This window comes from Sus scrofa, chromosome 17, assembly GCF_000003025.6.
Source record: "Sus scrofa isolate TJ Tabasco breed Duroc chromosome 17, Sscrofa11.1, whole genome shotgun sequence".
Classification (NCBI taxonomy): domain Eukaryota; kingdom Metazoa; phylum Chordata; class Mammalia; order Artiodactyla; family Suidae; genus Sus; species Sus scrofa.
The window spans coordinates 37,223,420-37,278,940 of NC_010459.5; the positions used below are offsets into that span (position 1 = coordinate 37,223,420).

Consider the following 55,521-nt stretch of genomic DNA (forward strand, 5'->3'; position numbering starts at 1 on the left):
AAGTGACAGGGGATTAAGACCAGGCAGAGATGGGGGTCATGTGAGGAGAAGTTGGTGGCTTCCAATAGTTAGAGATGGTCACTGAGGGAGGAGGGAATGAGAAGCCTATGATAAGGGATGGGAATCCGTGTTACACAGCTGGAGCAGGAGTCCTGTATTAAAGTGGAGATGGGGGCGTTGGTGAGATGCGTAAGATGGGAATGGGGTTGGTTTGCACAGGCGAGGGTTCTGTGTGCGGTGCAAATATTCGGTCCGTGTCGCAGAGTTGGGGAGGGTCTCACGCAGCAGGACGGAGGTCTGTATCACAGAGTTGAGGGTCACGTCCGGTGTTGTGGGGCTGGAGGTCCAGAAAACTGGGAGGTCCCTGTGTACAGCAGGGATGGGGTCGATGTGCAGAGTCGGGGGTTCAAGTGAGGCAGGGATGGGGTCAATGGGCGCCGGTGGCTGGGTCATTTAGGCGGGACTGGGGTAGCCCCAGGATGGTGGGGGTCCTGTGAGGCCATTACTGGCTTTCCCAATTGGGGTGCCCGAGTTTCAGCGGCGGCTCCCGGGCGCCCCCTGGCGGCCCCGTTCTCGCCGCCGCCGCCTCGGCTCCCACAATGCTCGCGCAGCCGGGCTTCGGGCTCTGGTGGCAGCGGCAGCTCCAAGATGGCGCAGACGATCTTCGAGGCCCTGGAGGGTGAGCCGCGGCGAGGCCGGGGGAGGCGGCTGTTCCGAATTGCGCCCCCTCCCGCCGCGCCCTCGCAGCGCCGGGCCCAGGGCGCGTGGCGGCCGCGGGGCGGAGGGCGCCAGGGCCGGAAGAGCAGCGGGGCGGGAGGGGCACGAATGGGAACAGCCGCGGGAGCCGAGGGCCGGCGGGGGTAGGGGCCAGCGGGGCCGGAACAGCAGCCGAGTTGAGGCGCAGCGGTGATGGGGGGGGCGCCTCAGGATCGGAACAGCCGCGGGAGCTGAAGCCCGACGGGGAGGGGCAACGGGACAGTAACAGCGGGGGAGAGAAGGCCCTGGGGTGGGGGGGAAGCACTGGGACCGGAACAGCCGGAGAAGGCTGGCGCAGCGCGGGGGGGAAGGCGGTCTCGGGCCGGAACAGCGGCAGCCTCCCGGGCCTCGGGCTGTTGCCGGGGTGGGGGTAGAGAAGGCTTCCTGGAGGGAGCAGCTGCGGGGAGGAAGAAGCCCCGCCGGGTCTGGAACCGGGGGAGGCTGCGCTGCTGAAGGGAGGCCTGGGAATGGCTGCCCCCAGAGGGACGGTGGTACAGAAGCGGTGCGGGGTTGGAGGGGCCGGGCCAGGTGTCCTGGCCGTGAAGAACTTGTATTGAGCGCCAACTGTGTGGTTTGGGCTCAGACATAGTGTCCAATTCAGAAGGAAAGGATCAGCGCCACCTTTGTGCAAGGTTGGCCTCGGTGCTCACCGACAGAAACCAGCAAACTCTGGGTACCTACTTTGTGGACCATTTCGGCGTGCAGAGTTTTATAAACTCAGAGCAAGAAAGGATGGATGCCAACATTGTGGTTGCTCTGGGAATTGTGAGCTTTGGAGACAGGAAGACACTGAGAGTGTCCTTGTGTGCCTTCTGGGAGTTGGAGAGGAAGCCTCTTCGGATCCAGGGCCATGGCCAGCTTGATGCTGGGGGGCCACAGACTCAAGAATGTTTTTGGAGGCATGAGATATGTATACACAGAGGTAGTGCAGGTACCGAAAATAGGCTAGACTGGTGGTATGTGGCTGAGGCTTTGAGTCCTGCACTGGCCAGGTCTCAGTCTTGTCTCTACTTGGAGGATCAGAGTTCTCAGCATGAAATGTGTATTCCTGCCCCCATCTGGAAAGCTTGAGCTTCAGGGAGGTGAGGCACAGAGAGAAATTATAGAATTAGAGTTTACCAAATTATAGGAGTTTCCGCTGTGGAGCAATGGGATTAGCAGTGTTTTGGGAGCACTGGGACACAGGTTCGATCCCTGGCCGGGCATAGCACAGTGGCTTAAGGATCCAGCTGTGGCTTGGATAAGATCCCTGGCCTGGGAGCTCCATGTGCAAGGGGTGGAGGGAGGGGGACAAAAAAGGAAAAAAAAAAAAGTTACCAAGTTAATAAAAAGATAAACAGTAAAAGAAGATGATCTCAGCTGGGGTTCAGTGCTGAGATGGGTGATGGATATGGAGGGCCAGGGTCATTAGTGGCTCCCTCTGGGAGGCCAATAGGATGGGGTGTGGCCTACTTTCTCTTTAGGTTCCTGGACTTCCTCAGTGTTTGAATTCTCACCGCAAGGAAATGTTCATGGGAGTTCCTATTGTGACTCAGCGGGTTAAGAACCTGACTAGTATCCATGAGGATGTGGGTTTGATCCCTGGCCTCACTCCATGGGTTAAGGATCTGGCGTGGCCATGAGCTGGGGCGTAGATCACAGACACAGCTTGGATCCTGCATTGCTGTGGCTGTGGCGTAGGCTGGCAGCTGCAGTTCTGATTCGAATCCCTAGCCTGGGACCTTCCATATGCTGAGGGTGCTGCCATAAAAAGCCAAAAAACACCCCCAAACCATATTTATTGAGTGATGAAGAAGTTAAAGGAAAAAAAGATCAGTTCCTGGGACTAGGAAAAGGGCAGCAGAGCTGTGGGGATCCAGAGGTGACCCAGGCGGTGGCAACTGTGTTTACAAAGCCCTGGGGGGAGAGAGGTCTAGGAGTCACAGAAGTTCATGTGGACAGCTAGAGATGAGGCTTCTGAACTTCATCTTGGAATCAATGTGGAACTTCCAAAAGGATTTTCAGCAGGGAAGCAACACCAGCTAATGTATGTTTTATAAAGTTCACCCTGGCTGCTCTGAGAACAGATGGGAGGGGCCAGAGTGTCTTGGTGGGGAGGTGAGACTGCTTCCTTTGTCCTGCTGAGAACTGATGGTGGCCTGGGCCCTGGGGACAGCTGTGAGGATGGAGAGAAAGTGAATCAGAGATATCTGGGAGGCAGAATAGGCGAGGCTTGCTAAAGGACTAGAAATCGGGGTGGGAAGGGGAGATCAGTTAGGGGAAAAGTCAAGGGGCGCCCTAGGGGCTTTGGCTGGGTGGACAGTGGTGCCTTGTTCTTATTGATGAGGACTACTAGGAGAGGAACAAACTTAGGGATGGGGAATGACACATTTAGGCTGAATTTTTGGTAGGCAGCATTTTTTTCAGACAATTTTTTTAGAGCAGTTTTAGGTTTACAAAGTTGTGGAAGGTACAGAGACTTCCTAATATATTCATAACCTCCTCGTTAATCAACACAACTCATCAGAGTAGTACATTTATTACCAAGGTTGAACCTGCATTGACACATCGTAATCACCCAAAGTCCATAATTTAAGTGTCACTCTTGGTGTTGTATATTCTTTGCTTTTTGTTTGTTTGTTTGCTTTTCAGGGCTGCACCTGTGGAATATGGAAGTTCTCAGGCTAGGGGTCGAATCAGAGCGGTAGCTACCGGCCTACACCACAGCCACGGCAACACCAGATCTGAGCCTTGTCTGTGGACCTACACCATAGCTCACGGCAATGCTAGGTCCTTAACCTTAACCCACTGATTGAGGCCAGGAATCGAATCCACATCCTCATGGACACTAGTTGGGTTTGTAACCTGCTGAGCCACAAGGGGAACTCCCTGATGTTAAACGTTCTATTGGACAATTGTATAAGGACATACATCCATTATTATAATATGATCATATAGAGTATCTTCACTGCCCTAGAAATCCTCTGTGCTCTGCCTTTTCATCCCTCTCCCCACCCCCAGCAACCGCAGGTCTTTTTCTATTATGTCTGTAGTTTTGACTGGCAGTATTTTTTAAATTAAACTTTTTATTTTGAAATACTTTTTCTCTGTAGATTTACATGCAGTTGCAAGAAATAATATAGAGAGATTCCATTTACCCTTTACCAAGTTTCTCCCAATGTAACATCTTGTAAAACTATCCTATAATATTGCAACCAGTCTGCATATGTTTTTTTTTTTTTTTTTTCTGCCATTTCTTGGGCCGCTCCGTGGCATATGGAGGTTCCTAGGCTAGGGGTCTAATCGGAGCTGTAGCTGCCAGCCTATGCCAGAGCCACAGCAACTCGGGATCCGAGCCGAGTCTGCAACCTACACCACAGCTCACGGCAACGCCGGATTCTTAACCCACTGAGCAAGGGCAGGGACCGAACCCGCAACCTCATGGCTCCCGGTCGGATTCGTTAACCACTGTGCCACGACAGGAACTCCCCAGTCTGCATATGTAACAGTTCTATCACTATAAGATGTTGCCCTTTTATAGCCTCAACCACCTCCTTCCCCTGCTCCCTATTCCTGATGTCTGGCAACCGCACTAGTCTGTTCTCTGTTTCAAAAATATTATTTTAAGAATGTTATATAGGAGTCCCCATTTTGGCTCAACGGGTTAAGGAGCTGACGTTGTCTCTGTGAGGATACGGGTTTGATCCCTGGCCTCACTCAGTGGGTTAAGGATCCAGTGTTGCTGCAGCTGCAGCTCCAATTTGACCCCTGCCCTGGGAACTTCCATAGGCTGCATATAAAAAGGGGAAAAAAAGAATGTCATGTAAGGAAGTTCCCATTGTGGCTCAGCAGTAACAAGCCTGACTAATATCCCTGAGGATGCATGTTTGATCCCTGGCCTTGCTCAGTGAATTAGGATCCGGCATTGCCATGAGCTGTGGTGAACTTCACAGATGCAGCTCGGATCTGGTGTTGCTGTGGCTGTGGTGTAGGCCTGCAGCTGCAACTCCAATTTGACCTGTAGCCAGGGAACTTTCGTATGCCACAGAGGCAGCCCTAAAAAAAGCAAAAAAAAAAAAATTAAAAAAATAAAAAAGAATGTCATGTAATTGAAATCATATAGTATATAACTTTTGAGATTAACTTTTTTCAGTGACTGTAATTCCCTGGAGATTTATCCAATGATTGCTTACATCAACAGCTTGCTCCTTTTTATTTGGATGAACCCAGTTTGTTCAAATCTTCACCCACTGAAGGATATCTGAGTTGTTTCTAGTTTTTCACTATTACGAATAAAACTGTTCTGAATGTTCATGTACAGATTTGCACCTAAATGCAACACAAAATTTTGCGTAATGTGATAGAAGGTTTACTGAAGCTTGTTCAGGGGAGCATGAACTCCCAGGTTTGAAACTCCACATATTATGGAGAATTAGATAGGGGTGACCGAAGATTCCCAGGAAGGGTATAAGAGAGAGGAGAGAGGGCCAGACAGAAGGAACCCTTCAAAATACAAACATTTAGGGAATGGGTGAGAGAGAGAAGGGAGTAAAGGAGGCTGAGAAGCAAGGAGCAGAAAGGTGGGAGAGGACCCAGGAAGAATGGTGCCGTGGAGCCTGAGAAAGGAGTGTTTCAAGAAAGAATGATGCTGGGGTTCCCGTTGTGGCTCGGCAGGTTAAGAACCCAACTAGTGGAGTTCCTGTCATGACTCAGAGGAAACGAATCCAACTAGTATCCATGAGGATGCAAGTTCCATCCCTGGCCTTACTCAGTGGGTCAGTGATCCTGTGTTGCCATGAGCTGTGATGTAGGTTGCAAATGTGGCTTGGCTCTCTCATTGCTGTGGTTGTGGTGTAGGCTGGCAGCTGTAGCTCCGATTATATATGCTGTAGGTTCGGCCCTAAAAAGCCAAAAAAAAAAAAAAAACAACTCCAAAAAAACCCAGAAAAAACAAACCCAACTAGTATCCATGAGAATGCAGTTCCAGTCTGTGGCCTGCTCAGTGGGTTAAGGATCTTGCGTTGCTGTGAGCTTCGGCGTAGGTCACAGATGTGGCTCATATTCCGAGTTGCCCTGGCTGCGGTGTAGGCCTGCAGCTGCAGCTCTGGTTCAGCCCTAGCCTGGGAACTTCCATATACTACAGGTACGGCTCTAAAAAGAAAAAAATAAAAATTAAAAAGAGAAAGAATGATGCTTAGAATAGATAAGCAATGAGGTCCTACTGTATAGGGCTAGACCATGATGGAAGATAATATAGAATGTGTGTATGAGTTACTAGGCTGTATACAGACATCGGCATAACATTGTAAAGCAACTATAATTTTTTAGAAAAAGAATAATGAGGAGTTCTCATCATGGCGCAGTGGAAACGAAGCCGACTGGGAACCATGAGGTTGCAGGTTTGATCCCTGGCCTCACTCAGTGGGTTAAGGATCCGGTGTTGCCATGAGCTGTGGTGTAGGTCTCAGACATGGCTCGGATCTGGTGTTGTTGTGGCTCTGGCGTAGGGTGGCAGCAACAGCTCCGATTAGACCCCTAGCCTGGGAACCTCCATGTGCCTTGGGTGTGGCCCTAAAAAAACCACCTCCCCAAAAAAGAATAACGATATACATGAAAAAAAAGAAAGAACAATGCTGCTGGGTGGTTTGGTGATTCTGGTGGAATGTTGGGGCTTAAGGTTCCCTGAAGTGGGTGGAGGAATATTGCGAGGTGGGCAGAGGAGATGGAGGGTGTGGACAACTCTCATTGGATGCTTGATGTTGAAGGGAGGACAGATGAGAACGTGGATTTGAGGGAGGCTGTTCTACAGAGACCTGAGCACCTGTAGCCGCCGATGGAAAGGAGAAGTTGTGGGCACAGTGTGAGAGGAGCTAGCTGGTTAGTGGAGAGTGGCTTCTGAAGGAGCAGGAGAAGTGGGGGAGAAGGGCTGGTCTCAGGAGGCACACAGCCTGTGTTGTGGCAGGGGAAAGTATGGATTCAGTTTGGCCGCAGGAGCTCGTGGTTTTAACTGCATTTCAGCTAGACGCTGGGGCAGGTGTTCGGGTAAGAGCTGAGAGGTTGGCTGTGGGAACGGAGAGAAGGGGTTATTTGGGAGGGAGGCAGTGTGCCTCGGTGGCCACAGATGTGAAGAGGCCTGTCTTCCAGCTGGTGACATGCAGGACAGTGTGCTACTAAGAACCTGCACCGTGACAACTGATAGGAAGACATGGATGCGGTCAGTTCCTCAGCAGCCTCTCCGACCATACATTCGGATCACGCTATTTATTGAGAAACTGAAAAAATAAGCACACACAGGGAAACAAGGGCAGCCTAAACACAAAGAGATTTGTGGATTTTTGGGGTGTGGATGGGGAAGACTCAGTAACATGATTTCCAGAGGGGCTGTTTCGGATTAGATTCATCCGTAAGTAGGAGAGAAGCTGGGAATTTCCATTGTGGCTCAGCCGTAGTGAACCTAACTAGCATCCATGAGGACGTGGGTTCAATCCCTGGCCTCGCTCAGTGGGTTAAGGGTCCAGTGAGCTGTGGTGTAGGTCGCAGACATGGCTTGGATCTGGCATTGCTGTGGCTGTGGTGTAGGCTGGCAGCTGTAGCTCCGGGAACCCCTAGTCTGGGAATTTTCATATGCCTCCAGTGCATACCTAAAAAAAAAAAAGTAGACGAGAAGCCCAACCTCATAGTGGCTTAAACAGGCTAGATGTTTATTTCCCTCATGTGAGAGTCCAGAGAAAGGCAGTCCAGAGCCGTGACAGTGGCCGTGTGCTCCAAAGTCCCCAGAAGGCCAGGATCTTCTCTGTTTTTCGCCCTGCAGTGCCCGGGGGCTGGCTCTTGTCCTCATGATCTGGGGTGGTGGCTAGAGTTCCCACTATCATCTTGTTCTAGGAAGCTGGATGGAGGATAGCACAAAGAAGGGGGTCACATACCAGGCAGCTTTTATTTTTATTTATTTATTTCTTTTTTGGCCTCCTTGTGGCATGTGGAATTCCTGGGCCAGGGATCCGATCTGAGCCACCGTTGCAGCAATGCCGTATCCTTATCCCACTGTGTCAGGCTGGGGATTGGACCTGCGTCCCAGAGCTCCAGAGATGCTGCCAATCCCGTTGTGCCACAGCAGGACCTCCCCAGGCGGCTTTTAGGAAAACTTCCCAGAAGTTGCCATAGAACACCTTTACTGACATCCCATTGAACAGAACTTAGATATTCTCCCGTTTCAAGAGTGGCTGGGAAGTGTAATCCTTGTTCTTGGCCCATGTTTCCAGCCAAAAATCTTGGTTTCTGTTGTAATAGGAGAGAATTATATCAGGGCACAGCCAGCCATTTTTGCCACAGGGGCCTCGTAGTGGGTCTGGCTTGTAAGACTAAAGACAGAGAAAGATGCTGAGCTCACTTTCCAAAAAGGCTGCCTTTCTTTCCTCAGGAATGGACAATCAGACTGTCCTGGCCGTCCAGTCATTGTTGGATGGCCAAGGAGCAGTTCCTGATCCAACAGGCCAGAGTGTCAACGCACCGCCTGCTATCCAGCCACTGGGTGAGTATCTGCTCAGGGTCACCAGTAGGAAGGATAAGTGGCTTCCCATGAAAAACAAGTGGGGATAATGAGGGGGGTGTGGGAGGGAACTGCCTACTGTGTCCCCAGGACGTCCTTTAGTGTCTGAGCCCTCTTCCCTCCCTCCCAGCCTGGATCTTCAGGTCTTTAGTAGACAGCCGTATTTCCCCTCCAACATTGGTGTGACTGTCTGAGGAGGAAAAGTAAATGTTGAATGACAGTTAGACACTTATGCCGCAACATGTCAACTGCTTGGCATGGTGCATGGCCTATGGCAGGCCTTCAATAATGGTGGTGTAACTCTAGCTAATCATTCATTTAATTTGTCATGCATTCTACAGACATCCGCTGAAGGCCTCCTATGTACCCAGAAAATACTGTAGTTATGATGATAAATAAGACATATTCTGTTCCCTTGGGGACTCACAGTCTGGTGGTAATGGGAGAAGTGTGATAGAAGAGGCTTGCCCAGAGGAAGGAACCGTGGACACTGCTTTAGGAGGGCTCCCTGGGGGAGGTGAATCCAAGCTGAGCCTTGCAAAATGGGTTGTTCTGAGAGAGGCAGCTTGGCAGGGAGAACAGGGGTTGCAAAAGCACAGAGGAATGCAATCACGCGGCCCATTTGGTGACTGGTGAATAAATTCGGGCAGGATAAAGATTCTGAATGTCTCAACTTTGAAGCATTTCCACTTTACTGTTTCCTGATTTGTAATATTTTCATACCTGGGTGAACCAGGTTGGATATCCCCGCAGGTGCCAGCATGGTATTGAAAGCTCCTAGGAAGCCCAAAGTTGACACCTGACACTGGCACGTTGACTCACAGAATGCCCTTAGTGTGCCATTCTCATGGTCCAGCCACAGGCCTCTCTTTTATCTTTTATTTATTTTTTTTTAGGGCCACACCCTGTGACGTATGGAGGTTCCCAGGCTCGGGGTTGAATTGGAGCTGTAGCTGCTGGCCTACACCACAGCCATAGTAATGCCAGATCCTTAACCCACTGAGTGAGGCCAGGGTTCAAACCTGCGTCCTCAAGGATGCTAGTCAGATTCATTTCCACGGAGCCACGACGGGAACTCCCGCAGGCCTCTCTTTTCTCCCTGTGATGCCCCCTCCTTTATTCTTGCGGGGTTTTGTTGTTGTTGTTATTTCATCCCTCTGCTCCTCTGCCGGTGTGACCCCTAGATGACGAGGATGTCTTTCTCTGCGGGAAGTGTAAGAAGCAGTTCAACTCACTGCCAGCGTTTATGACCCACAAGCGGGAACAGTGCCAGGGAAGTGCCCCACCCTTGGCCACAGTCTCACTGGCCACCAATAGCATCTACACACCATCAGCAGCACCCACAGCAGTCCAGCAGGCTCCGCCTCCTGCCAATCGCCAGGTATTCATTGATTCATTCATCTAGTCAAGTTTTTTTTGAGTGCCTACTGTGCGTCAGGCACTGTGTGGGCTCTGGGGGTACAGCAGTGGATATGCAGACCACGTCACTGCCCTCATGGTGGTGAGTGAGCTAGATAGCACCCAAACAAAGTGTAAGATGTGCTTTTTTCAAGATAAGTGCAGAGACAGGAGATGCCAAGACAGGGAGGGGAGGTTTTGCCCTTTTGTGTACAGTGCTCTGGGAAGAGCTTTGGGAAGAGGTGACATTTAGGCAGAGACCTAGGGAGGTGAGGGAATGAGTCATGCAGCTTCTTTGGGGAGGAGTATTCCAGGGGACAGGGTCAGCAAGTGCAAAGGCCCTGAGGCAGGAATGTGCTGAGTTTATTCCAGGAATAGCAAGGCAGGGAGAGTGGCTGGAGCTGAATGAGTGAGGAGGAGGGTGAGAGGTAACAAGATCAGGAGGCACTGTGGGGATCTTGGCAAAATCACACTTTCATTCTGTGTGAGATGGGAACCATTGGAGGGTTTTGAGCAGAAGAGGAATGTGGTCTAATTTATACTCTAACTAGGTCAACTCTAGCTGCTGTAGAGAATAGATTTTCATGGGAATCAAGAGAGAAATTCAGGAGACCTACTGGGGGCTCCTGTACCCATCCAGGCAATGGGTGATGGTGACTTGACCTGACCAAGATAGTGGCAATGGGAGTAGAGAGAAGGGATGAGATTTTTGAAATATTTCGAAAGTGGAGCTGACAGAGCTTGCAGATGGATTGGATGTAGGGTGTGAGGTTACTAGGAGTCAAGGGTGACCAGAATTGGAGTTGCCAGCAACTGAAGTGGGGAAAACAGCTAGGGGAAGGCTTGGGGAGGATGTCAGGAGTTCAACTGCTCATGTTGAACTTGAGATGCTCATTGGACTTTTAAGTGGAAGCAATAAAGATGCAGAGAGAGGAATTCCCATTGTGGTTCAGTGGTAACGAACCCGACTAATATCCATGAGGACATGGGTTCGATCCCGGGCCCCGCTCAGTGGGTTAAGGATCTGGTGTTGCTGGGAGCTGTGGTGTAGGTTGAAAATGTGGCTCAGATCCCGAGTTGCTGTGGCTGTGGTGTAGGCCAGCAGCTGCAGCTCCAATTCAACCTCTAGCCTGGGAACTTCCATATGCCACAGGTGTGACCTTAAAAAGACAACAACCACAAAAAAAGATGAGGTCAGATATATAAGTCTGGAAGTCAGGAGAGGGACCCTGGGGTGTCTGGAGGCTGGGGGTGTCTGGAGAATCTTCCAGAGCCCTCAGTCAGGAACATAATTCCTGGGGTGGAGGCTCAGAGGAATTAAAGGGGGCTGGGCATGTCCCAGGGCACCAGGTCACGGGGTCAGATTTCCCTCTGGCTTCCTCATGTCTCCTTATTCCTTTAAAATGTTTTCTTCACCCATTGTGTAAACATAATCTCTGCCATAAAAATAAAAGCATTCACCCTCAGATGCATTGAAGCTTCTCAAGTTGCCACAGATATCGTCTAACACAAAATATAGTCATTTAAAAAAATTTTATTTATTGAAGTATAGTTGATTTACAATGTTCTGTTAATTTCTGCTGTACAACAAAGTGACTCAGTTTTAAATATATACATGCATATAAATATATATATATTCTTTTTCATATTCTTTTCCATTGTGGTTTATCACAGGATACTGAATATAGTTCCTTGTGCTATATAATAGGACCTTGTTTATCCATCCTATGTATATACTAGTTTGCATCTGATAATCCCAAACTCTCAATCCTTCCCTCCCGCACACCCCTCGGCAAGCACAAGTCTATTCTCCATGTCCGTGAGTCTGTTTCTATTTTGTAGATACAGAACATAGTTATTTTTCTCACTCCTTGATTATGTTTTATTAGTAGAAAATGTTCCCTTTCCTCCCCGCCCCTTTTTTTTGCCCCCACCCCATGCCCTTTTTCTTTGTAGAGCAGCACTTGAGGCTTTTGGAAGTTCCAAATCAGAGCTGCAGCTGCTGGCCTATACCACAGCCATAGCAACAGCACTGCAGGATCCAAGCCTCATGTCACCTACACCACAGCTCATGGCAATACTGGATCCTTAACCCACTGAGAGAGGCCAGGGATCGAACCCTTGAACTCCTGGATACTAGTCAGATTTGTTTCTGCTGAGCCATGACAGGAACTCCCCCTTTTTTTTTCAGTAGAAGAGAGGAAAAGTCCTCCATTCCTGGGCAAGGAAAAAACTTTAGAGCACATTTGGTTGGTTATGCCTAAACACTTATAATTCTGCCTAAGTAAGTTAGATGGACACGAAATGATTTCCCATTTTTTGTCTCAGCCAAACCCTGTGACATTGTAAAAATATGTGTGAGCCGGGATCTATATTGCCTTTCCTGACCGTGAAATGGGGCATGTCCCTTGGCTTAGGGCCAGGACATCTTGTTTGAACAGGGTCTCTGAGTTCAAGAGTCCTATTAGTATTGTCCCAGTAAAGAAAGGCCACAAATATGGGAGTTTCCTTGTGGTGCAGCAGCTTAAGGATCCGATGTTGTCACTGCAGCATAAAGTCACTGCTGTGGCATGGGTTTGATACCTGGCCCAGGAACTTCCACATGCCGTGGATGCAGCTGAAAAAAGAAAGCCAAGAAAGACAACAAATAAACACAACAAAACACCCTTTACATCTACTCAGAGGAATAGTCACTGCACATTTGACATCTTATGAGGTCTGCCTTTCAGCCTTGTTGTTAAGCTGAGAGCATATTATTTACTATACTTTCACTACTAACTTAAGTCCCCACAGGAATTACGTAGTCGTATTGCTTTAGTGTTTTTTAAAAATATAGAGTTCCTGTTGTGGCTCAGTAGTAACGAACCCGACTAGTATCCATGAGGATGAGGATTCGATCCCTAGCCTCTCTTAGTGGGTTAAGGATCTGGCATTGCCATGAGCTGTGGTATAGGTCACAGACAAGGCTCGGATCTAGAGTTGGTATGGCTATGGTGAAGGTGGCAGCTGCAGCTCCAGTTCAACCCCTAGCCTGGGAACTTCCATATGCGTCACGTGCAGCCCTAAAAAGCCAAAATAATAATAGTAATAATAATAATAATAATAATATATAATGTACATGTTATATAATTTGATTTTCCATGTAATACCTTTTACTTGGTATCTGTAGTATTCTGTCTATGACTATATTGTATTTTTAAATCCATCGTCCTATTGATGGACAGACATCAAGTTCATTTCCAGTTTTTCACTATTAGAAACCAAGCTGTGTGGACTCCCTGTGGACAGGTTTGAGTGTTTGTCTAGAATAGAAACGTGGAGGGATAATTGCTGGGTCAGAGGGAATATCCCTTACAGGGAGGTGTGACTTGTTCTCCTCATTGGATAGGTGAGGAAATAGAGGTCCAGAGAGATAAAATGACTTTCTCAGGGTCGGGGAGCAGTGGCAGAGGTGGAAATAGAATCCAGGACTGTGGGACTCCAGAACCCGCATCTTTTGTATGTTTTGCACATCTTCCTTCCGGAGCCTCAGCCACGTTCTCTCTCATTGTTCAGATCTCCACGTACATTACGGTGCCCCCATCCCCACTGATCCAGACCCTGGTGCAGGGGAACATCTTGGTAAGCGACGACGTGCTCATGTCTGCCATGTCGGCCTTCACATCCCTGGACCAGCCCATGCCCCAGGGCCCCCCGCCTGTGCAGGTAAGGGGGTGGCCAGTTTCTCATAGGATCTTGATTACGTGTTGATTCTTGCAGATTCAGAATCTTGTAGAAAGAAGGGGGCCTGGTTTTTAAAGATAAATGGAGGAGTTCCTGCTGTGGCTCAGCGGGTATGAACCCAACTAGTATCCATGAGGATTTGGGTTCAATCCCTGGCCTTGCTCCGTGGGTTAAGGGTCCAGCGTTGCCGTGAGTTGTGGTGTAGGGTGCGGACATGGCTTGGATCCCGCATTGCTGTGGCTGTGGTGTAGGCCAGCAGCTGCAGCTCTGATTGAGCCCCTAGCCTGGGAACTTCCATATGCCGAGGGTACGGCCATAAAAGCAAAAGCAAAAAGAAATGCACATCTATATAAATGGGTTGTGCTATATGCACTGTTCTGAGCTTGCTTTTCTTACTTTGCCTTTTGTTTAGCATCATTCTCTATCTATGCCTACAACCCTGTATCAGGATTTCTCAGAAAAATGGCTCCTTGGGATTTTCCAATAGAAAAAGGATCTCTGGTCAAACCAGCCTGGAGCGGAGCCATTTTACTTCTTCCCTCACACTGTCCTTGGGTTTTTCCTGCAATAAAGAAATACTTTTGATTTTATTCCAAAAATTTTCCATGAGCATGTTTGACTGTGGAACCCAAGGAACAGTAATTAGGGAAGGACCCTTTATGAAATACTAGTCAGCATCATCACTTTGTCACAAAGGATTCTATTCCATTCCATGTTGATGGACTTTCCTGTGTTTAGTTAGCTTTCCATGGAAGGCCATGTAGGTCATTGCTGTTTTTTGGTGCTATAAAAACTCTACTGGAAGGAGTTCCCTGGCACTTCATCAGGGCAGGTTAAGGATCCAACATTGTCACTTCAGTGGCTTGGGTCACTGCTGTGATGCTCAGGTTTGATCCCTGGCCCAGGAATTTCTGTATGTTGTGGGCATAGCCAAAGAAAACTACTGGCGTAACATCCATTTATGGATATCTTTGCCCATCTGCTTGATCATTTTTTTGTAGAGTCGGTTTCTAGAAGTCCATGGCTATGTTTCAGGGATCCATGGCCACCTGCACATTCAGTGACTTTCTAGAAAGAGTCCCAGGACTCAGGATGGTTGTGCTCACGGCTGTGATTCTTTACAGTAAAAGAGTGTACAGGAGCAGCATGGGAAAAAGACCCAGCACTGGAGTCTGGAGGAATCCAGAGTTTTTCTGAGTTTCCAGTGTCCTCCCCCTTGGGGAAGTGGAGGAGAGAGGCTGCAGAGAGCACATGCCTCCCTTTAGCTGTGAAGGGCACGGTTTCTGCCAGGGAAGTGCACCCTAGACTCTAAGGCCAGGGCTTTCATTGGGGATTGGTCACATAGGTGCCCCGCCATAAACCAAGATTCCAGACACTCAGGAAAGGAGGTGTTCACCATAGATGGCATTGTTTGTGCAAACAGTCTAGGTGCATTGGTACAGCACGGGCAGTACCCTGGGGAGCAAAAGAGCCTATCAACACAGGGAAGCTGGAGTTCCCCTGGAGGCTCAGCAGGTTAGGGACATGGTGTTGTCACTGCAGCTACTCAGGTCACTGCTCTGCCTCAGGTTTGATCCCTCCCTAGGAACTTTCACATGCCACAGGTGCGGCCAAAAACAGATAAAAAAACCAGGAAACCTTCTACAAGGCAGGTTCTCAGAGGTCAGTTCAGAGCCAGTCCTTTACACTAGCCCTTCTAGAGACCGTAGCATGAGGCCTACCATCTCATTTCTGCACAAGCTGGGCCATTTTGCTGACTTTCATAGAGAAAAGGGCTGACAGCACCAGACTGATGGCTCCTCGGAATTCTCCCGTGAATGTTGCCATGCCTCCTCTCAGCCCTGTCCTCTGAGCTCCCTCTGAGTAACTGTGCTTTCCACATGGCTGACTAAGGCAATTGTTCTTCCTCACTGATAAGCCAGACCGTTGGTATCAAGAAGCTAATGACACTTCAGTTTTCTCTTTTGATTTCAGAGTAGCCTGAACATGCATTCTGCGCCAAGCTACCTCACCCAGCCTCCGCCTCCTCCTCCACCCCCTCCCCCGCTGCCCCCACCCCCACCCCCCCAGCCCCCACCACCCCCACCCCAGAGCCTGGGCCCCCCCGGGCGTCCCAACCCCGGCGGGAATGGCGTGGTGGAGGTGTACAGTGCCACAGCACCCCTGGCTGGGAGCGGAACGGTGGAGATCCAGGCCTTGGGAATGCAGCCCTACCCACCCCTGGAGGTGAGCAGTGGCTGGGACTTGCGGTGAAGGAGGAAGACTTGTCAAGGTCATTGTGGGTAACCTCGACCTTTGCTGAGCACCAGCTGTGTGCCAGACGCTACTGTGACACCATGGGGGGCAAAATCAGATTGAGCCCTTATTTGTATACATGAAAAACACAAACCACGAGAAGGTGGAATGAAGTAGAGGTTGTAGTGGAAATAAAAGGTGCTCTCAGGGAGTGCTCAGGAAAGTCACAGAATACCTGCCTTTTGGGGAATGGATTCCAGAAAATTCTATGTGTGAGTGTCTCATATTTTTTAACAAGCTAGGATTATCGGTTAGCTGTGGCTGTGTAAGAAATATCCACCAAACCTCAGTGGTATATAGGAAAAAGTGTTTGTTGTTCTCATACCTGGGGTGGCCAGCGTGGCAACTGCTGACCTTGGCTGGGTTCTCCCACATGTCTGAGGTGGGCTGGCTGTCTGCTGCTCTAGAATGGCCTGGGGTGGGATAAGTTGGGTGGGGTGACCCAGCTCTGCTCCACCCATGTTTCATTCTCCATTAGGTTAGCCAGGCATGTACGTTCTCACCACAGTGGTGGATATGCAGTAATGCAAGCAGAAGTGCTCAAGACTTCTTGAGACTTAGGCTTTTAAGTGACACAGTGTCACTTCTGTTGGTCAGAGCAGGTTACAAGGCCAGCTTAGATTTAAGGAGTGGGGAAGTGCCACCTCTTGATGGGAAATGCCACAAGTCACACTGTAGAGGGCCTGGGTCCCGGGAGAGGTAAAGAAGGAGGTGGTTCAATCAATGACGGGCATACCTTGTTTTATTGTGCTTCACAGATACTGAATTTTTTACAAGTTGAAGGTTTGTGGCAGCCCTGTGTCAAGCAAGTCTGTTGGCACCATTTTTCCAACAGTATTTGCTAACTTCATGTCTCTGTCACATTTTGGTAATTCTTGCAATCTTTTATTTTATTTATTTTTAATGATTTTTATTTTTTTTCCATTATAGCTGGCTTAGTGTTCTGTCAGTTTTCTACTGTACAGCAAGGTGACCCAGTCACACATACATATAGACATTCTTTTTTCTCACATTGTCATGCTCCATCATAAGTGACTAGATACAGTTCCCAGTGCCACACAGCAGGATCTCATTGCTTATCCATTCCAAAGGCAATAGTTTGCATCTATTAACCCCAAATTCCCAGTCCATCCCACTCCCTCCCCCTTCCCCTAGGCAACCACAAGTCTGTTCTCCATGTCCATGGTTTTCTTTTCTGTGGGAAGGTTCATTTGTGCCATATATTAGATTCCAGATATAAGTGATATCATATGGTATTTGTCTTTCTCTTTCTGACTTACTTCACTTAGTATGAGAGTCTCTAGTTCCATCTCTGGTGTGGCAAATGGCATTATTTTTTTTTAATGGTTCTTTTTTATGGTTGAGTAGTTTTCTATTGTGTATATATACCACAACTTCTTAATCCATTCATCTGTTGATGGACATTTAGGTTGTTTCCATGTCTTGGCTAATGTGAATAGTGCTGCAATGAACATATGGGTGCATGTGTCTTTTTCAAGGAAAATTTTGTCTGGATATATGCCCAAGAGTGGGATTGCTGGGTCATATGGTACTTCTATATTTAGTTTTCTAAGGTACTGTTTTTCAGTGGTTGTACCAGTTTACATTCCCACCAACAGTGCGGGAGGGTTCCCTTTTCTCCACACCCCCTCCAGCATTTGTTATTTGTTGTGGACTTATTAATAATGGCCATTCTGACTGCTGTGAGGTGGTACCTCATGGTAGTTTTGATTTGCATTTCTCTAATAACCAGTGATGTTGAGCATTCTTTCACGTGCTTGTTGGCCATCTGTATATCTTCTTTGGAGAAATGTCCATTCAGGTCTTTTGCCCATTTTTCAATTGGGTTGTTGTCTTTTTTGCTCTTGAGTTGCATAAGTTGTTTGTATAGTTTAGAGATTAAGCCCTTGTCAATTGCATTGTTTGAAACTATTTTCTCCCATTCTGTAAGTTGTCTTTTTGTTTTCTTTTTATGGTTTCCTTTGCTGTGCAAAAGCTTGTCAGTTTGATTATATCCCGTTGGTTTATTTTTGCTTTTATTTCTGTTGCCTTGAGAGACTGACGTGAGAAAACATTTGTAAGGTTGATGTCAGAGAATGTTTTGCCTATGTTCTCTTCCAGGAGTTTGATGGTGTCTTCTCTTATGTTTAAGTCTTTGAGCCATTTTGAGTTTATTTTTGTGCATGGTATGAGGGTGTGTTCCAGTTTCATTGATTTTCATGCAGCTGTCCAGTTTTCCCAGCACCACTTGAAGAGAGTGTCTTTTTCCCATTTTATATTCTTGCCTCCTTTGTCAAAGATTAATTGATCATGGGTGCCTGGGTTTATTTCTGGGTTCTCTGTTCTGTTCCATTGGTCCATATGTCTGTTTTGGTACCAGTACTGCAGTGTCTTGATTCCTGTGACTTTGTAATATTGCCTGAAGTCTGGGAGAATTATGCTATTATTGGTTTTTGTTCCTCAGGATTGTTTTGGCAATTCTGTGTCTTTTGTGGTAATATTTTAAACTTTTTTTCTTTTTCTTTTCTTTTTTTTAAAAAACAAGTGGCCGCGCTTGTGGCATATGGCAGTTCCCGAGCCAGGGGTCGAGCCGCAGCCACTGTAGAAGCAACGGCGAGTAGTTATGCTGCGAGCCACATAGGAAACCCCTTAAACTTTTTCTTGATTAATATATTTATCATGGTGATCTGTGATCTTTGATATTATTACTATGACTCACTGAAGGCTCAGATGATGGTTAAGGTGTATGTTTTTCTTTTAGTTTTAATGCTATCGCATTGTTAACAGACTGCAGTATAGTGTAAACATAACTTTTATATGCACTGGAAAACCAAAAATTCTGTGTGACTTGCTTTATTGCAATATTCACTTTATTGCAGTGGCCTAGAACCAAACCTGCAATATCTCTGAGGTCTGCCTTTACCATGTGTACCATATTAATTCCTGGCTGAAGAGCTCTGAGCTACAAGCAGTTTACTTTCAAAGCACTAAGAGTTCAGAACCTTCCCAGACACTAGTGCTAGGGGCATGGTTATAATAGAAAAATCCTGCCTGCACTCAAGATCACATTATCTCAGACCCACCCTAGAATCTGGCCATACAGACGTTCCATATCTAAAGAGGACTAGACCAAGGGGAAAATTCCACTATCAGCCATGTGATGTTATAAGAGCCTGAAGGGGGATTTTCCCTAGCTTGCAGAATAAAGGAAGGCCTTTGTTGAATTAAAAACCAAAATTGCGGAGTTTTCTTGTGACACAGCGAGTTAAGGACCCAGAGTTGTCACTGCAACAGCTCAGGTTGCTTCTGTGGTGCGGATTTGATCCCTGACCCAGAAACTTCCATATGCTGTGGGTATGGCCCCCCAAAAATAAAGTCAGTGAGATGCTGAGAGGATGATAGTGGCCTCATAGGCAGAGGGGTCAGCATAGGGGGAACTGCCATTGTTTAATTTGCATATAGGTGAGGGTGCTCTTTGAGGGCAGAACCTGAATCTGTTTTTGTTTTTTTTGTCTTTTTAGAGCTGCACCTGTAGCATATGGAAGTTCCCAGGCTAGGGGTTGAATCAGAGCTGTAGCTGCTGGCCTGTGCCTCAGCATCTTGGGATTCAAGCCACGTCTGCAACACATGCCACAGCTCACAGCAATGCCAGATCCTTGGCCTACTGAGCAAGGCTAGGAAATGAACCCACGTGCTCATGGATGCTAGTTGGGTTCATTACCGCTGAGCCACAATGGGAACCAAGCCTGAGTTATCTTTGATTTTGCATCCTTAGTACCTAGCAGAGTACCTGGCCTGTGGTTCACCTATAGTAGGTATCTGAAATAGGGTTCTCTGACCTCAGTTTCCTCTTCTCTAGAATGGGAACTCCCCTTGCAGAGCTGTGAGGCTAATGAAAACTAACCCAGTGACAGTCACATAATTGCTCAGTAATGACTTGAAAGATGGGTGAATTCACTCATTGTGACAAATATTTATTGAGTGCCGTATTAGAAAAATTGAAACCATTCTAGGTATTTCTGGCTGAAGGTTTTATTACAGGAAGTTAGTTGCTTATGAAGCTGTTGCAAGGGCTGGAGGGGCAAAAATCAGGGTTAGTGAGCACCACTGCTTTGCAGGGTGACTATTGTCAATTGGCCCTTAGGGCCAGGACACTGCTGCTGCACCCGGAGGTGAGGAAACTGTAGGATTCTGTTGCTGAGGTTCCAGCTGCCCTGCTGTCCTTGGGGCTGGTGGTCAGGAGGAGAATGTCGGGTTCAGCCAGCCACTCCAATACTCATGTCTGCAAACAGGCCTGTCTCCTACTATGACTGCTAGAGGAAAACAGTTTCTGCCTCCCTTTTGCCTTCCAAATCAGCAGGTGCTTCTCATGGGCAGAACTTAATCTTTGTTCAGAACTATGCTGGTGGAGTTCCCGTTGTGGCTCAGTGGAAGTGAATCTGACTAGTCTCCATGAGGATGCAGGTTCGATCCCTGGCCTCTCTCAGTGGGTTAAGGATCTGCCATTGCTGTGAGCTGCAGTTGCAGATGCAGCTTGGATCTGGCATTGTTGTGGTGTAGGCTACCGATTCGACCCTTAGTCTGGGAACCCCCATATGCTTAAAGTGCAGCCCTAAAAAGACCAAAAAAAAAAAAAAAAAAAAAAAACCAAAGAACAATGCTGGCAAAGGAACTTGGGAATATGGTTCTAAGCTTCCCACCCCTGCATTTCAGGGAGAGCATGGACGGGTATAGGAACAGTGTCAAAGGCCAATAGACAAGTCTGCGCAGAAGCACCTGCTAGTGCCATATCAGTGCCCAATACCTACAGAGATGAATTCATTCATTCAGCAAATATTTATTGAGTACCCATGCTGTGCCAAGCAGTGCTCTAAGTCTCTGCCTTCATAGAACTAATAGACTAGATAAGTAAGTAGAATGCATAATTTATTAGATAATAATAATTCTAAGGAGAAAAATAAAGCAGAGAAGGATAGGAGGAGGAAGTTTGGATAGGCTAGCCCAGGAAGACCAATGGATGATGAATAGATGAATGAATAAATGGATTTTTCACAATGCCCCAGTGTTCTGATACAAGCTTAGTGGTCACTGAGTTTGAGTGGCTCAGAGTTCATTTGGTAATTTCTTTAGGCTTCAGTGTCAATTCTTAGCTGAGGGATGCCTGCTGGTGTGGCCATGGGCGGAGTTGGTTAAGAAGTAGAATTGCTGGAGTTCCCGTCGTGGCGCAGTGGTTAACGAATCCGACTAGGAACCATGAGGTTGCGGGTTCGGTCCCTGCCCTTGCTCAGTGGGTTAACGATCCGGCGTTGCCGTGAGCTGTGGTGTAGGTTGCAGACGTGGCTCGGATCCCGCGTTGCTGTGGCTCTGGCGTAGGCCAGTGACTACAACTCCGATTCGACCCCTAGCCTGGGAACCTCTAATAACAATAATAATGGCAGTCACAACAGCTATTGTTAACTGGGTACTTACTGTATGCCAGGCATTTCTAAGCTCTTGTTAACTCATTTAGTCCCCATAACAACCCAGTGAGAGGGGTACTATGATTAGCACCATTTTACAGAACGGAAACTGAGGCAAAAATTAAAAGACTCGTCCAAGGCCACTTAAATGCGAAGTGGCAGAGTCAGGGTTTGAACCTAGGCAGCCTGGCTCGAAATCTGCTTCTAGCTTGCTGGCTTCTTGAAGTTCTAAGGGGTCTTGAGAGTAACTGGGGTAACTGAGCCAGCTGGGGGAGTAAGGATAGTGATATAGGTGGGAGGTGGCTGAGTTCAGCCAGAGCTACAGTGGGGGTCCCACTGGCTGGAGCAGCCCTGCCCTGCCCTTCCCTTCCCAGGGCACTCTCCCTGACTGTGCTGTCCTTCTAGGTGCCAAACCAGTGTGTGGAGGCTCCAGTATACCCCACCCCCCAGGTATATAGCCCTGGCAAACAAGGATTCAAACCGAAAGGACCAAACCCTACTGCCCCCATGACCAGCGCCACCGGGGGCACAGTGGCCACCTTTGACTCCCCACCATCACTGAAGACCCGACGGACCAAAGGTTCCAGTGGACTCCCAGAAGGTGGGCCCATGGGCTGCTTAGTTCCTGTCTTCCCTTTTGCGATCCTTAGGATTAAGATTGGTTGGATATAATGGAAAATACAAAATAAAAGTGACTTCAAAATGATAGAATTTTGTTGTTCTGTGCAAAACAATTCCAGAGGCAGGGAATCTGGAGATCATGTACCTATATGGTCAACAGGCACCCACATTTCTTCTGTCTTTCTTCTCTGCCAACCCTGAAACATGGCTTTTCTTATCAGGTGCCTCATCATATAAGATGGCTGCTGGAGTACCAGTCATCAATTTCATATTCCAGATACTAAGAAGGATAAAAGAAGTGTCTCCCAGCTCCTAGAAGTTCTATATGATGCTTTTGCTTATATCTCATTGGTCAAAACTTAGTCACATGACCAATCTAGCTACAGAGGAAGCTGGGAAATGGCTCTTTTAGACAGAAACATTGATGTTCCCATTACTTAGGAGATTTGTGAAGAAAGAAGAGAGAAGAGTGGATATTAGGCAGGCAAGCAACAATGACTGCTACCTCTTGGGATATGTCTGCTACCTCTATGGGATATGAGATTGGGATCAATATCAGAAAGTGGTGGTAGTTGGGAAAGGCAGAGAAACTGAGAATTTTTCAAGGGCTTTCAATCAGCCTTCCTTCCTTTCACAAATGTGCTGAGCATCTATGTATCAGGCTTGATGTCAAACACTGGGAATCTAACATCATGGGTCATGATTTCCTTATCCTTAATTATTCACAGTTTGATGGGAGAGACAGACAAGAAATGAGTAAATATTTATGGGTCATTCCAGGAAGGAGATTAACTGTGTTTGAGAATACTGGGGAGCTGCTGGAAAATGATTCTACCTATCCATCTGGGGATGAGAAGGAAACAGCCTTGTAACTATCTGAGGGATAAGCGTTTTAGGTAAGGGGGAACAGCAGGCACAAATGCCCTGAGGTAGGACCATACTTGAAGCCTTTCAAGGTAGAAAGGAGTTGGAGTTCTCCTGTGGTGCAGTAGATTAAGGATCCAGCATTGTCACTGCAGTGGCTTGGGTTGATACTGCGGTGTGGGTTCAGTCCCTGGCCTGGGAGCTTCCACATGCTGTGGGCATGGCAAAAAAAAAAAAAAAAAAAGAAAAAAATGTTAGCAAGGAGTTCACAGCAGCTGGATGGTAAGAATGATGAGGTTGATAGGAAGAAGAGGATTCAGAGATCTATGGGCCACAACAGAGAGGTTGGATTTTAGCCTAGGGCAGAAGGGAGCTTTGAGGGGTTTGCCCAAGCATGTCCTGGGCTTTCCTGTCCAGGGCACTGTGAGACACCCTCCTGTGCTTCTTCCTCTGCCTGTCCATGGGTGTAGACATCTCAGGGTATGGCCCCAGGTCCTAGGGGTAAAATGGCTGTAAGTTGCCCTTTTCACCTTCAGTCATGCCCCCAACCTCATCATTCCCCTCTTTATCTTTTCTTTTCTTTTTTTTTTTTTTTTTTGGACAGCTGCAGGGAAGCCGAAGGCTCAGAAACTCAAGTGCTCATATTGTGATAAGTCATTCACCAAAAACTTCGACCTGCAGCAGCACATCCGCAGGTACCCAGGCGTGGTGGGGCAGGTGGCTCCTGGGCAGCCCTGGCTGGGGATGGGGCATGGGATGGAGTGGGGCGGGGGGGAGGCTTCACAGCAGAAGCCAGGTGCCTTTCTCAGCCCCCTAGCCTGGGTGGTGACCAAGGCCCCATCTGGTCTCAGACCTTCAGTCCAGCTCAGGATGATTTTCCCTTTCCTTTCTCAGGAGCAGTGGGAAGGATCTGTGGGGCCTGCCTACTGTGATGGGGAAGGTCCAAGTGGGGTGAGGAGGGGGGAGGGAATTTGCTTGAATGGATAGGGGCTTTGCAGGTGGGTGGTGTGCCTCAGCCCTCACTTCTGCAGAAAGGGCTGACCTCGAGGACAGCCATGCTCTGTGAATATGCCTCCACAAGCTCTCTGCTCACTCAGGACTAACCATGATGCCCCTTGTCCCAAGAACATGCAAGAATTGCCTCTAGGCCTGAGGTTTTCCACCGTGATGCGGAGGTATAGACTTGCTCAGTGTTTCCCACAGAATATGGTACTTTGGGACATGAGACGATTTTAGGTGGGTTTGGGGTATGGTATTGAAAAGTTCTGAAAGACATAGTGAGAAAATTATTCTTTTTTTCAGCTTCTTGCCCTTGCAGTCAAAGGAGAAAGCCTCCATTCGGTGTATTGTCTTTGATGCCTCTCACGTACTTGCTCATCTTTTATAATGAGAGAGAGAGGGAGAGGGAGAGAGAATGAGCGCCTGAGATTCCAGCCATGGCGCACAACAGCTTCTCTCTAGATCAGTCTTAATAGCCGGTTGACATGTTTTAGATCACATCATTCTTGTCTGTAGGGGCTGCCTGGTACCTAGTAGAATGTTTAGCAGCATCCTTGACCTTTAACCATTAGCTGCCAATAGCACCCTTCACTTCCCAGCTGTGACAACCAAAAACATCTCCAAACATTGCCAGATGTCCCCGGGAGGGCAAAATCAATCTCTCTTGAAAACCACTGGTCTACACTAGTGCTTGTCAATAGAACTTTCTGCAAAGAAGGAAAGGCCCCCAGTAGGCACTGTCCACAGGGTAGCCACTAAGCGTATATGGCTATGGAGTACTTGAAATGAGGCTAGTATGACTGAGAAACTGACTTTTTTACTTTAATGTTAATAAATTTGAGTAGCCCCATGTGGTTTGTGTCTACCTTATTGGACAATGCAGCTATAGATCTTAAAAATACTGTTTTATAAATAATTGCATTTTTGTTGCTTTGATTTATGACAAGTTGGTTTTCCTACATGGTAACACCAGAAAGCCTCATTTAAAATTATGTTAAGTTTCTTGATTTTTTTTTTAATTTTTAATTTTTGCTTTTTAAGGCCGTACCCACGGCATATGGAGGTTCCCAGGCTAGGGGTCTAATTGGAGCTACGGCTGCCGGCTACACCACAGCCACAGCAACGCCATATCTTTAACCCACTGAGCAAGGCCAGGGATCGAACCCACAACCTCATGGTTCCCAGTTGAATTCGTTTCTGCTGCGCCACAACGGGAACTCCGTAAGTGTGTTGATTTAAAGGAAGATGTTAAATAATGGCACAAGTTCTGTGCTGTGACAGCTAGGATATTTTCTCCTTCAAATAACGGAATTCCCTATTTAAACAATTAGGAAATATTTTAACTCACAATGTGAGGTGGCCACAGAGAAGGTCAACTCTAGGGCTGGTTAATTCAGCAGCTTAGTAATGTCACCAAGAGCCCAGGGTCTGTCTGTCTCTGATCTGCCTGCCTCAGTAAGAGCGCTTGTCCTCATGGTGTCAGGATGGTGGCCAGCAGCATCTGGATGCTCTTCCTGGACCTTCCTCGTGGCTGTGAGCTCCTGAGCTGGGGCCACTGTCCCATTCCTACACGAGGGTGCCGACAAGCCTTGTTTCCCACAGCCACACTGGAGAGAAGCCCTTCCAGTGCATTGCCTGTGGCCGTGCCTTTGCCCAGAAGTCCAATGTCAAGAAACACATGCAGACCCACAAAGTGTGGCCTCCAGGACGCAGTGGTGGCACCGTCTCTCGCAACTCTGTGACTGTACAGGTCATGGCCCTGAACCCTAGCAGGCAGGAGGATGAGGACAGCACAGGTGGGTAAAAATGGGGAATGCCTCTCTCCCCACACCTCTCCTCGGCAGCTTCACATGTTTTGTTGCTAGCTGTGTTACCTGGGGCAACCTCCTTGACCTCTCTGGGTTTCAGTCTTTTTAATCTATAAAATGGAGTATAGGATGAAAGAAGGGATGACAAATACACAATGTATGTGACATTACCCTATACTCTAACCATGACAGATATCACTAATCAATCACCTATTCTTTTTTGCTGAGCCTGGATCCTGCCTTAGAATCTATTTTCAATATAATGCTCTAGGCAGTCACTCTCAGTCAAATCAGAAATTGAAACCTGTTCCACTTTCATGGGCAAATGGTCTCCAGAGCCCTTTGTACTTTGTGGGATTCTCATCTGAGCCATCAGTTATCCCTCAGCTAATGATCCTGTCCCTGATACTGATTTAATTCTTCTTCTGCATGCATTCTTCTTAATGCTGTCTTAACAGAAATATAATATAAGCAATATGTACAGTTTAAATATATATAATTAGAATGTGGAGTTCCCGTCCTGGCTCAGTGGTTAACGAATCCGACTAGGAACCATGAGGTTGCAGGTTCCATCCCTGGCCTTGCTCAGTGTGTTAAGGATCCGGCGTTGCCATGAACTGTGGTGTAGGTTGCAGATGCAGCTCGGATTCCGCGTTGCTGTGGCTGTGATGTCGGCTGGTTGCTACAGCTCCAATTAGACCCCTAGGCCTGGGAACCTCCATATGCCGAGGGCGCAGCCCTAGAAAAAGCAAAAAAAAAAAAAAAAAAAAAAAGAATGTATTGTGTACAATATTTACAGTTTAAAATTTTCTAATAGCTACATAAAAACAAAAAAAGGTGGAGTTCCTGCTGTGGTACAGTGGGTTAAGAGGCACGAGTTCAATCCCCTGCCCAACACACTGGCTTAAAGGATCTGGCATTGCCATAGCTGTGGTGCAGGTCACAGCTGTGGTGCAGGTTTGCTTCCTGGCCGGAAATTTCTACTTACTGTGGGCAGAGCCAAAAAAAGAGAGAAGAAATTATTCATGAGATAGTTCGCATTCTTTTTTTTTTTTTTTGGCTGCACCTGCAGCATGTGGATGTTCCAGGGATCCAACCCATGCCGCAGCTGTGGCAACACTGGATCCTTAACCTGCTGTGCCATCAGAGAACTTTCTACATTCTTTTGTCATGCTAGGTTTTTGAAATCCACATGTATTTACATTTTGCCACGTCTGGATTTGGACTGGCCACTGGCTCATGGCTACTGTATGAAGCAGTGCAAGGCTGGAACTTTCCTGTCCAGCCCATGGGGGAGCCGTGCCGGCTTCATGCAGCTGATGAAGGGGGGTGTTCTGTACAAGCAGTATACCTGCTTTTATATAATCTTCTGGTTGGAACTAGCCCTATTGTGTAGCCATTCTGTGTGTGTCCTCTGAGTTCTCATGAGCCCTAAAGAAACCATTTCTGTCAAAACTTCTACAGTGCCTAGCACCAAGGGTTCAACTGTTGAGCAGACATTTATGGAAACCTACTGTTTGCCAGGCCCCTGGGCCTATGAAGATGAGGTCAGAGGCCCCTGTCCTCTGGGAGAGTGAGGGAAGGACAACTAAACAAATGACTGTAATTAGAACAAGGAGCTAGGCACCATCATGGGTACAGCTGGGGAGGGGGCTGTCAGGATTGTTAACGACCATGGAGAGGTCTGCAAGGGAGAGACTCGAGGCAAAAGCCCCTCATCCATCGGAATGTAAGTGCTCGGTATTTTGGCCCCTGGAGTGGTGGTGTCAGTGCAGTGCCTGGAGTACAGGGTCCAGCACCAAGCACGAGGAGGCGCCCTGGGAGTCCTTCCCGAGGGACGTGGTGCCCTGTCTTCCTCTGTCTTTCTCAGTGACTTTCCTCTGTGGCTTTCTCCACAGGGTTGGGCCAGACCCTGTCGAGCGCCCCCCAGCCCCAGGCCTTGCCCCCAGCAGGTGAGGATGCAGGGGACAAGCTGGAGGCCAAGCAGGTGGTCCTCATCGATAGCTCCTACCTGTGCCAGTTCTGCCCCAGCAAGTTTAGTACCTACTTCCAGCTCAAGTCCCACATGACCCAGCATAAGAATGAGCAGGTAGGTGGGGGCCGGGCAGCAGGGGGTGGGTGGGTGGAGTGGCCACAACCACCCTCGTCATGAGCCTTGGCTGGTGCTGGGGCCTTGAACATGGCCTAAAAGGGGATAGGAGTCGGCCTAGTAGCTCTGAGCTACCATGTAACCATGATGGGCCAAGTTTCCCCTCCATTCTGCCTGCGTGGGGCAGCTTACTAGGCCATTAGGATGCTGGCCCGAGGGAGGAAGCCCACCTCTCGAGGGTCATATCATGAAGGAATAAGACACAGGAAAAATTCCCACTAGTCTGAGAGTATCTCTCTAAAAACTGACCTATGGGGATTTAAGACTATAGCTTTTTTAAATTGAGGTGTGGTTCACATACCGTACGATTCACCCTTTTAAAGTGCACACTCTAGTAGTTTTATCTATTCATAATGTCGTGAAGCCATCACCACTCTAATTCTAGAACATTTTCATCACCCCAGAAAGAAGCTCTATACCCATTCATAGTCACTCCCCTCTTCTCCCGGCCCCAGGCAGCCACTAACCCATTTAATGTCTCTATGGATTTCCCTTTTCTGAACACTTAATATAAATGGAATCATACAGTATGTAGCCTTTTGAGATGATGTTTTCACCCCTTTGTAACATGTATCAGTACTTTATTTCTTTTTATGGCTGAATGATATTCCATTGTATGGCTATAGCAACACTTTGAATTTTTTTTTTTAAATTTTCCTTTTTTTTCTTTTTTGGCTGAACCACAGCATATGGAGTTCCTAGGCCAGGGATCAAATGTGAGCCACAGTTGTGACCCATGCCACAGTTGTGGCAGTACTGGATTCCCAACCCACTGTGCTGGGCATCCCAGCACTTCAGAGACTCTGCTGATCTTGTTGCGCCACAGCAGGAACTCCTGAATATTCTTTTATCAGTTGATAGACGTGTTGTTTCTGCTTTTTGACTATTGTGCATAGTGCTGCTGTGGACATTCATGTACAAGTTTTTGTATGAGCACGTGTTTTCAATTCCCTTGGGCATAAATCTAGGAGTGAAATTACTGGGTTATGTGGTAATTCTAATCTTTATTTTTAAAAATAATCTTTATTAGTTATTTTTTTCTTATAAAAGTATCATGTACTCAATGTAGAATTAGAAAAATCAGAGAAGTGTGAAGAATGTATGGGTTAACACTTTCTATTTATTAAATGCTAGGTACCCTGCCAAATGCCTTATGTTCAATACTTTATTTACTCCTCATAACAGCCTTAGAGGGAGTTCCCATCATGGCTTAGTGGTTAACGAATCCGACCAGGAAACATGAGGTGGTGGGTTTGATCCCTGGCCTCGCTCAGTGGGTTAAGGATCCGGTGTTGCCGTGAGCTGTGCTGTAGGTCACAGACATGGCTCAGATCCTGCGTTGCTACGGCTGTGACATAGACAGCAGCTGTAGCTCTGATTTGACCCGTCGCCTGGGAGCTTTCATATGCCGCAGGTACAGCCCTAAAAAAGCAAAAAAAAAAAAAAATAATAATAATAATAATAAAATGTTAAAGACATAATTTTCATACGGATAGCATAGTGAACATGAGTCAGAATTCTACTTAACTCACTAGTAAGGGAACTGGAAGGATGACAAAGCCAGTCAAAAGAGAATATGACACACTGATAGCCATACCCGTGTATAATAGTGTTGGAATTCTGAAATGAGCTTGCTAAGTTAGATAGAAATCTGGGAGTTCCCGTCATTGTGGCGCAGTGGTTGACGAATCCGACTAGGAACCATGAGGTTTCGGGTTCGGTCCCTGCCCTTGCTCAGTAGGTTAAGGATCCAGCGTTGCCGTGAGCTGTGGTGTAGGTTGCAGACGCGGCTCAGATCCTGCGTTGCTGTGGCTCTGGCGTAGGCCGGTGACTACAGCTCCGATTCAACCCCTAGCCTGGGAACCTCCATATGCCGTGGGAGCGGCCCAGGAAATAGCAAAAAGACAAAAAAAAAAAGAAATCTGGTTAACATCCTATAGAGCAGCAAAACCCATGACCTTTGGGGTTATCTTTTCTTTTTTTCTTTTTTTTTTTTCTTTTTTTCTTTTGGCCATGCCCATGGCACACAGAAATTGGGCCAGGGATCAAACCTGTGCCACAGCTTTGACCCGAGCCACAATGATGGCAGCACCAGATCCTTAACCTACTAGGCCACTAGGGAACTCCTGGGGTTATCTTTTCTACATGACAAAAATCATTTACAGTGGGACAATTTTTTAAAAGTTAACATTTAACTTTAGAGCCTGGGATCTAATCAGTAGTAAACAGTGAAAACAAGTCACATTACCCAGAGAGTGAGGTGCCCCTCAGTGGCTTAACCGCCTTAACCTAACTGCTTGCTAGACAGCAGTTCTCAAAGAGCCCCAGACCAGCAGCTTCCACATCTCCTGGGAGCTTGTGGGAATGCACACATGCAGGCCACCCAACCTGCTGAATCCTATTCTCTGGGAGTGGCATAGTCTGTAACTATGATGCATGCTCAAGTTGGAGAGCCACTATTCTAACATGGCATTGGAAGGACGTGATGTCATCTTTTCACACATCTTTTTGAGATGTTATCATTCCAGGTTTTGGATAATTTTTCTAAGTATATCCAGGCCACACAGACCCTGTGGGGAGGGTAATGGGGCCTTTGCGACTGGCCGAGTGGAGGGGACCCCCTAATCAGAATTGACCAGGGCTGGAGTTCCTGGTGGCCTAGCAGTTAAGGATTCAACATTGTCCTGGCTATATCTCATCAGTGCTGTGGTGTGGGTCTGATTCCTGGCCTGGGAATTTTCACATGCCTCAGTTGTGACCAGAAAAAAAAAAGGAAGATTAAAACCAGGGCTCCAGGAGTTCCTGCTGTGGCTCAGCAAGTTAAGAATCCAGTATGATGTCCTTGAGGATTCAGGTTTTATCCTTGGCCTCATTCAGTGGGTTAAGGATCTGGTGCTGCTTCAAGCTGCTATGTAGGTCGCAGGTGCAGCTGCTGTGGCTATTGTGTAGGCCTGCAGCTGCAGCTCTGATTTGCCCTCTAGCCTGAAACTTTTTTTTTTTTTTTTTTTTTTTTTTTTTTTTTTTGTCTTTTTGCTATTTCTTGGGCTGCTCCCGCGGCATATGGAGGTTCCCAAGCTAGGGGTCGAATCGGAGCTGCAGCCACCAGCCTACGCCAGAGCCACAGCAATGCTGGATCCGAGCTGCGTCTGCAACCTACACCACAGCTCACAGCAACGCCAGATCGTTAACCCACTGAGCAAGGGCAGGGATCAAACCCGCAACCTCATCGTTCCTAGTCGGATTCGTTAACCACTGTGCCACGACGGGAACTCCCTGAAACTTTCATATGCCACAGGTGGGGCTGTAAAAAGAAAGAAAGAGAAACCAAACCAAACCAAACCCAGGGCTCCAGCAGCAGAGGAGCAGGGGAATAGCAGGGTTCAGGTAGATGCCACAGGGCAGGGGGTGGCAGTGGAGGCAGCTCTCCTGCCTTCCCTCACCTGCTCTGCCTCTTCCCTTCAAGGTGTACAAATGTGTGGTCAAAAGCTGTGCACAGACGTTCCCGAAGCTTGACACCTTTCTGGAGCACATCAAGAGCCACCAGGAGGAGCTGAGCTATCGCTGCCACCTCTGTGGCAAGGACTTCCCCTCGCTGTACGACCTGGGCGTGCATCAGTACTCACACAGCCTCCTGCCGCAGCACAGCCCCAAGAAGGACAGTGCCGTCTACAAGTGCGTGCCCTCCTCTCACTTCCCTCTGCCCACAGGGAGCCCAGAGGTCTGCTCCTTTGGTGGTTGTGACTACTCAGGATCACTGGGACACCTCAAAGGGGAAACCAAGGCTCCAGGGTCCAGCCTGGCAGAGTGGGATCTGGGCCTTGGCACTGATGGGGGAAAGATGCTGGCCTTCCTTATATCATTCTTCAACATGGCAGACATTTATCCTAAAAAAAAAAAAAAAATTCTGAGAAAAAGGAAGCCAGTCTTTCCTTGTTCATAGGGGAAAAAAGATTTGCTTTTTTTCCTAAAGTAAAATATTATGAAAGTAGTATTTTGTCTGATAAAATCTACAAAATTTAGGTTACAATTGGAATGGTAACACTGGTTCTTAGATGAAAAAGTGAACAAGCACGTACGTGAAAGCAAAAATCATAAAAATTTGATTTTTTTTATAATCTTATAAAATTTATGTTAAAGTTGAAACTGTATGCTGCTTCTTAGAATGAACAAGGAATGAATCAAGTGTAGATTTTATTTGGGGTCATTTTTCTGACAATCCTTTACATCACTTTAGTCTTCTGCTTCAGTCATAAAGAGGGTCCCTTTGACAGAAGTGACTTTTGGGGGGGCAATGTTATTTAAAACGTTGCATTTGAAGTTCCCAAAGTGGCTTAGTGGTTAACGAACCCAACTAATATCCATGAGGATGCAGGTTTGATCCCTGGCCTCCCTCAGTGGGTTAAGGTTCCAGCATTGCCGTGAGCTGTGGTGTAGGTTGCAGACGCGGCTCAAATCCTGAGTTGCTGTGACTGTGGTGTAGGCCAGCAGCTACAACTCTGATTGGACCTTGGCCTAGCCTGGGAACCTCTATATGCTGCAGGTGTGGCCCTAAAAAAAGACAAAAAGATGAAACAAAACAAAAAACCCAACATTGCATTTTGCTTTGACAATACAGTGCCTATAAAGTGCAATGTTATTTCCTTTCCCTGTGTACATATTCCATATTCAAGTATCAGGAATGCCTAGTTATTACTATAGCACCTCAACTTTAAAACTTAAGGGAACTTGCTGCAAATCTGGGCCCTTCAGTGTTTTGTGGGGAACGATGCTAAATCTGTGCTAGGTTGGCTTAACCAACCTCCTCAAGGGTGGGCCCAGAGGAGGCACCACCAGGTGGAGAAGCTCTGCCACCAGGGAAGTCCCCAGTTTTGCCGTATGCTTTTAGTTCCTAGATGTTCATATCACTCTGGAGTTGTCAATCTTGTGGTCATCTTTGTGGAGTTTTTCTTCCAGTCACTTTCCAGTCCCTCTTCCAGGCTAGATACTCCCTTGCCAATGGTGTCATCTGAAGATAGCCAGCATCACTTTTATGACTTTGTGGAACCCCCTCATTTTTCCCTGCACTTGTTTTCTCTGCATTTGCCGTATGTCATTATGAAGCAGCTGCCTCGCAAAGCCCAGCACACAGTGCATGGGGATAGATAATAGTGTAAAACAGTGAGAGGTGTTTGGGGAATCCTTCGAGTTTATTAGTGAATATTTTCATGTTAGAATGGCTCTTGCGGAGTTCCCATTGTGGCTCAGTGGTAACGAACCCAACTGGTATGCAGTGAGGACTTGGTTTCAATCCCTGGCCTTGCTCAGTGGGTTAAGGATCAGGCATTGCTGTGAGCTGTGGTGTAGGTCACAGACGCGGCTCCAATTCGACCCCTAGCCTGGGTACTTCCATATGCCTCAGGTGCAGCCCTAAAGAGACAAAAAAAAAAAAAAAAAAAAAGTCAATACAGACCTTGGGGTTAGAATGCATGGGCTACTTAGGGAGATGAGTGTGTAAATATTCTCACTACGTACTGCCATAAATGCCATCACAGACATATATATAGGGTGCAGAAGTGCCACAGTGGGAAGTAGGGCAGGGAAGGTGTCTCAGGAAAAACGATATCTGAACTGGGTTTTGAAGGATAAGTAGGAGTTTTCCAGGTAGACAATGGGTAGGGTGGAATGCATTCCTAGCAGGAAGAACAAACAGCAAAGTGTACAGATATGAAATAAAATAACTACTGGTTTAGGATGACTGTTCTGTAGAATGGAAGCGGGAGGGAATGTTTAGATGGGGCCTAGGGGAGAAAGTAGGGCCAGAGCTTGAGGACCTTGTAGAAATCACAAGAGCTTTGAGAACTTGGGACTGGGACTCAAGAAATTAAGATGTAGAGGAATTGACTCTGGGGGAGATTGGGAAATGGGGCCAGAAAGGCAGGAGAGTCAGGTGAAGCTCTGACCCACTAAGGGGTAGAGATTTCTGGGTAATGATGAGTAATTCATTATCCAGATATAATGAGAGGATATTTTCCTTTGCTTTTGCCCTTCCAATCTGTGGACTGTCTCTGAGTTCCTGTAGCTGTGTGGCTTTCTGGAGTGAGATGCCAAATAAAAGGAAGGGAGCATCTATCTGCCTTGTCCAGAATTAGAGACATTGATCCCTGCAATTCTGGGAGGTAAATTGTATGGGTCAGCTCAGGCGGCTATAACAAAATACAAAATATTGCAGACATGTGAGAGAGAGGGGGCACCTTTTCTCTCTGCTCTTTTTTTTTTTTTTTCTCTTTTTCTTTTATAGGGCTTCATCAGGGGCATATGGAAGTTCCCAGGCTAGGGGTCGAATTGGAGCTGTAGCTGCCGGCCTACATCACAGCCACAGCAATGCTGGATCCTTAACTCAATGAGTGAGGCCAGGGATCGAAACCAAGTCCTCAATGCATACTAGTTGGATTCTTAACCTGCTGTGCCACAAGGGGAACTCCTCTCTGCTGTTTCTTATAAAGGCACTAATCTTTTCTGGAGGACCTCACACTCATGATATCATCTAAACCTCATCCCCTCCCAAAGGCTCCATCAGTAAATACCACTGTATTGAGGGTCAGGACTTCAACATACGAATTTTGGAGGGGCACAGTTCAGTACAGTGTTCTCCCCATTTTGAAGGTAAAGATGCTGAGGCTCAAAGAGGAGGAGCAACTTATCCACCACAGTAGCAACGTCTGTACAGAATTGAGATTCAAACTCTTTTTTTTTTTTTTTTTGGTCTTTTTGCTTTTTATAGGGCCGCTCACTCGGCATATGGAGTTCCCAGGCTAGGGGTCTAGTCAGAGCTGTAGCAACCAGCCTATGCCAGAGCCATAGCAACGCCAGATCTGATCCTTGTCTGCGACCTACACCACAGCTCATGGCAGTGCCGGATCCTTAACCCACTGAGCGAGGCCAGGGATTGAACCCGCAACCTCATGGTTCCCAGTCGGATTCGTTAACCACTGCGCCACAACGGAAACTCCAAGATTCAAACTTTTATCTAGGACCTTGGAAGCTTCATAGCTCTGGATTTGGAGTTTGCAGGCTGAGGATTGAGCCAGTGAGTTGGCCCTTTGCCTGCAGTAGATCACTTTTCCCAGTTTCTTTGCCAAGGTTAGAAAGTCAGAGGCCCCTTGTAGCTATTGGACCTGCTGACCACAAAGTAAGGTGCAAGGAGGCAGGCCACCATGTAGATGGCCCGAGGGTGCAGTGGTATAGTGGGTAATGATCAGGGCTGTGGAGCCACTTCCCCAAGCTCCAATCAGAGCTTGACTGCAAACCTGATGGATGACCTCAGCAAGGTGTCCAGCCACTTTGTGAAAAGTTGCCTTATCTGTGAAAAGGGGGGTAGTGACTACCCTATTGGATTATTCATAAGGATCAAGTAATATGAGTATGAGGCTCTTAAACATGGTACCTGGAACACATAAATACTCAATAAATATTATCATTGCAGGAGTTCTCTTGTGGCCCACTGGGTTAAGGATCCAATGTTGTCACTGTAGCGGCTTGGGTCACTGTTGTGGTGCAGGTTTGATCCTTGGCCTAGGAACTTCCACATGCCTCAGGGGTGCCCCCCCAACCAGATGTTATTGTTGCTGCAGTGGTTATTAATCAATTTCAATCTAGGTTTGCTTGCAGTAGGGACCCAAAATGCCTGGTCGAATTGGAGCTGCAGCTGCCGGCCTTGGCCACAACAACGCCGGATCTGGGCCAGATCTGGGCCACATCTATGACCTACCCTGCAGTGTGATCAATTAAGTATGTTATCTAATCTACAGACCTGATTCGAAATCTTCCAATTGTTACAATAACATCTTTTATAAACAAAGAAAAAAAAATGTTTTTTGTGGCTGGGATCCAATCCAGGATCACATGTTGCATTTGGTTGTCACCTCTCTTTAGTCTTCTTTAAGCCGGAACAGTTCTCGTTCTTTCTTTGTCTTTCATGACCTTGATATTTTTTATAAACCAGTCATTTTGTAGAATGCTCTCGGTTTGGGTTTGTCTGATTTGCCACTTTTGACAGGACTGTCTCAAAGTGACACTGTGTCTTTCTCAGCATGTTACATTGGGCAACCCATGACATTACTTTGGCCTGTTGCTGGGGTTGTTACCTTGGATGACTTGCTTAGGGTGGTGTTTCTGGCAGGGAGTATTAACTTTGATGATATTGCAAAACTGCCTCCTCTGCAAACCCGTTGCCTCCTTGCTGCTGAAGCTGGCCCTCTCCTTCCTACCCGCTTGTGAGGTCCCTGCCCTCCTGGTAGCTCAGCTCCCACCTTACCTCCTCCTCCTTTCTTGCCACCTGGAGGCATTTGGCTTGTGGTTTTCAGGGTACACTCTGAAGGAGGGTTCCTCTGGGCCCACCGCAGGTGCAGTCAACCTTCAGGTTTCCCACGGTGGCCCTGGGATACAGATGGCAGGGCCCACGATGCCATTTTTGGCATGAATTGCTCACCTATCTGTAGCATTCCTCACTGGAACTGCATTGTAAATGGGCCCATTTGCTGGTGAATGTTTTCATGGTGGGAAAATGGTGGGATCTTTTCTTTCAAGTGGCTTGTGGCCTAAAACTGCTGTTTTGTGGGCATGTTAGCTACTGATGCTGAGTAAAGACTGGAGTTCCTGTTGTGGCTCAGCTGGTAAAGAACCCAGTGCAGCGTCCATGAGGATGTGGGTTTGATCCCTGGTCTCACTCAGTGGGTTAAGAATCTGAGTTGCCATGAGCTGAGGTGTAGGTCGCAGACATGGCTTATGGCTTGGATCTGGCATCTGGGGATCAAACCTGCATCCCAGCACTCAAGAGATGCCGCCAATCCCATTGCATCATAGTGGGAACTCCTAGGTGGAGTTCTTTTAGGGAGACTTTTAGGGAAGGGTGTGACATGGTCAGATTTTTTTTTTTTTTTTGTCTTTTTGTCTATTTAGGGCCACACCCGTGGCATATGGAGGTTCCTAGGCTAGGGATCTAATCAGAGCTGTAGCCACTGGCCTACGCCAGAGCCATAGCAAGGTGGGATCCGAGTCTCATCTGCGACCTACACCACAACTCACGGCAACGCTGGATCCTTAACCCACTGAGCAAGGCCAGGGATTGAACCTGCAACCTCATAGTTCTTAGATTCGTTAACCTCTGAGCCACAACAGGAACCCCAGACTTTTTATTTTTTTATTTTTTATTTTATATTTTGCTTTTTAGGGCCGCACTTGCGGCATGTGAAGGTTCCCAGGCTAGGGGTCAAATCAGAGCTGCTGCCAGCCTACACCACAGCCACCAATGCCAGATCCGAGCCTCAAATGTGACCTACGGCAACACCGGATCCTTAACCCACTGAGCGAGGCCAGGGATCAACCTGGTGTCCTCATGGATACTAGTCTAGTACGTTACCACTGAGCCACAATGGAAACTCCTGATTTGATTTTTAAAGTCTCCTGCTGGCTCCCTGTGGAGAATGGACTACAGGGGGTGAGTTAGGGCAGAGAGGAGGCTATTGTACACGTCTGAGCAAGAGACGGCCTGGACTAGGAGGGAGGCAGCGGCAGGAGAGAAGAGTGGATCGATCTGAGAATGAGTTAGAATGTAGGGTTTTGCCTCCTGATATTGGAGGAGGGGAATGGCTGGTTCCCACCTCTGCTGGGGGAGTCTAGCCCATGCACACAGCTCTCACTTCTCTGCTTCTCCCCGTTTAGGTGTGTCAAGTGCGTCAACAAGTATTCCACCCCCGAGGCACTGGAGCACCACCTGCAGACCGCCACTCACAACTTCCCCTGCCCGCACTGCCAAAAGGTGGGGACTCCTGCCCCTGGGACAGTAGGGGTGAGAGGTGGTAGAATGAAGACCCCACCATCTCCTTCTCCCCTCCTACCTCAGTACATGCAGGCCATGCCTGGGGTTATCTCTGCAGACCTCTTCATCTTTGAAGAGTGAGAACTCTATGTGGTCCATCTTACCCCTTGAACACCGCCCATGGCCATCCCAGGGCTGCTGCTGGGCCAGGCGGGCCAGGCCAGGTTGGTGAGCAGTGAGGCCTCTCTGGGGCCCAGACCTAGCATCTGAACAGCAGCCTTCAACTTCTTGAGTCTTACGTCCTTGTTATTATTGATTTTTTTTTTTTTTCCAGTGGATCTGGAAGCCCTCACAAAAGCCTCGCCCTTAATATCATCAAATATTCAGGCAGTATTCCATTTTCCACTTTTCCCAAAAATGTAATTTTTATAAAGTGTGTTTGTTTGAATCAGGTCCATATATTGTGATTGATTGATATGACCAAAGCTTTTATTAATCTACCATTTCCCTCCATCCGTGCTCCTTTTTTTTTTTTTTTCCTTTTAATGTGTTTGTTGAAGAAACTGGGCCATTGGTCCCACGGAGTTTCCTGAAGTCTGGATTTTGCTGATTGCATCCCTGGTGTGTTTAACTGGTTTCTTTGTTCTGCTCATTTTCTTATGACCTTACATGGCAAATTTTCCAGGACAGCCCTGGTTTGACTTCAGCCTCCTGATAGGTGTTTGTAATTATATAGCTTAGTTTGGGGTTCTGCAATTTGTGGTCCAAATAAAAGCTATCATGATTAGCAAGAGCCACAAGCCAGATGCTTATCTGAGCATTTCATCTGTTTTTCTTTCTTTTTTTTTTTTTTTTGTCTTTTTAGGGCCAAACCTGAGGCACATGGAGGTTCCCAGGCTAGGGATTGAATCGGAGCTGTAGCTGCCGGCCTACAGTAATGCCAGATCTGAGCCATGTCTGCGACCTACACCATAGCTCATGACAAAACCAGATCCTTAACCCACTGAGTGAGGCCAGGAATCGAACCTGTGTAATCATGGATCCTAGTCAGATTCATTTCCGATGAGCCATGACGGGAACTCCTGAGCATTTTATCTGAATTGACTCATTTAACCCTGGGAGGTAGGTATGCTATTACTGTCCCCATTTTACAGATGAGTAAACCCAAGGCACAGAAAGGTCACCCAGCTAGGAAATGGTAGGGCTGAAAAGTAGTTGTGTCTGTGCCCTTGACCACGTCTTTTTATCAAATGAATGAAAAATGACTGAATGCCCTTCCTATGCCTGGGGAGGAAGGATATTTTGGCTTCAGTGTTTTCTGGTTTTGTATTACCTTTCCATTTGTTTCTTCAGTTATTTATTCATTTTTTAATCCATTTCTTTGCTTGTCAGTCATTTGACTCAGGCCTTGTGCTGGGGGATGAGATCCCTTCTCTGCCCTCTGAGACATCCCATGTGAGCAGAGGGCTGTGATGCAGTGGGTTAGATGCTAACTTTTAAAATGTGGGTGAAGGAAGAGTTCCCACTGTGGTGCAGTGGGTTAAGAAACTGACTGCGGAGTTCCCGTCGTGGCGCAGTGGTTAACGAATCTGACTAGGAACCATGAGGTTGCGGGTTCGGTCCCTGCCCTTGCTCAGTGGGTTAACAATCTGGCGTTGCCGTGAGCTGTGGTGTAGGTTGCAGACATGGCTCGGATCCCGCGTTGCTGTGGCTCTGGCGTAGGCCGGTGGCTACAGCTCCGATTCGACCCCTAGCCTGGGAACCTCCATATGCCGTGGGAGCGGCCCAAGAAATAGCAACAACAACAACAACAAAAAAGACAAAAAGACAAAAAAAAAAAAAAAAAAAGAAATTGACTGCAGCAGCTTGGGTTGCTTCGGAGGCACAGGTTTGACACCCTGCCCAGTGCAGTAGGTTAAAGGCTTCAGCGTTGCCGCAGCTTCAGCGAAGGTCACAGCTGTGGCTGGGATTTATTCCCTGGCCCAGGAGCTCCCATATGCCACAAGTGTAGCCATAAAAAGAAAAAAAAAAGTGTGTTAATAGGTGCAGCCTATTGCCTTTGGAATGGATTAGCAATGAGATCCTGCTGTGTAGCACTGGGAACTATGTCTGGTCACTTATGATGGAGCGTAATGTGAGAAAAAAGAATGTATACATGTATGTGTAACTGGGTCACCATGCTGTACAGTAGAAAGTTGACGGAACACTGTAAACCAGCTATAATGGAAAAAAAATAAAAATCATTGTATTAAGAAAGAAAAAGAAAGAAAGAAAAAGAGAGAGAGAGAGAAAGGAAGGAAGGAAGGAAAATAAAAATGTGTGTGGATACTGAAGGGTGGACTCCGCTTTGCCAGGTGTGGCGTTGAGTCAGGGAGGGCTTCACAGAAACAGTGACCTAAGTTGGGTCTTAAAGTATGAGTAGGAGTTTGATAGGCTAAGACAGAAAGTCTCTCTGAGAAGGAAAAATAGCCTGGGCAGAAGCTCAGAGCAGGCATGTTTTGCCTAGGCTTGGGGTGAGTAGTGGGAGTCATGAGGGTCTAAAGGCTGAGCTGGACCCTGTGGACCCTGACCCCTTGGTGGGCAGAAAGGAGGGTGTTTCTGTAAAGGCTGGTAATGAGGGGTCCCTTGAACTCAGAATGTGGTGAGGGCTGGGGGTCAGACCTAACACCGATTCCTTGTTCTGCCAGGTGTTTCCTTGTGAACGCTACCTGCGGCGTCACCTGCCCACCCATGGCAGTGGGGGCAGGTTCAAGTGCCAGGTGTGTAAGAAGTTCTTCCGGCGGGAGCACTACCTCAAACTGCATGCTCACATCCACTCAGGTGGGTATCTTGCCCCCGACCAACTCCTGCTCAGTCCCCCTTCCCCTCTCCCCAAGTCCCTCTCTGTTCCCCTCCCATCCCCTTCTGGCCTTCCCTCCCATCTCCCTCAGCCTTCTTCCCCATCCCATCCCTCCCTTTATCCCATTCCCCCTCTCCTTCCTGGCCTCCCACCCACCCGTTCTCTCAAGTCAACAAGGGGTCCCCACCACAAAGAGGAGAGATGAGCCCCTGGGGGCTGGTAGAGGGGCTTAGCTCTGCCCGAGAGTCAGCCCCCTCTGACCATTCGGAGCCCTTGGGGTGGGGGGCGCTGTTTTCAATGCCAAACTCCCTCCCAAACCCAGACAAAACCCCCTCTCCTTAGTTCCCCACTTGAGACACATTAACTTTTAATTTTATCTTAATTTAAAAAATATTTTTAGGAGTTCCCGTCATGGCACAGCAGAAACGAATCTGACTAGGAACTGTGAGGTTGTGGGTTTGATCCCTGGCCTTGCTTGGTGGGTTAAGGATCCGGCGTTGTCGTAAGCTGTGGTGTAGGTCACAGACACAACTCAGATACTCTGTTGCTATGGCTGTGGCGTAGGCTGGCAGTTGTAGCTCTGATTTGACCCCCAGCCTAGGAACTTCCATGTGCTGCAGGTGCCGCCCTAAAAAGCAAAAAAAAAAAAAAAAAAAAATTTTTTTTTAAATGGATGCAGTCCTTTATTGTTACTTATTTTTTATTTTTTTCCTTTTCTTGGCACTCCATGGCACATGGAGTTCCTGGGCCAGGAATCAGATCCCGAGCCGCAGTTGAGACCTAAAACACAGCTGCAGCAATGCCACCTGTGCCAGGCCAGTGATCTGTGACGCAGCGCTCCAGAGACACTGCCAATCCTGTTGCACCACAGTGGGAATTCCTAAAGTTTGTTTGTTTTTTTTGTCTTTTTGTCTCTTTTAGGGACATGGCATGTAGAGATTCCCAGGCTAGGGATCGAATCAGAGCTGTAGCTGCCGGCCTACACCACAGCCACAGCAATGTCAGATCCGGGCTGCGTCTGTGACCTACAGCACAGCTCACAGCATTGCCGGATCCTTTAACCCACTGAGCGAGGCCAGGGATTGAACCCGCAACCTCATGGTTCCTAGTCGGATTCGTTAACCTCTGAGCCATGATGGGAACTCCCTAAAGTTTTTTTTTTATTAGTTAAAACATTCTGTTTTGTTTTACACAGGAAATGGTCTAGGAGTTCCCGTCGTGGCTCAGTGGTAATGACTCAGACTGGTATCCATGAGGACACTGGATCCTTGACCTCACTCAGTGGGATGGGGATGCGGCATTGCCGTGAGCTGTGGTGTAGGTTGCAGATGCAGTTCAGATCTGGCGTGGCTGTGGATCTGATTCAACCCCTAGCCTGGGAACCTTCATATGCCGTGGGTGCGGCCCTAAAAAGCTGAAAGGAAGGAAGGGAGGGAGGGAGGAAGGGATCTAAAGATTGAGAGAACCTGAGGAGATCTTTCACCTTACAAAGCATATATAATGAAAATAAATACCCTCCCCCTCCTCAGATGTACAATCCAAAGTTTTTTAATTTTTTTTTTTACTATCACCTATGGTAAAGAATACATTTATATGCAACACAGGTAATATGTGTATACACACAGAATATATTGAAACAAAAAATTTCAAACCAGTATTTTTTATCTATACAATTTTGGTTGTTAAAATAACCACCATTGGGTTATGATCTGGAGTTTGTAGTTTGAAAAGTACTCCTAATTCCCCTTCCCCAAAGTGATCATTGTTAGTGGTCTCATGTGGGTCATTCTGGTTGTATTTTACATCTATACAAAACACTTGCTTACCTTTGCACAAGTGAGCTTATAACTCTATATTTTTTTAAGAGATCATTTATTCCATGATTGATTTTACATTAGATTCTATTGCATACATTGGGTCATACTAGGATGTTTCTCTTTTTATTTTATTTATATATATATATAATAAAAAATATATATATATATAATTTTTTTTTTTTTGGATTTTAGGGCCACACCTGCAGCATATGGAGGTTCCCAGGCTAGGGGTCCACTTGGGAGCTATAGCTGCCGTCCTACACCACAGCCACAGCAACACCAGATCCAAGCCGCATCTGTGATCTACACCAAAGCCCACAGCAATGGCAGTTCCTTAACCCACTGAGCAAGGCTAGGGATTGAACCCACAACCTCATAGTTCCCAGTCGGATTCATTTCCCCCGCGCCGTGATGGGAACACCTGTAACTCGAATATGTTCCTTTCTTTTCTTCGGTTTTCAATGTGCCTTGAAGATGTTCCTCATAACACCTTTTTTCTCAGCTGCATAGTATTCTCCTGCATCTGTTGTCTTTGATTTAACCACTACCCTGTGGATGGACACTTAAATTATCTTTTCAGCAATTAGTTTGTACACCCAATGCTGTGTGAGTCCTTTGAAAGGCTTTTGGAAGTATATCTGTTGTGTGGATTGCTAGCAGTGGAAATGCTAGGTTAAAATGTATATGCCGTACTGAGTTTCAGTTTGGGATGATGAAAAATTCTGGAGATGGATAGTGGTGATGGTAGCAAATGTACTCAATGCTACTGAAACGCTACAGTTAAAGATGGTTATAAAGGGGAGTTCCTGCTCTGGTGCAATGGGATTGGTGGCATCCTAGGAACACTGGGATGCAGGTTTGATCCCCAGCCCGGCACATTGGGTTAAGGATCCAGCATTGCTGCAGCTGCAGCGTAGGTTGCAACTGTGGCTTGGATCTGATCCCTGGCCCAGGAACTCTACATGTGATGGGGCATCCAAAAAAAGAAAAAAAAAAAGCAAATTTTATGTTATGTATATTTTACCACAATAGAGGAAAAAAAAGTAAATGCTTTGGCAATTTTGGTAGATATTACCACATGGCTTACTTTATGATTTTAAAAATAGTATATTTTTCTTTTTTTGGCTGCACCCATGGCATGTGGAAGTTCCTGGGCCAGGGATCAAACCCACACCACCACAGTGGCAAAGCTGGATCCTAACCTTCCTAAGTCACTAGGCATTTCCAATACTTACTATTTAAAAAATTTTTTCTTTTTGTCTTTTGACCCTTTAGGGCTGCACCCACGGTATATGGAGGTTCCTAGGCTAGGAGTTTAATTGGAACTGTTGCTGCCGGCCTATGCCAGAGCCGCAGCAACGCGGGATCCGAGCCACGTCTGCAAACTATACCACAGCTCATGGCAATGCTGGATCCTTAACCCATTGAGAGAGGCCAGGGCTTGAACCCCCAACCTCATGGTTCCTAATTGGATTCATTTCCACTGTGCCATGATGGGAACTCCTCCAATAATTATTATTGAAAAGTAATACATGCTTTATTGTAAAAAATGGGAGCCATATGGAAGTACATAAAGTAAAATGTCAAATTCCCCTTTAAGTCCTAATTGCTACTGACATTTTGGTGTATGCCCTCCCCTGCCTTTCTCTCTGCATATTCTCTTTTTTTTTTAGGGTTGCACCCATGGCATATGAAAGTGTCCAGGCTAGGGGTCGAATTGGAGCTGCAGCTGCCGGCTGACACCACAGCCACAGCAATGCTGGATCCTTAACCCACGAGTGAGGCTAGGGGTTGAACCTGCATCCTCCTGGATACTAGGTGGGTTTGTAACATCCTGAGCCACAATGGGAACTCCTCCCTGCATGTTCTGTATGTATATAAACACATACGGCCAGGGCTGTTTTGGAGTATGAGGATTATATTTTTTTCTAACAAATATGGGACTGAATTAAGCTGTCCTACTCTTTTCTTTTCCCCCTAGCAATGTGGTGGCAGCAGATCTTTCCAGATCAGGAAACACAGATCAACCTTAATCTTTTTTTTGTCTTTTCTAGGGCCACTCCCATGGCATATGGAAGTTCCCAGGCTAGGGGTCGAATTGGAACTGTAACCACCAGCATACACCAAAGCCACAGCAACATGGGATCCAAGCCGCATCTGTGACCTACACCACAGCTCATGGCAATGCCAGATCCTTAACCCACTGAGTGAGGCCAGGGATCGAACCCTCAACCTCATTGTTCCTAGTCGGATTTGTTAGCCCCTGAGCCATGATGAGAACTCCCAATCTCAATCTTTTTCATGACTGCAAAACATTCTTTTGTAAGGACCAGAATTTCCTTAGTCACTGGGTTGACATTTTTAAAAAGTACTTTATTCGTTCCAGAGGGAGCACAGAGAGGAAGTTACGACAGGAAATAAAACAGCCCAGTAATAGCCCTTTTCCAAAGGACAGGTTGTGACCTCTTGCCCCTTTCAGGTCAGAGCTGCTCCCTCACCACCCCCAGCCCCACCCATGGGTTCTGCAGCAGATGATCTGGAGCAACTCAGGTGGGTTCTGGGTCACACTGCTGAGCTGGAATTTTAGTTCCCCCAAACACTAAGTGTGGACCATGAACCTCAGTTTTCTCATCTAGTCCCTACCTCATGGGTTGTTGCAAGGATTCAGCTAAATAAGGTGTAGTTCCTCCCTCCCCGTGGCAGACCCATTTCAGTAAATGTTAGGACCATCCACCCTGTCACTCAGCCCACACCTTCGCCTCATCCCTGACTCTCTTCCTCTCACGCCCCACAGCCGATCCATTGACAAGCGCTGCCGATTCTGCTTCCCAAACAGCGCCTGTACTTGGCCACTTCCCGTCTCTTGACCCAGCCTCCTTCCTGCCGCCACCCTCACCCCCTCAGCCTGTTCTCTGCACGCAGCCAGAGGGAGCCTGTGAAACCCTCCCGTCAGATCCTGTCCCTCTGCTCAGCCCCTCTGGTGACTGTGGTGTTCCAGGCCTCCCTGTTGGGCTGGCTGCCATGCCCACCTCCTCTTCTGGCTCGTTTCCCCCCCACACACACACCCCCGCTCCATTCTGGCCACACGCGCCTCCCCTTTGTTCCTCAGACCCATCCAGCGCCCCCACCTCTCCTCCGGCCGGCCACCCTCTCGCCAAGATTTCTGCGTGGTTCACTCCCTCACTACCTCAGGTCTCACTCACCTCAGGTGTTGCCTCGTCAGAGAGGCCTTTCCTGACCCTCCACAAGAGCCCCCTCTTCTCCTTGGCAAAGCAAAGTCCTGAGGAGTGAGCAGCAATGTTGCCCCCAGGCCACCTCCCTGGAGGGGTTGCTGTCCTCTGGTGGGGACCCTGCACCCCACAGTCAGACTCCCTCTTATGGTGCCCTTAGTCCTTCATCTGTTTCCTCCTGCAGGAGAGAAGCCCTACAAATGCTCAGTGTGTGAGTCCGCCTTCAACCGCAAGGACAAACTGAAGAGACACATGTTGATCCATGAGCCATTCAAGAAATACAAATGCCCCTTCTCGTGAGTGGAGCCGGCGTGGGCGGGAGGGGCCAGATTTATCCTGCTAGGAGTGTCAGGGTGAGGGCTTCAGGCTCTCTGTCCTTTTGTCCTGTCCTGGGCCCTGCCTGGCCACCTCACTCCCCACCCTGCCACCCTGCCACCCTGCCCCCTCGCCCAGCCCTTAAGGTGGACGAGGAGCCCCCTCGGCCCAGGATGAACAGCAGGGCCAACAAGAGAGTCCTGAGCCTCGAGAGCTCCCCTGACCAGGGTTTTGGATTCTAGGACACACACGGGCTGCAGTAAAGAGTTCAACCGGCCAGACAAGCTGAAGGCTCATATCCTCTCCCACTCGGGTAAGTGGCCCCTGGACCTGCCAGAAGGGTCTAGTTCAGCTCAAGCCCCCCTGGGCAGGCCCACTGGAAAGAGCAGACACCCCCTGGGAGGCTTAGTATCCCTGCCTGGTGCATCCCGGCCCACAGACCTGCGCTCCTATGAGCCCGGCCAGTGTTTGGGTTCTCAGGGTGCACAGAGGTGCATCAGACAGTCCCCCAGGCTGAGGAGGAAGCTGACACAGGAGGAGATGACTATAAATCAGAGGCACCCGCTGCGTTCGAGGTGTGGGTCAGGTGGAGATCTGATTCTGACTGGGTCCAAGATAAGGCCTGGGAGGTTCCTCGGTCCCTTCAGCAGAGCAGGCGTGTGGAGTGGGGGCGTCTCCACACCACTTCTCAGTTTTCTGGGGGCTCCATGGAGCTTCCTCTGGGGCTGCTGCTTCCCCAGAGCAGCATGGCTGGCTTTCCACGTACCACTGGGACTAGAACATGGTTTCTCAATATCAGCACTATTGATAGTTGGGGCTGGATCATTCTTTGTTTTGGGCGGCTGCCCTGAGTACTGTAGATTGTTCAGCAGCATCCCTGGCCTCTACCCCACAGTTATGACAACACAAACTGTCTCTAGGAGAAGAGCCAAAAGATCCCTGGGGAGTAGAGTCACCCTGGTCAACAACCACTGGTTTACAGGAAGGATCTAGTGGCTAAAGAAAGTCTGAAAGCTGGGAGAGTAGTTCGAGGACTTAGAGACAGAGGCCCTGGGCCTGATTTTGGGGCACTACCATCCTGCTGGGTGGCCTCCGACGAGTTACTGCCCTCTCTGAACCATCATCCCAAGGAGGCTGAGGGGGCCACAGGCTGCGTGTGGGATGGAGTTGACTTCATGGTGGACACGGAAGCACCAGTGATTCATTTAGTGAGTAACTATTGAGAATCCGCCATGTGTTGGGCACTAGGGGTACCATGGGGGAGCTGGGCAGAACCCCACCCTGCCCTCCAGGGGAAGCCTAGCATTTATTGGCAGAGATTGACAATGAACAGCAAACGAGTAAGTATGTTACAGCCAAGATGGAAATAAACAGAGTGAGGGGGCAGAGAAAGAAGAGAGGTGGGTATCAGGGAGGCCTCCTAGAGGTGGTGACATGAAAGCCATGTCCGAGGGATGAGAAGAACCAGGAAACAGCTTCTGGGTTGAGGGAGCAGCAAGGGCAGGGCCTTGAGAGAGGGAAGAGACTGAGGTGTGTTTGAGACCTGGAAAGGTGCGTGGAAGGCCTGGAGCTCAGAGAACAAGAGAGGAGAGAGGAGGGGGTTGGCGCTGAGAGGGGAAGGGATGGGCTTTGAACCCATGGAGGGTTTGGAGCAGGGAGTGTGGTGAAGAGGTTCTGGGGGGAATGGTCTCAGGGGCCGGGGTGAGGCAGGCAGGCCAGAGAGGAGAGGGATGATGGCAACCTGGCAAAGTTAGCCAAGGTTTTTCGGGCCGAGCTTGCTATTCCAGGCAGAAAGAAACAGAAAGTGCCTCCAGAGGCAGGGGGCATTTGAGGAGAACGGGTGTGGCTGGCACAGAATATGTGGCTGGGAGAAGGTGGGAGACGAGGCTGGAGGGAGCAGGACCCAGATCACACCCATGCTCGTAGGGCAAGCTGAGAAACTGGGTTTTATTCCAAGTGTCGAGGCACCATTGCAGGGTAGAGGGTCTGGGTGCCTCTCACTGCCTCTTCCCTGCCCCCCAGGCATGAAGCTCCACAAGTGCGCCCTGTGCAGCAAGTCCTTCAGCCGCCGCGCCCACCTGGCCGAGCACCAGCGCGCCCACACGGGCAACTACAAGTTCCGCTGCGCCGGCTGCGCCAAGGGCTTTTCCCGCCACAAATACCTCAAGGACCACCGCTGCCGCCTTGGCCCCCAAAAGGACAAGGACCTGCAAGCCCGAAGGCCCCCTCGGAGGAGGGCTGTCCCTCGAAGTGGCAGCAGTAGTGGGTGCAAGGTGGTGACACCTCTGCCTGACCCGCTGGGGCTGGAGGAGCTGAAGGACGCAGGGGCTGGACCAGTGCCCGAGGCTGCCCCGGGCAAGCCTCCCTTCTCAGAGCCGGATGCCGTGCTGTCCATCGTGGTGGGGGGCACAGTGGGTGGCGAACCTGAGCTGGTGGTGCCTGGGCATGCGGAGGGCCTGGGCTCCAACCTGGCGCTGGCGGAGCTGCAGGCAGGGGCCGAGGGTCCCTGTGCCATGCTTGCTGTGCCCGTCTACATCCAGGCCTCGGAGTGAGGGACCCAGGGTGTTTGTTCCCATGGACCTGCTGGATGCTGACCTTTGGGTCTGGGCCCTCTGGGAGCAGACTCGAGATCCTTCCCAATGGAAGCGAGCCATTGGTCAAGGTCCTTTTGGAATGTCATCTGTAAACCCTGGCCCAAGGCCACCTCGCTGGGTCCCCTATCCTGCTGGGAAGTCCTGCAGCATTCTGGGAAATGAGGCAGGGGCAATGGCATGCCTGAGTGGCCTGGAGTCTGGCTGGTCCAGCCTGGTGGTTGGGCTGCCTAAGAAAGAAGACAGGGCAGTCCCACCCACCCCTCCTTCAGGCTGCCTAGGGGCAGCCTCTAGTCAAGCTGCTCTTGCCTAATAAGGTGATAGTCCCTATCTGCTGGACCTTATCTCTTATGTTCCCCACAGCAATCCCAGACAACTCTGTGATGTAGGCATGTAGGAGGGACTCCAGTTGCGATTAGATTGCAACCATCAGCCAGATCTGACTTCAAATCCAAGCGCTGACACTCACTGTGTGACCTTGGGTAAGTCACTTTACCTCTCTGAGCCCCACTTTCCTCATCTGTACAATGAGACTTATGACAGTTCTACCTCATAGGGCTGCCTTGAGGATCCAGTATGATGAAATGTGCAAAGAGTTCGGCACAGTGCCCGGGACTCAGAAAGTGCTCAATAAATGTTTTTATCAAAATGTCTGTCCACATGGCTCAGGCCCTAGTTCTGGCAGTTTCTTTTGTAGCCCCTAGGTGGCAGCATTCTCTGCTCCAAAGCGTGGGGGTGCTGAGGGGGTCTGGTTGCTCCTCACATGTACAGCTACACTGCCCCAATAGCCACGGAGAGGTTTAGTGTTACTTTAGAACATAGCCCATGGAAACACCCAGAGGAAGAGGTTTATACTCACTTCTGAAGATGCAAGATCCTGGGCCTTGCCCCCAAACCCTTTGGAATCAGAAACTCTGACAGAGCCAGAGAACCACCTCAAGGAGACCTCTGGGTGGCCTTGGATGCCCCCACACCCAGCATCCCCTTCCCCATTTCTATCTAGTTAGTCCAGCGGGGAAAGCAAACCAGGTTCCCTGGGAGACGGGGAGGGAGAAAGGGGGCCTTGACCAATGCTTTCTCCTTTATCTTCACCATTGCCTTGTTGGACCACGTTGCCTTAGTTACAGCAGAGGATGCTGAGGCTCGGGAGGGCACAGGGCAGGATGCGGGAGGACTGTCGGACTCAGTTTGATCACTGAGTTTCCCTGAAAGCTGGCACTTCCCTCAGATATCTGTGGTGGGCCTGTGGCTGGAGCTCAGAGCAAGGCTACTTCCGCACATGCTCAGGAAGGGTGTGACGCAGTGGGAGGGATGAGTGAGGGCAGTAGTGAACCCAGCCCTCAGAAAGGCCAGGGGAGGGACCGGTGGGACAGGAAGTCTCAGAGGAGGGGGTAGCACTGACCCAGGCCTTGACACAGAAGATGGACAGAGAGAGGAAGGCATGCTAGGTAGAGCCCAGGTGTGAGCAAAGACCTCCAGCCGTGACAGTCTTCAAGGCCTGACATGTTCCGCGGCTGGCAGATGGTCCAGCATGGCAGAGATTTGGGGGAAATGGATAGATCACAACAGATCACTAATATGCTTCAAGCTTCCATGTGATGGACACTGTGCTAATAAGCCTTTTATGTCACATCACCTCAGACTCATTAGGTGAGAGTTGTCCCTTTCCTTATTTTACAGATGAAGAAAGTTTGGCTCAGAGACACAAAGTTTCTGGCCCAAACTCACACAGCTAGTAAGTCGTGGAGCTGGGATTCAGGCTGGGGTGGCCGCCTCCATGTGCCCTCAGTCACTCAGCTCTGCTGAAATATGGGTTGAGGAGTTCCCGTCGTGGCATGGTGGAAATGAATCCGACTAGGAACCATGAGGCTGCGGTTCGATCCCTGGCCTCGCTCAGTGGGTTAAGAATCCGGCATTGCCATGGCTGTGGTGTAGGTTGCAGACGAGGCTCAGATCCCGCGTTGCTGTGGCTGTGGCGTAGGCCGGCGGCTGCAGCTCCAATTCAACCCCTTGCCTGGGAACTTCCATATGCCACGGGTGCAGCCCTAAAAAGACCAAAAAAAAAAAAAAGGGTTGATGTCAAATCAGAGAGAGACTTGGATGTTGGGTTAAGGAATTTTATTCTCTACAATGAATGTATTCTCTATTCTTGACAATGGAAAAGTTATGAGTAGCATAAACTTTTTTTTTTCATCATAACAATGATAGTAAAGAATCTTAAAAACCACATCTCCAATCTAATACAACCATTTAGTTTATATTTGTCTCTTCTTCCTATTAATTACACAAGCATGCCCTTACCAATAATCAAGAGGACTAATGTTTACTCGGCATTTTTTGCATGCCTGGCATGGGCTGAGCACTGTAAGGTAGCTGCTCCTTTTTTTAGTATATGTGCTGCTGAAGCAAGTGCTTAGGGGAGGGGTTACTTTTGATCCCATTTTATAGCTGAGATGAGGCAAGGTTAAGGAGCCCCAAGTCACAGAGTAGTAAGTGGCAGAGCCAGACCCCCGAACAAGGGCCATATCAAGAGCAGGCCTAATATTTAACAGTTGATGGGAGACTGAGGCTCAGAGAGGGGCGGGCCCATGGTCAGGGTCACTCAGAGTTGATGACAGGGCTCCTCCAGACCCAAGAGCCTTTTGCAGAGCCCCAAGATGATGAACAAGGTGTAGTATAAAGAAGAACTGACCTGGGCATCCAGGGTCCCACAGATTTTGGCATCTGGCAGAGCTGGATTTGAATCCTGGCTCTCTGCCTCTTCCCAGTTTTATGACTGTGGTAAGTCACTTCATCTCTCTGAACCTTGGTGTCCTCATTTGTCAAATGGGGAGAATAATAGTACCTATCCAATGAGATTGTTGCCACAGCTCAAAGAATTCAGATAAAGCAGAGATCACGGATTGGCCACCCATGGGTTGAATCCTGCCTACAGATAGGCTTTGACACTAACAATGTTTGGAAAAAAATAAGTCAACATTTAAAAATAAAGAAATTAGGAGTTCCCGTCGTGGCTCAGTGGTTAACGAATCTGACTAGGAGCCATGAGGTTGCGGGTTCGGTCCCTGGCCTTGCTCAGTGGGTTAACGATCTGGCATTGCCGTGAGCTGTGGTGTAGGTCGCAGACGCAGCTTGGATCCCGAGTTGCTGTGGCTCTGGTGTAGGCCGGTGGCTACAGCTCCAATTCGACCCCTAGCCTGGGAACCTCCATATACCGTGGGAGCGGCTCAAGAAAAGGCAAAAAGACAAAAAAATAAAAATAAATAAAATAAATAAAAATAAAAATAAAGAAATTAGAAACCTGCAATCCTTTAAGAGTAAGATGCATTCATTCCCTCTGTGTCAGGAACAAGACCGAAGTGCCTGCTGTCATGACATCAACACTATGTTGGAGCCCCAGCCAAAGCAACAAGGCAGGAAACGTAAATGGCGTAAGAATTAGAAAGGAGGAAATAGGAGTTCCCATCGTGGCTCAGCAGTAGCGAACTTGACTAGTACCCATGAGGATGCCAGTTCATCCCTGGCCTCACTCAGTGGGTTAAGGATCCAGTGTTGCCGTGAGCTGTGGTGTAGGTTGCAGATGTGGCTCAGAACCTTTGTGGCTGTGGCTGTGGCATAGGCTGGCAGCTGTAGCTCCGATTCAACCCCTCGCCTGGGAACTTCCACATACCGCAGGTGTGGCCTTAAGGAAAAAAAAAGAAAAAAGAAAAGATTGGAAGAAATAACTGCAAGGATGCTGAAATAATGGCAAGACCAACATATAAAAACGTACTGTCTTCCTACACTCCAGAAGTAATTAGAAAATGTAATTTAAATTGGGAGATTTCACATAAAAATCTGGATTTCTGACTTCTGTTGAAAAATTGAGCTATCTAACCAGCCACCCTCCCCCCTTTTTTTTGGCCACCCCACAGCATATGGAGTTCCTGGCAATGCCGGATCCTTAACCCATTGTGCCAGGCTCGAAATGGAACCTGTGCCCCAGCACTCCCAAGACGCCACTGATTCCATTTCGCCACAGTGGGAACTCCTAGCCAGCTCTTTGAGATGGGCACATGTACTACCTGTGTCTTAAAAGCGGAAAAGCAAGATGGCCAGGCAGGGCCACATGATTTTTCATGTTCCTGGGCTACTTTCCTCATTCATCTTATTTATAGACTCTGTGAGTATATGACTTGAGGAACCCTATAAATTCTGTTTTCTTTTCTTCCAGTCCTGCATTTGAGCTAGAGCTGGCCTCAATTTCTCTATCAATAGATGTGGGGTGTTGAGTCATGGCTTTACTGACTATATACTAAACTCCAAGCCCTGTGCTCTGTGCCTTCTTCACATGTCACTGAGTCCTCATGACACCCATTGGAAGCAAGCTCTCATATTATGCCCATTTTACAGGGGGGTAAATCAAAGCTCAGAGAAGTGTAGCAGCTTGCCCTGGGGCTCATGGCCAGAATGTGTGGAGCTGGGCCTTCAGTCCAGGACTAACAGACGCCAAAGCTCCTGCCTTGTCTTAGGACCTCTAAAGCTTTCGCCAGCTCTGATGAGATGGTTATTTTTGGAACGGCTTCTCTGAAGCTCCAACCACTGCTCATCTCCTTGGCCACACTGCCCAGTCCAGGCTGTCAGCCTCTCCTGCATGGATGACTCTATCATCAGCCTGCTCTTTGGTTTCCCATTCTCTCCTCCCACCATGATGAATTCTCTTGACAGCAGCCTAAGAGACCTTTCTAAAACCTGAATCAGATTATGCCGCTTTCCTGTTTAAAACCCTCCAGTGGCTTCCAATTTCCCCCAGAATGAAATCTAAAATTTTCCCTATAGGGGAGTTCCTGTTGCGGCTCAGTGGTTAATGAACTTGACTAGTATCCATGAGGATGCGGGTCTGACCCCTGGGCTTGCTCAGTGGGTTAAGGATCTGGCATTGCTGTGAGCTGTGGTGTAGGTCGAAGACATGGCTTGGGTCTGGCGTTTGCTGTGGCCGTGGCCTAGGCCAGTGCCTACAGCTCCAATTTGACCCCTAGCCTGGGAACCTCCATATGCTGTGGGTGCGGCCCTAAAAAGACAAAAGGAAAAAAAAAAGAAGAAAGAAAGCTCAAAGTTTTCCATGTAGATTTCAAGGTTCCACATGATGCAATCATCATCTCCTACCCCTCTTCTTATTTCACTCCACTTCAACCACACCTGCCCTCTAGCTGTTCCTCCATCATATAAACTAGTTGCTGCTTCAGGGCCTTTGCACTTGCTGTCCTCTCTGTCTAAAGTGCTCTTCTCCCAGGTTTTCATATGGCTAGCTCCCTCCCTCTATTCACCTTTGTCCAAAACTCATTTCTTCAGAGAGGCCTTCCCCGGCCAATGTATTTAAAATACTTCTCACCCACTCCTATCATTCTCCAGTCCCTTATCCTGGTTTTTGTTGTTGTTGTTTTGTTTTGTTTTGTTTGTTTGGTTTTTGGTTTTTGTTTTTTGTTTTTTTTTTTGGTTTTTTTTTTTGTTTTTGCTTTTTAGGACCGTACCTGTGGCATATGGAAGTTCCCAGGCTAGAAGTCAAATTGGAGCTGTAGGTGCTGGAATTCCCAACCCTGCTTCATTTTTATTCATTGCCTTTGATATTACATTAGGCATTTCTGTATTGTTTGTTCCCCCATTAGAAACAAAAGATCCACAAGGATCTTGTCTTTTTTGTTGACTGATATATCCACAGTGCCTAGAACTGCCCAGAGGTTGCTCAATCGATATTTGTCGAAACACTTTGGGAGAACAAAGGCCCCTCTACCCATCCTCTCTTCCCACCCCAGAGGCCAAGGATAAGTTTCCCCAGTAAGAATCTGCCATGTAGGCTGAGAGCTGGGAGGGAATGTCTGATATAAAGGACTCTTTCCTTTGTTTTAAAAGGGAGTCGAGACTATCTGGGACAAAGGACAAAGGCGGTGGCTTGAAAGTCTCAGTTGACAGAGCAAGTATCCTTCTTGGCCCAGGAGAACCGGTTGGACCAATTTTATCACCTCTGAGGAGGAAGGAGTGGAGGTGGCACCTGCAGATACTCCCAATCCCCAAGACTGCAGCAAGTGCCCCAGAGAGTCAGGGCCTGAAGAGTGGTCGTGGTCAGGAGGTTAGCAGATTCTACCTCGGGGTTGGGGCTGACCCCCTCCTGGCCGAGGGTGGCTGGTGTGTGGTCAGGCACAGGACCCAAAGCAGGCAGCCCAGGCCCAACTTCAGGGCTTTGGGTTCTTTGCAGAATCACAGAGAGTAAACTGAACCTCAGAAAGGGCAAGGGTCTTATCCAAGGTCTCATCATGGCAAACGGTTCAGATCCAGGACGCCTGACCCCCAGGTCACTGCTATTTCAGTCCATTCAACAAATGTTTTGTGAGCATTTACTATGTGTCAGGTATAGCATTGGTGGTACATGGTGAACCAAACATAATGACCTGTAGAAGTCCCCTGTAGAGCAAGCAGAAGAGAAATAACAGGAGTTTCCTAATGGCCTCGTGGTTAATTAAGGACTCGATGTTGTCACTGGTGTGGCCCATGTTTAATCCCTGGCCCGGGAACTTCCACATTTCATGGGCATGGCCAATAAAAAGAAGACAAATAACAAAGTAAATTAGCAAATTATACAATATTTTAGAAAGTGAGAAGTACTGTAGAAAAGAGAAAAAATAGAGGCAAATAGAGGTTTTGGGCGTGCAAGGTTGGGGGCAGTTTGCAGTATTATTTGGAGTGGCCTGGAAAGCTTCACTGGGAAGGAAACATTTGGGAAAAGACTCAAAAGAGAAGAGGAAATGAGCCATGTTGGTATCTGGGGAACAGCATGCAGACAGAGGGCTCAACCTTTGCAAAGCCATGTCCTCATGATGGAGGGCCCTGCTGTGTTTGAAGAACAGCAGAGAGAGAGTTCCTGCTGTGGCTCAGTGGGTTTAGAATCCAACTAGTATCCATGAGGATGTGGGTTCAATCCCTGGCCTCACTCAGTGGGAAGGATCTGGCATTGCTGTGGCTGTGGTGTAGGCTGGCAGCTGTAGCTCCGATTTGACCCTAGCCTGAGAATCTCCATATGCTGCAGGTATGGCCTAAAAAGCAAAAAAAAAAAAAAAGGGAAGAGAGGCCATTGTGACTGGAGTGAGGAGTTAGAAAGGTGGAAGGCAGTGAGGTGACAGGAGGATCATGACACATCATGAGGGGCTTGAGGGACATTGCAAGGACTTTGGCTTTTACTCTGAAGTATGTGGGGAGCGAGTGGGGGCTGTGTGCAGTGGATCTGACATGTTTTTTTTGAGGGGGGTTGTTGTTTTTTTTTAATGGTCACACCCATGGCATATGGATGTTCCCAGGCGAGGGG

At 48.2% G+C, this 55,521-nt stretch overlaps 1 protein-coding gene across 8 annotated transcripts; it reads left to right on the forward strand.

Moving 5' to 3' along the window:
- On the forward strand, nucleotides 540-48,844 carry ZNF341 (zinc finger protein 341). 8 transcript variants are annotated; one of them, XR_002339879.1, is made up of 16 exons: nucleotides 540-679; nucleotides 8,153-8,263; nucleotides 9,466-9,662; nucleotides 13,235-13,384; nucleotides 15,377-15,628; nucleotides 21,562-21,757; nucleotides 23,246-23,336; nucleotides 25,243-25,436; nucleotides 27,347-27,537; nucleotides 31,061-31,269; nucleotides 37,297-37,393; nucleotides 40,081-40,213; nucleotides 45,464-45,575; nucleotides 45,837-45,907; nucleotides 47,617-48,667; nucleotides 48,742-48,844. XR_002339879.1 is itself a non-coding variant. In XM_021077490.1 (15 exons), exons 1-15 carry the CDS (start codon nucleotides 649-651, stop codon nucleotides 48,144-48,146), a joined length of 2,565 nt encoding a protein of 854 aa, XP_020933149.1. In that variant the 5' UTR covers nucleotides 540-648; the 3' UTR covers nucleotides 48,147-48,842. The 8 variants fall into 8 exon arrangements, 6 of the variants coding, with proteins under 6 accessions (XP_020933149.1, XP_020933147.1, XP_020933151.1 ...); XR_002339878.1 differs by lacking the exon at nucleotides 48,742-48,844 and having other exon boundaries at nucleotides 45,837-46,802; nucleotides 47,617-47,717; XM_021077490.1 differs by having other exon boundaries at nucleotides 47,617-48,842.

Excerpts from the sequence above, each read along its gene's own strand:
- ZNF341 (XM_021077488.1), top strand. The coding sequence starts at position 649 with ATGGCGCAGACGATCTTCGAGGCCCTGGAGG. Across the intron at positions 25,437-27,346 it reads GGAGGATGAGGACAGCACAG|GGTTGGGCCAGACCCTGTCG; the intron begins GTGGGTAAAAAT and ends CTTTCTCCACAG. Across the intron at positions 27,538-31,060 it reads CCCAGCATAAGAATGAGCAG|GTGTACAAATGTGTGGTCAA; the intron begins GTAGGTGGGGGC and ends CTTCCCTTCAAG.